The sequence below is a fragment of the Mytilus edulis genome, chromosome 13 (genome assembly GCF_963676685.1).
Source record: "Mytilus edulis chromosome 13, xbMytEdul2.2, whole genome shotgun sequence".
Taxonomy (NCBI): domain Eukaryota; kingdom Metazoa; phylum Mollusca; class Bivalvia; order Mytilida; family Mytilidae; genus Mytilus; species Mytilus edulis.
Genome location: NC_092356.1, coordinates 3,988,760 through 4,060,848, shown reverse-complemented (window position 1 = coordinate 4,060,848; position 72,089 = coordinate 3,988,760). Strand labels below are relative to the sequence as shown.

The 72,089-nt window shown below is 31.9% G+C and overlaps 2 protein-coding genes across 2 annotated transcripts; one reads left to right on the top strand and one right to left on the bottom strand.

Annotated features, from left to right (window-relative positions):
• Positions 1 to 25,669: 25,669 nt before the first annotated feature.
• On the bottom strand, positions 25,670 to 32,933 carry LOC139501964 (uncharacterized). Its single transcript, XM_071291275.1, has 5 exons — positions 31,407 to 32,933; positions 28,895 to 29,027; positions 28,005 to 28,144; positions 26,834 to 27,002; positions 25,670 to 26,166 (listed from the first exon to the last, which is right to left on the bottom strand). The coding sequence occupies exons 1-5, from the start codon at positions 32,931 to 32,933 to the stop codon at positions 25,901 to 25,903; spliced, it is 2,235 nt and encodes a 744-aa protein (XP_071147376.1). The 3' UTR covers positions 25,670 to 25,900.
• A 13,450-nt stretch (positions 32,934 to 46,383) lies between these two features.
• Positions 46,384 to 68,362, top strand: LOC139500651 (uncharacterized). The gene is made up of 2 exons (XM_071289407.1): positions 46,384 to 46,524; positions 65,898 to 68,362. Exons 1-2 carry the CDS (start codon positions 46,518 to 46,520, stop codon positions 67,070 to 67,072), a joined length of 1,182 nt encoding a protein of 393 aa, XP_071145508.1. The 5' UTR covers positions 46,384 to 46,517; the 3' UTR covers positions 67,073 to 68,362.
• Positions 68,363 to 72,089: the final 3,727 nt, after the last annotated feature.

Here is a 72,089-nt window from a genome sequence, read left to right as displayed (position 1 = left end):
CCAGTTCATTTTTTCTGACTCTTTTCTTTGAATTAGAAAAAAACATTTATTTTTACTAGAAATGTTTGTATTTTTCTTGAACTTTTGTATTAAAAAACCAACTTTGTAAAAACAAATAAAAAAATTTATCAAAGATTATTAAATAATTGTTAAAAACCAAAATGTCAAAGTGGCTATTAAATTTACTAAAATCGCTCAGTGTGAAAAATCATTTGAATGATTAAAATTAAATATAATCTTCCTTTTCCAAGTATAATGACACATTTCCTAACTTTAATACGAATATATGAATTAAAAAGTTAATATTTAAAGATATTTCTATAATATATTAAAACAATTGTCAACAAATTATTTGTGACTTTTTGTCCTGTGACTATATAATCCTGTCCGTTTACCTAAAATTATTACAATAAATATTGAAAGGGACTTTTGAGATTAATGAGAGGCTTCTTTGTGACAGTCTTTCACCATTTTGTAGACCTGTAGACTGGAATTATCCAGTTTATAGTATATTCAAATTTTCATGTGCATTCCGACAAATTCTTGTAGATTGATTTCCTTAATTATACATTCAGACTTTTTGACCTAGGGATGTTTTACACTTTTTTCTGTTTACCTTTTACTGTAACACAGTAAATTTAGTTTATAATCATACTTGTTATCTATAAGGTTAAAGTACAGAATACAAGTGGTTTTTTTTTCAGAAATAAATTATTGTGTATTAACATTTCTTAAAAATATGGAAGACAAATGAAGAATTATACTGGTAATATTATATAAACTTCCATGAATTGAATAAAGAAAAAGTTCTCTTAACTTTTAAAAAAATTTCAGGATTTTATTTATTTACTGATATATTTTAGATTTTTTTTGTTTGATTTATTGATTGACAAATTATTTCAGAGTTGAATATTTTGATGAATTTCACCTGTTGGCTTAAGATTGCATTTACCTTAGAAATTTGATTGATCAATGCCAAAATGTGAAACAGGTGTGATAATCCCCTGTGCATGTATTAACTTTTGAAGCCATAAACCTATAAACATCCTGTAAACTGTGTAATGTCAAAGTTGACAATTACAAGAACTATGTATTTTTGAGTTTAAATTAAATGTTTGGTACAACAATCTTCATTTGAATGCCTACTGACCAACACAACACTTCATTTGAACAACAATACATTTTGCCAGTTGCAATGTCATCCAAGTCTAGAAAAGCTACTAGTAAGTATTTTTCTAATAACTTTTTTCTATTGCAGATTGTCTTAGCATTAATTATAAATAGTAAAATAAATATTTTCTCTAGAAATGCTTATTTAATGTTTTATAAGATACATGTATATTGACCATTTTTTAAATATTTATGCAAATACTCTTTATAATAGATTGGATATGAGTATGTGAACAGCTTACATATGTACATATCTCCTCCTAAAGATAATTTTCATTTTTTGCGGTTCTATTTCTTTTGATTTGTATTATAAATAATATACATGTGATCAACTAAATATTTTTCAAGCAAACTAAATTTCCAGTTGGATGATTTCCCTTCATTTCTGATATTAAAGATATATAACTCTGTCATGTCTGTAGAGCCAACAATATATAAATTTTAACTTTTTTTTAACCTGATTTATGGGGTTTTTGACTCCAGAAGAAAATATTATATGGCAGTGCATTTGTTTTAACCCATTTTTCATCATTTTTATAATTACATTATATTTCACCTAAAAATATATGAGGTATTAGAGATGACATCAAAAAATTAAAGAAGAATAAAAAAATAATTAAAATACTTTGGGTAGGGTAGGGAAGTCAAAATTGCTATAAGTTTTGTTCAATTGGCAACATTTTTTAATACATATCCTTATTGGTCAAATGATTTTCCCTAAATTTTAACAGGGGGAGGGGGGGGGAATTAAAAACAATACAGATTAAGCTTATTTAACCTACATAGAACTTTTGTTGTTGTCACTTAATATTAGAAAAAGTTATATAATTGTGTTGCTTTTTGATGACGAATTGAATTTTGATTTTTTTCTGAGTGCATCTCTTTTCATGATATCTTTTCATTAAATTGTAATGTGATATATAATTTGAAATAAGTTATATTAAGTTAAAACATGATAACATGTCCTGTATAAAACAAATTGATTTGCATAAAAGTGGATCTTGAACTTAAAATTTTACTTTTTGTTCCAGGGGCTATAATCTTTTAAATCAACAAATTCTTACTGTTTGTTTCCAAAACAAATTAATTAAAGAACTTTTTAATAAGCTTAAGCTGATTCAGAACAACAACAAAAATGCAAGAGATTGATCTTTAAGTGATTAATAAACTCATAATTTCATTTAAAAAAGAGCATGTGAATTAAATTTTTGTTTAAATATATTATGCTTGCTATATTGTACATAGAGAATATCAAATCCTTATTTACCATGACACCAATATAGTATAAAGATCCCTGCTAAGTCTAAACGAATTTATTTACAACTGAAAAATCTTTATCTTAGTAGTAACTGAATCTTAAAGCAATCAAAATATAACAGTTGAAAAGCTAAATGAATTGGCATTGAAAAGACATGTAAGAAATTGTTTTATTTTTATTTTTGGCTGATATGAACATTTAGATTGCCTCTAGCATATGTTATTGTCCATATACATGTACATGTATCGGTTTAGAAGTACATGTTTTCACATCATAACGCCTATTATGTCCAGAAATTGTTGTAGTATTTTTCAACCAAGATTTGACCCTCAAATGTTTCAATTCAATATTATCATGATTATGGAAAAATGAGCAGAAATGTATATAATTTCTTTGGACTTGATACAAACATGTAGATAAATGAGTATTATGTTTCCGGAAAGATACCCTTAATGGATTGAAGCTTTTCTTGGTGACATTTGCAGCCCCCCTTTAATTTTGCTTTTTTTTCTGTTTTGACCTGCCTACTCAAATATCCTTTCGCATATTTACATAAGTACTGATCATAATAATCATGATAATGGTAGGTAAGAGTTAATTTATATAATTACCATTTTCTATTTTCACTCATAGACATGCTCACAGGGTCAAAGACTAAAAGTTATTTATTTCTAATGAAATTGACAGATTAAATCATTTTAAATCTGGCATGCTTTCGTAAACTTTTGCAGGAAAGGACCCCTCTAATCCAATACTTGTAGTATGAAAAGAATTAAAGCATTAAAAATATAACAGATAAAATGATTACAATGAGACAACTATCCAACCATGTTAAATAAAATATAGTGAATTATAACCCCCACCTTTATTTTGGTCGACCAATGCATTTGAATGGCAACATGTATAAGACCGTTGGTTTTCCCCGTTTGAATGGTTTTACACTAGTAATTTTGGGGCCCTTTATAGCTTGTTGTTAGGTGTGAGCCAAGGATCAGTGTTGAAGGCCGTACATTGACCTATAATGGTTTACTTTTTTATAAATTGTTATTTGGGTGGAGAGTTGTCTCATTGGTACTCACATCTTCCTATATTTACGTAGTTGGAACACCCCCCCCCTTTTTTGTCCAGGGTTAGGACCCCCTTTTTAAAATGGCTGGATCCGCCCCTGCAATGTAAACAATTGGCCTGTAGCCCTCAACAATGAGGAAAAAAACATACTACATGGTTTTATTATTGCTATGAAACGCCCGAAAATATGGAATACTTCGATTGTTAAATAATGACCTAGCTAACTTTAAACAAAGCAATTAAAAAAAATAGAAAAAATAAAGAGTTTACATGTAGTATGTTAATTCGAAGCACAATAAAATATAGATTTATTTCCCACAGTTTTTATGGTTAAGAATGTCTTAATTCTTTCAAAGTATTCCAGATAAATAATAAAAATAAACCAAAATCATTATGTTGACACTGATATTGCCTGTTTTGATTGTTACAATTCAGACAAAGTGTATAAGAAGGACGAAAGATACCAGAGGGACAGTCGAACTCGTAGTGTTCCATTACAGTTGAATGTCAATTGTTAATTCTTTTATGTGCTTTGTGATTATCAACTTATTGATTTATCTTTTATATCTAATAAAATTTAGAATTGAAAACGGGAAATCTTTTTGTTATTTAATTAATCATAAATAAAACCAAATTATTGTAAAATATTTAAATCCTCATACATCAATATCTAAAGCCCTACAAATAGAAATGTAACAACTACCAACTGAATCAAATCTTCAAGCATCCCAGATGATGAGATAAGTAGTAGACCTGGTATTTTAACCTTCTTTTTTTTAGAAAACCATATAAACATAAAATTAAATGGAAATATCGTTTGAAATCCAAATTAGTCTAGAAGAATCGAGACTATTCTTTAAAACAATCTGACAAATAAAGTCTATCTTAGTACATCAAGTTTTGAAAACAGTGCAAATACAAAAAAAGCCACACAAAGTATAGTACTTAAAGAAACTCGCAATTACTAAACGGTGGTTTAAAGTCAAACATCTAATTATAATCAATGCATACTAGGCCAAAATACCAATCAGCCCATAAGTAATAGATAAAGTTAAAGACTTGTTATTGTAACGTCAGAAAAATTAATTATGCTATTTCAAGTATATTAGGACATAACAAATGTAGAAGCATTTGATAGTTCATAGCTGTACATCAAAATTTTTCATTTTTGAATCCATTAATAACAATTTCCATTTTTTTTCCAAAATTCAACCTACTGAGTTGTAGAATAAATCTATTAAAAGTATCATTAGCTTCGAACATCTCGATAAAGTCTAAGGTGTAATATCCTGTTCGTAATAAATCTTCTAAAGGAAAAGACAAACTTCCAAACCAAAATTTTCATCTCTGAAAACTTTTATCAGGGTTTTAATTCAGTTGTGCTAACAAATTAGAAACGCTGACATGATATTTAACCAGTAAAATCTATAAGGTAACCACAGACACGGAAAGTTGAATGTCCAAACTAAAAGACAAATTGAAAGAGTTGGTATTGCTTTGCTTCGTAAAAAGGAATGGCCAACGTATATACAAGTATCTTGTCTTAGGGAGGGATAAATCCTACTTTGTAAAGGATTACTCTGATTCGAACAAAAAATTCTCTGAAACTGATATTATCAAGATGCTTGATTTCTTGATTGTCAACATATTTGTTACGTTCGGAGGACGTGTTTTTCAACAGACTGTCGGCATTCAAATGAGAACAAACTGTGCCTCTCTACTTGTCGACTTGTTTCTTTATTATTATGAGGCTGACTTAATGCAGTAACTTCTTAGGATGAAAGATAACAAGTTAGCAATATCCTTTAACTCTACTTTTCGCTATATAGATGATGTTCTTACACTAAATAATTCAAGATTTGGTGACTATTTGGAACGCATCTATCCAATTTAGCTAGAGATAAAGGATACTACAGATACAGTTAATTCGGCCTCATATATTGACTTACATCTAGAAATTGACAATGAGGGTCGGTTAAAAACAAAACTTTACGACAAAAGAGATGAGTTCAGCTTTCCAATTGTGAACTTTCCATTTCTAAGAAGCAACATTCCAGCAACACCTGCATACGGGGTATATATCTCCCAATTGATACGATATTCCCGTGCTTGCATTTCCTATCATGATTTTCTCGATAGAGGGTTGCTGCTCACAAGGAAGCTATTGAACCAAGAGTTCTAAATTGTGAAGTTAAAATCATCCCTTCGTAAATTTTACGGACGCCATCACAAGTTGGTTGACCGTTATGGAATAACCGTTTCACAAATGATATCGGATATGTTCCTTACGTCGTAACTACAACCCTTTCCCTTTCATGAATGTGACCTACCGAATTAGACTATTTACCGGATTTGTTATCACATAATCAATACGACGGGTGCCGCATGTGGAGCAGGATCTGCTTACCCTTCCGGAGCACCTGAGATCACCCCTAGTTTTTTGGTGGGGTTTCTGTTTTTTATTCTTTAGTTTTCTATGTTGTGTCGTGTGTGCTGTTGTTAGTTTGTTTTTTTTCATTTTTAGCCATGGCGTTGTCAGTTTGTTTTAGATTTATGAGTTTGACTGTCCCCTTGGTATCTTTCGTCCCTTTTTTGTTAATAACGTATCTCTATTAATGATAGGTCAAGAAGTTTCGGTTTTTTTTTTTTTGGTTCAAGAAAAGATTGTCAGAGATTTTTTTGATTACACGCTTTTATTATATTTTCTATGGAAACATTAGCAATGTGATAGTAGAATATTAAAGAAGAAAGGCGAAATGTAACGAAATGTACAAAAGGGATCATCAGCTCATAAGTCATGTAATTTGAAAACGAATTTATAATCAATTGCCAATGCAACAAAAAAAAAAAAAATAACAAAGCATAAAACTCACATAGAAAACTAAGTACTGACCGAGAAAACTAACACCAAAATCGAGAATGATCTTATGAGTTTTTAAAAGGTGAACTGATTCTGCACTATATCTGTCAACCGTCTATTTGCTCCGATAGAATACGTTTGTAATTTGACAGTTCAATACGAACCACGTCTGTCTTGATTACTATTGTTAAAACTGTAAACAGTACTGACATGAAAAATCAAAAAGTAACAACAAAAAACACGAAAATCTAAAGCAAAGAAGGACACGATCCCCTTTAGAAAATACTTGAGTTGATATCAGGTGCTACTCAAATAGGGTTTTAAGTGTCAACATTATCATTGGATTACTAGTAGTTACATGCCAGCTTCAGACGACATCATTTCATCTGAATTATTATATCATTATTTTCAAAAACAATCCTTCCCCATACAGGTCGTGTATCATGCCATCAAAAATCATTCGAGAAGCACATGCAAAAAAACTGGCTAAAAAATTTGGGTTTTTTATTCGATGCAACGAAACCATATGAAGGAATACATAAAAAGTAAAAACACAAAAATACTGAACTCCGAGGAAAATTCAAAAAGGAAAATCAAATATCAAAAGGCAAAATCAAAAGTCCAAGCACATCAAACGAATGGATAACAACTGTCATATTCCTGACTTGGTACCGGCATTTTCTAATGTAGAAAATGGTGGATTGAACCTGGTTTTATAGCTAGCTAAACCTCTCACTTGTATGACAGTCGCATCAACTTCCATTACATTGTCAACGATGCATGAACAAAACAAACATACTCAAAGAGTAAAAATGTCAAAAATAGGGGTACAACAGTCAATATTGTGTTATCATCTTAATATCACTACATAAACAACAAATGTAACAAAGTAGCACAAAAAGTCTTCAAATTCTGTGGTTTATATAGAATCTTACAATAGAAGAAGGGTTATTAAATACATGAACGAATAAGATGTTTGCATGTTAATTTATATTTACAAATGATGTTATAGATCTTGTATTGATGATAAAAGTAAAAAAAAAGATACGTTGTCATATCAAAACAATGCCAATCCTTCTGGTTTTGCTTATTGATATAGCATATTTATGGCAATATACTTGATGGCTTGAAATTATTTATCATTTGATCATGTCTGTAATATCGGACTCTTTTCTAGCGAATTTCATGTATGACATTTTTTCTTTATATACGTTTAATTGAGGTCTTAAAGGGATAATTCGCGGTTTTTCACCTTTCATCTTATCATGTTCATAATACCATAAAAAACATCACCAAGTTTTATTTTGATATGAATACTAATAAAGAAGAAAATTGGAAATTATTAATTTTATTTCTTGAAACTTCCTGACTTATGTGACGTAGTTTAAGTCTTTTTGCATGCCGGGAGTGAAATTAATCTCATTTAAGTCTTATTCGTTAACCATCTGATAACGTGATTTAAAGCGCATCGATGACTTTTGGTGTAGCTATTAACCAACGAAAAAATAAGTGAAAGCCATGCAACTTTTAAAATAAGATCGTGTGGATTTTTTTAAACGAATTTTAATAATAAAAGTAAATCATACAAAAGAACATTTGTTATGATTTATTTTCTACAAATACTTTAAACAAACAAATGAAACTGACATGATCGATAGTGTATTAAAAATACATGTTTGTATTCTGACCTTTTTGCTTCATTCCAGCAAAAAGTTTCACTTGCTTGTACGGTGGAAATCAAATGTGTATTGTTTTGTGACAATTAGTGAATGTTGAATGCGTAGTTAAATTCAAGGTAATTAAAAGATTAGCTTTATGCAAGTCTAATCTTTTGATCTTCGTTCAGTGAAATCTAGGCGTCACGGTTCACTGGCATTTCAGGTGTGAACAACATTTCGTATCGGAATGGTAAACGGGAGTCAGTCATAGTTTTAGACACAGAAATGTAAAAAAAAAAAATAATAATAATTAACGGGAATAACAAGGTCGCACAATAACTGGATAGCTGTTGTATATTTTTATATTTTGCATAAGATCACTTTTAAATGAATTATGACTTCTGATTACTTTTGTAACGATAAAATACTGAATTATTTTAATTGAATAAATTTATTATAAATAAAAATAGCCTTCTAAATACGAGTGTATGAACTAAAAATTGTACTATTTGAAATTAGAATCGGCAACCTTAACTATTTCAAACAGATCATTAACAATTGCAAATATATAATTAAGTCCATCCAGAAACATATATACAAATGTATGTATATGTCCTCTGGACAATCCAAAGCGATCTTTATTTAATTTACCTATTTAGGAATAAATGTTCTCATCAAAATATTTTAAATCTCACAACTCATGAATACTTCAGCTATATGAAAAAAAAGATGTTTTAAAAAATTTAGGAAATTAAAGGATCTTTTTGGAATGGAATCGAAAATATATTCTTTTCAAGTGTGAAAAACCTCAACAAAATTTATGCATAATCAGGAATGTTCTTATTAAAAAAAGTCTTCGTCTCAAAATCTATAATACTTTAGCTATTTGACCAACGATGTTTAAAAAAAAACAGAACGAATTTTAAGTCTGTTTTAACTGGCAAGAATACCCCTAAAGCAGGGGCCGCTAAAGCGGACAAGCAGTTTATTCTTTAAATTGTTGTCATTGAATATCAAGAAAGAAAATAAATACCGAAATTGATTTGAAACTTTGATACTCTATAGTTTTCCCTGGAAAATATTCACATCCCTTGGGGATCAATGTGTACGCCCAGTTGCGTATGTATTACATGCATGTCGGAACAATTGTGATGATGACGAATTTCTTCCTTTATTCGAGAACAATCTAATTGATATATAAATTTGTGATTTTACTATGTCCATAACTTCGATGAACCAAAGCAAGTTATATATCGACCTGTATTTAAATCAAATTGGCTCTCTTCTTCTTCTTCTTCTTCTTCTTCTTCTTCTTCTTCTTCTTCTTCTCTTCTCTTCTTCTTCTTCTTCTTCTTCTTCTTCTTCTTCTTCTTCTTCTTCTTCTTCTTCTTCTTCTTTTGGTATACAATAGTCTATTACATACTGTTGGCATACGTGGACTAGTCTATTCACAAACTTTTACCCCAATTTACACAAAATGTATGTTTCTTTCTTATGTTCAATGTATACATGTATATATTTCAATTAGTGCTATAGTTCCGTAACTTATTATCCAGGCGTATAAACGAATGGTCGACAAGTGCGTTAATTTTTTTAAATCAATATCACTGGTATGTTCCAATCTGTCCTTCACTATATTACATTTTACCAAATTTACCCTTGGAAAAAATATGTAAAAATTACTATACAGATTTTTATTTCATCAATTTTTTTTTTTGTATTATTTATATTTTTATAAATAATATTCTTTACACCAGAAATGTTATTTATAAACAAGCGTTTGCGTTTAGTAATGACTAGTTTATTATATCACTTTCGGACCTGCAAGACAGAGATGTTTATTATACACCTTATAGTTCAAAATGGAAAGTTATAAGTTATCGGCCGTGTACACTGATCAATACCCTTGTAAGTGAAACGATGCATGAACTTACAAGCCTGACAGGAAATCGCTTGAATACCTGGACGTGTCACCTCACACCCCTCACAATACCTTTGGGAGTAATACCTTTAGCCATGCGGGTGATCAGTTGAGATAAGATCCGAATTTATTTGAATAAAGTTTATTACATAAAAGAATTATGAACAAATTTGATTTTCGAAAACAATTCAATTTTCACGGAACACTTATTTATGATTTGAACTTTGACTTTTTAACTATTTCCAATATAAACAGTTTAAAAATAACAGACTATGGTTATTTTAAAAAAAATAAGAACATTTTCCGTATCAAGTTTGTTAACTAGTCGGATAAATCAACCATACGATTGACAAGATATCGACACGCAATTACGACTACATCAGGTTACTGTAGTTTTGGTCCTTAGACATATCGTGGTTTCAAATCTGACAAGATAACAAAATGGCCGAACGCAGAGAATTGATACTCTAAATTTAAAATTGATGGTGGTCTCTTATCTAGCAGAATAAAACTTTAATATCTATGAATTTGAGCGTTTCTATACAGAATGGACATAATATATTTTTTATATTTTTTTGCGAAGTTTCCCTTTAATATGACATTTAAGTAATTACTTGTCCCAAGTCAATTTATGTTGATCTTTGTCATTCTGCTTAGTTTCTTCTGTTAGCTATTGGTACATCGAGCTTACATTTCTCATAAACTTATGTCTACCATAACTGTTTTAACATATTGTTTGAGCATATTTTAAACAATAGAGCAAAGCTTTTGAATTGTTTAACATTTCATCAAATATGTCATATTGGACTCTTTTTTAGAGAACTTCGCGTATACTATATTTTCTCATTGTTTAGGTCCGTCCGGCCAAATAACAACAATGAGGGCTATGGAATTATAGATTTAAAAGAATTAAATGCTATTCGGGTGGTAGATTTGAGGTGAAGCTACTATCACACTGGACATGAATAAAGGCAACAGTAGTATACCGTTGTTCGAAATTCATAAATCGATAGAGAAAAAACGAATCCGGGTTACAGGCTAAACTGAGGGAAACGTATCAAATATAAGAAAACTACGACACAACGGAAACACAACATTAAAATGTAACAAACACACAAACGAACTATAGTATAACAATAGTCATTTTCTTTAGTACAGGGCATTTTAAGAAAAGAATCGTGGGTTGAACCGGGTTTTGTGGCATGCCAAACCTCCCGCTTAAATAGCAATGTGACATGTAATTATAACATTGACAGGACTACAATACAAACTAATGGGAGAAAATATAGAACAGAGAAAGAAACACATAATAGCAAAAAAAGATTGAAAGCCAAAACATGTACAAAGTTGAAGATTACCGAGGACCAAAAATTCCAAAAAGTTGTAACTAATACGGCCAGGGTAATCCGCCTGGGACAAGAACATCCTTATTATTTAGAAAAAATCATACCTTTGCAAACAATAAATTTTATAAAATGATTACATAATAGATATACATGATTAAAATGAAGTGGTGACTAGCTACAGAATCAAAACGGATACATTACAAAAATACACAACCGTGTTAGCCAACGCCAGTCCTACGCACAAAGAACAAAGTGAGGTCACATTTGAATTTCTAAAACGAGTTCCAAATATTAAGAAAGATTAGATTTGTATGACTTATCTAACTTTCATTAGTAAAAATTACAATTATAATCAATATCAAATTGTAGTTCTGTAGTAATTAGATTATTAATTGAATTATCTAGCTATGTCGGTGTTTCTTATAAACAATTGATTTATAATGAGATATCATTACTTTATATATCAGGATAAAAAATACAAACAAGTAAAATACTGGTTAAAATGAATGCCACCATTTTTATACATGCATTTATGAGTGAATTGTTGTTTGAGAAAAGACCAGTGGCAAATATTTCTGTGTACATCCAGTCGATGATCATACATTTCTATCTTTTGTATTTGTGTCAAATGTATTTTTTTTTGCCGAGGAGTATTTGGAAAAGAGAGGGGGTAATGCTTTTTTTTTAAATATTTCTTAGTGTATTTTAACGGATCTGAGATACTAGACAGACAAAACCATTTACCTTACTTTTTATAGTAATGCATACAAGAGTGAATCGTTGTTTGAGTAAAGACCAGTGGCAAATATTTCTGTCTACGTCCAGTTGATTCGGGAAGAACTTTTTAAATAAATTATGTGTTCGGCATTGATGATGTTTATGTCTTGATATGTGAATGTGAACACTGCCTTACTCTTATAAAAAGTCAGTTTTGAAAGTATTCGTGTCGATTTTTCAGTTTTGTAATTGCATTGTTGTTTCTTTCAAATTCATGAGTTTTGAACATGTTGAATGTATTGAATAATACACGATGGTTTCGAATTATACATTCTAGATACTGACATTGTTATCACCTCTTATTTGTCTTTGTGAATATCACTTTAACTGTTTAGTCTATTTTTAGAAATATCCATGTAAGGTGGTTTGGTTACTTATACATCTCGTCATTGTGTTATTCGATGTCGTTGTGCTACGGTGAATTTATGTATTCTTGTTTTTCATTGTTGATGATGTGCTTTATCTATATGCCTTTTTGTGTTTCTTTGATTACATGTTTGTTTGTTCGTACAGTAATACAGATTATAACATAATGTTGATCGATGTACCCTTATTTCTGACATTTTCAGCTTATATATATCTCTTTGTTTTGTTCACATTGTCATTTTTATGCAACTTTCATAAAAGTGACAAGTTTAGGTAGCTATAAAACTAGTGTTAATCCACCATTTTCTACATAAGAAAATATCTGTACTAAGTCAGGATTATGCCTATTAATATCCATATGTTTGATTTTGCATTTTGATTATGGACTTTCCGTTTTTAATTTCCCTCGGAGTTCTAGATGGTTCTGTGAATGTATCATATGTACATGTAAGTACATCTAAACTATTTTTTTCACTTTCGAATGGTTTTGTATACAGAAAGCGTTGCGAACGGCTGATTCCGTTCAGCTATTGTGTATGGTACTTTAGATTTCATATAAAAGAGAACTCGTTTTTATATCCACAACTTTACATGTTGATCAACCATGTATTTAAACACAATAATTATTTATATCTTGAGGTAGTTTGAAAATTCTCCATTTGCAATGTTTCTTGCCATTTACACAGTTTAAGTATATTGCATATTCGGAATTAGTAGGACGTCTGTTTAAAATAGGAAAGAACATAGATTTTACAGAAAAACACATATCGCACCTAAAAAAAAAACAGGCTTTTGAAATTGTAGTTAAGCAACAACTTTAATTTGTATATTCTTTTCAAATGAGTATGAACAACAATTTGTTTTATACTATTCTGTGTTCACATAGAAAATATAATTTGAAGGAAATTACAGCACCATGGCTTACAAATGACTTAATTATATTGTATACAAAAGAGAAAACACTTTAAAACAGCTATTATAAAAAAATCAATCAAAGTAAGTTAATTTTGCACGACTTTAAAGAAAACCTTATTCCAAATATCAATTGAACCGCCGTCAATCGAAATTCCCCATCTAAATTTAACAGTTTTTATAATTGTGTTAAAGGTGGCAATGATGCTGCAGCCAGATTATTCAATAAAAATGCACGTGGATATCCACAAATATGTCCTTGCAATGCCATAAAATAACAACCCTGTTCTAGATTATCTTCTGATAATACTATAAGGTCAACAATGCCGTAAATATGACGTTCTTAAGAATGAAATTTTAACTTCACCTATATTCAAGTCCATTCGCTCAACAGAGAGTCATATGGTAAACAAGCATATTACAACCACATCAAAGCTTGAGGCTTCTTCTGAACATTTGAAGGTCCCTACTATGTATTGGCTACCTAAACTAAACAAAAAAAAAAACATTTAAATATCGTTTCAGTTCGGCCTCTAGATAGTGTTATACCACTAATCTTTCAGTGCTCGTAAATAGTTCATTAACTACTATTAAAGAACTTTTCATAAACTATTGTAATTAAATATATGAACATAGTGGTATAAACAATTTTTTTAGTGTAAAAAATTCTTTGGATAATTTAGATAAGTTACGTGCTTTTCATGGTCCTTTTGATTCTGTTTTGATTTTTCTACTCTTTACACTACACTTTCACACTATCTTATTATACACAAGTTTTCCTATTTAATTAAATGGTCGTTTGGTAAAGCTCAATGCAAATATATTTGCTGCAACTCATTTAAAAACTTCTTCTATATTAATAAGAAAGGTAAATGTGCTAGATATACTTACTGGAGGTGTGATGAGATAATTTTCTCCTTGATAATGTGTATGTACGTTTCGGAAACAAAGTCTATCGACAGGTTGTAGGTATCCCCATTGGCACTAATTTTGTCCCTTTAATAGCAGACTTGTGTTTGCATAGTTTATGACTAAACTCAATAAAGACCTGTCGAAATAGCATTCAATTGATAAATTCAACAACACTAACCGTTATCTTGATGATATGTTTTCGTAAAATAATCAAGAATTTTCTCAATATACTGCTGAAATTTACCCCCAAGGAACTTACTTTAAACAAATCAAATTTATTCGGTAATGACTTGTTTTTCCTGCATTTAGATATTTTGGGTTTGAACGGGAAACTCTACACTAAAATTTACTTAAATTTCCATTTTTAGATGGTGATGTTCCTTTGGCACCATCTTACGGTGTTTATATTTCACAGCTCGTTCGCTATGCTCGTGTCTGTTGTGACGTTTTTGATTTTAAAGAACGAGATCTATGTATTACTGGTAAATTATAAAACAAGGGATATCGTTAACATAAATTACATAAAACCTTTACTAAATTTTTCCATACATATACAGATTTGGTTTTGAAGTTTGGTTGTATCTGTACTTGTTTCAAACGAGATAGCACATCCTCATTTTTACGGAAATGTTGTTAACCGTGCACGGAAATTTAGAACTGATCCATGTAAACTTGTAGTTCCTTTAAATAAACTTATTCTAAAAGGTTACCTATTCAACACTGTAATAAGATCATAGAATATTATTTTTATTGGTATAAGTATTGCTTTTGTTATCAGTAAATTAAAAGCTAACTAAATATTATTAGTATGTTATAGACATATACATATTCATGGATCTACAATCTGTCAAAACCTGTAATTTGTCTTTACACTAAATCCATTGGATGTATGATGTGTACGGATTGATAGTTTATCAATGATTGTTTTATTAGTTGTTTGCGGCTTTGAACTATTTGTACTCACAGATCTGTTCCGAGTGTCTTTTTGTGTCGGGATGAATAAGTAACCGGCCACGTCCACTTGTATTTTTGTCCATCTGATGAGTTAAGCCTTTTTCATCTGATATTTATAGTTAGTTCTTATGTTGTACTATAAAACCACTGTCCCACGTTAGAGAAGGGTTGGGACCCCGCTAACATGTTTAACCCCGCCACATTATTTATGCATGTACCTGTCCCAAGTCAGGAGCCTGTCATTCAGTGGTTGTCGTTTGTTTATGTGTTACTTATTTCTTTTTCGTTCATTTTTTTTATATAAATAAGGCCGTCAGGTTTCTTGTTTGATTTTTTTTTACATTGTCTTATCGGGGCCTTTTATAGCTGACTATGCGGTATGGGCTTTGTTCAAGGCCGTACGGTGACCTATAGTTGTTAATGTCTGCGTCATTTTGGTCTGTTGTGGACAGTTGTTTCATTGGCAATCATACCACATCTTTTTTTTATATTTAAGTATGAAAAATAAAAGGGTCATAAATACTTTAATAGGAGTTTTCAAAAAAAGAATGATAAAATCAATAAAAGAGAAACGCATGAATCAAAAACGTTTTTTACTGTACGAAAAAATAAATAAATTTTCAAAAATTTCGTTTTATTCGTGTCTCTAATTAATTCATGTCAATTTATTAGTCCTCTTCTGTATTTAAGAGCTTTTCCCTGGTCAATTTCAATTATTTGAACTTTACTTTACTAACAAGTGTAATATAACACATCATCTGAATATTCAAATCTCGTTTGATTTAAGTTTAATGTTCAAAACAAATATACTGTGGAGAAAAAAACTTTCAGCAAAATTAGTAAAGGCATCATACATGTACAGTTTTTGATGATATATACCTTGAACAATGTTCTTACCATGTTTGTTTTATTTTTCTAATTACAGATATTATAACACCAAACATATCACTAGCTCTATATAACTATCTGTGTCATAACATCGTAGGAACAGAAGAGCTTTTTTTAATGTTCTCATATCCGAATCCCTTAAATAGGTTTTTTTTTCAAGCCCCACAGTAGTTCAATAATTACTATATGTCATTGATTAAATAACGGTATGCAGATTATATTTCAAAACATATTTTATCTTCAGGACTTTTAAATGATTTACTTTTTAATACTGTTTTGGAAAGGAAGGGGGGTATACAAGTTTATTTTGTGATATAGTATATAATATAATTATAGGTATCCAACCAAATTGTATGATTGTACGTTTAGCTATTATCTAGACCCTTTCAAAATGTATATATTAAGACACACATACCAGGGGCCGATAAAAAACATCGGTGTCTTAGGGGGGAGGGGGGTCTAATTTAGATATTTGTATAGAGATTTATATATGCGAGTATTGGCAGCCATGGTTATGGTGTGTGTGTGTAGGGAGGGTTCCAGATCAAAGATCGTTTCTATAATTCTATATCTTTTAGTTTTTACCATTTCACTATATTCTTTATCCTTTGATCTCTATTATATTTGTCCTAACATGCTTGACATATTTTCCACTGGACATAAGGCAATCAAAAATCAATCAACTTAATCTATGGAACGCCGTAACTGCCTCATGTTAAAAACTTTCATTATATGATGGTACTTTGACATTATACGATGGTACTTTGACATTATACGATGGTACTTTGACATTATATGATGGTACTTTGACATTATACGATGGTACTTTGACATTATATGATGGTACTTTGACATTATACGATTGTACTTTGACATTATACGATGATACTTTGACATTATATGATGGTACTTTGACATTATACGATGGTACTTTGACATTGTACGATGGTACTTTGACATTATACGATGGTACTTTGACATTATATGATGGTACTTTGTTATTTTACAAAGACAAAGGGAATCATGGGAAATTAGAGCAAAACAAAATGGAAGAATCACTAATGTTGAGTGTACTTAAGAAGGTTGATTTGAAGCATGCGTTTGTACATTTTGAAAGAGAAAACACCAAACATTGTGGGTATGCTTTCGATACATGAATTCGAAGCTCTGGGAGTTTCAAATTCAGCAGACATGATGAAGCTTCGAATTGAGTGTATTAAATATGGGACTATCAAACCAAAGAAAATTCAAGGAAGTTCTGGACCTCCTAAATTTGACATAGACAAATCTACACTTGAAAATTTACTTGATAATGGATTTTTGATCTCGGATGTTGCAAAACTTTTACTTGTACCTGAACGTACAATATATCGAAGAATGGCACAGTTTGATCTGAATAAACGTACATTTTCAGAACTTAACGATGATGACCTTGATGTTGTATTGGGAGAAACTATTCAAGAGTTTCCTCTGTGTGGTGAAAATATGCTTAAACATATGTTAATTGCCAAAGGCATTCGAGTACAGAGATGGCGTCTTAGAGACTCTATTCAACGTTTAGATTCATCTGGAGCTCAAGCAAGGAAATCAGGAAGACTTCACAGACGAGTTTATAACGTAATGGGGCCTAACCACTTGTGGCATATAGACACTAACCATAAGCTTGTACGCTGGCGTTTCGTAATAATAGGTGGTGTTGATGGTTTCAGCAGAATGACAATGTTTCTTAAATGCTGTGATAACAACACGTCTCAAACAGTCTTAAACTGTTTTTTGTCAGGTGTCTCCAATTTCGGTGTGCCTCTAAGGGTTAGATCAGACAAGGGACTGGAAAACGTGTCAGTTGCAGACTTTATGCTCAGTGAAAGGGGTGACAGAAGTATGTTAACAGGCCCGAGTACCCACAATCAAAGGATTGAGAGATTATGGAGAGACATATTTGAGGGCGTCCTATGTTATTTTTATAACTTATTCTATCATATGGAAGATCAAGATATTCTAGATCCATTCAACCTCCAGAATTTAGCAGCTCTACATTTCGTATATATAGGGGAGATAAACAGAAGGCTTCACATCTGGCCAACTTCAAAACCCAGTAGGAATACAACTTAGTGAAACAGACTTACTAGAGTATGGACTTGAAGGGCAAATTAATTTGAATAACACAGAGGAAGGGGATCGACCAATATTTGCCCCAATTAGCCATTAATAAACGAACAGTCTGGACAGGCATTGAGAGAAGTCAACCGTTCTCATGAAAACTTTGGAATAAATGACTATTTAAAGTGTTTGGAAATCATTACAAGAAATTAAATTTGTTGATAAATTAAAAAAAGTTGATCTTTAAAGTGTTAGTATCTTATTGCTTGTAATAGCCTGTGTTAGCCAGGATGCCTCTTTGTCAGTACATTGCTATGAACATTTCTATAACCATGATAACATTTGATTTTATTGTTAAAGATATTTTCAACAAGATCGCTAACATAGATTGTTTTGACCTCGATTTTGACTGACAAAATCAGAGTATTGATTCACTCTTTGTACACACTCGTGCTCATTTATGAGATTAATGCACAGCACATGAAAACCTACAAATACATATACAACACTGTGTTCAGTCTTCCAGGATGACAGCACCCATATTACAAAGTGAACTACACCATTGTACATAAGTCTCATACATAATTTCATGGTTCATATCAATCAACTCAAGAAGAGTGCACACACTAAAATGTCTCACCTTCTTTATTAATCATTGATATTATGTTGATAGTCCTAAATATAAAGCTCTACTAGTATTACAACTGTCACATAAACTTTAACATTAACCAGGAAAACTATACATTGACCAATAAACCATGAAAATGATGTCAAGGTCAGATGAACCATTCCAGGCAGACATGTACAGCTAACAATTATTCCTAACAACAAATATAGACCAAAACACAAAAACTTTACACTGGGCAATAAAACCATGAAAATGGGGTCAAGGTCAAATAAAACCTGCCATATATCATAAAATATTTCCATACACCAAATATAGTTGACCTATTGCATAAAGTATTTGAAAAAAGACCAAAACTCAAAAGCGTAACTTTTATCACTGAACCATAAAATTGAGGTCAAGGTCAGATGACACCTGTCAGTTAGACATGTACACCTTACAATCATTCCATACACCAAATATAGTAAAAATATTGCAACCAGTATTAGAAAAACAGACTAAAACACAAATACTTAACTATAACCACTGAACCATGAAAATGAGATCAAGTAAAGGCAACAGTAGTATACCGCTGTTCAAAACTCATAAATCCATGGACAAAAAACAAAATCGGGATAACAAACTAAAACCGAGGGAAACGCATTAAATATAAGAGGAGAACAACGACATAACACTAAAATGTAACACATATAGACAAAATCCCACGAGAATAACAAATATAACATATATATATAACATCAAAACCAAATACATGAATTTGGGATAGACAAGTACCGTGACACGTCTTATCGCAATGTGAATTTACACTCAAAAATAAGAGAAAACAAACGACACAACGTTATAATGTAATACACACAGAAACGAACTATAATATAACAATGACCATATTCCTGACTTGGTACAGGGCATTTTTAAAGGAAAAAATGGTGGGTTGAACCTGGTTTTGTGGCATGCCAAACCTCGCACTTTTATGGCCATGTGAAATATAACATCAAAATGACAACACAGGACTACAATATAAATAAATTGGAGAACACAATTGACAAAGAATCACACGAACAACAGCCAACAAAAGGCAACAAGTTCAAAATTTTAATACGCCAGAAGTGTATTTTGTCCACACAAGACCTATGTGTGACGCACAGATACAAAAGTTTGAAGGCCGAAACGAGTACAAAGTTGAACAGCATCGAGGACCAAAAGATCAAAAAGGTTGTGCCAAAAACGGCAAGGGTTTTCTGTTAAGTTACCAGAAAATCCCTATAATTTAGAGTAATTTATACTTTTGCAAACAGTAAATTTAATAAAATGAATATTCAAAAGATGTACATGATAAAGCTGAAGTATTAACTAATTACAGGAAACAACTGAAATACATTTACATAACCAGACATTTGAAACACAAAAGTAGACACATCCGAATACGTTTAATACCTCTACGCCAAGTGACGTCCTATTTGAAACTGAAAAATGACGAAAAGATGACGTCATTTGAATTAGTAAAACAGAGCATCAACAAATGAAAAATGACGTCACATAAGAATGAATAAGATAGAATTAGGATTAATTTAAGATTATATATTTGAACTAAATACTGATATTGCATTTAATAACAAAGCACATTTTAATTCTTATTAATATAAAACTGAGGTAGCAATTAACTATATTATAAAACTATGTCAGGTTTGTTATGAATCAAACTTCAAACGTAAAATATCGTACTGATTACTTTGAACGAAATCAAATCTGATAAATGAAGGCGGTGATTAATTTTCTTTACCATAACACATAAATATAATAGAAAAGACGTCAACACATTTGACAAAATCCGATGAGAATTACAAATATAACATTAAACATTTAAACTAAATACATGAATTTGGGATGGATAAGTACCGTACCACGTCTTATAGTAATGCGAGTTCACACTCGGCAAAACAGTCACAATCGGGAATAAGTCACGTTTGGTAATTAAAAGATTAGACGACATTATGACAAAACACAATCTACCATGTGGTAAAAATGTCCTTAGCTAGTTTGGTCAACGAAACATCGTATGGATCCACCAAATCGTGATGGTGTCCATAGAATTTACGGAGTGTCAATTTTAATCTGTCCTCCTCATAACTTTGTTGGGGCAGTTTCTGCGTAAGGAGCACACTCCTGTATATGAAGTCCGTATAGTGTGAACAAGCACATGAATAACGTATCAATTGTGATATGTAAACACCATACGAAGGGGCAGAGGGTATGTTACTGCTGAGAAATGGGAAATTGATAATTGGGAAGTTGAAATCGTCCCGTTTATCATAGATTTTCGTGTGAAGTCGTCCATCTACGTCAATATTGAGGAAAAGATCAAGGTATGAAGCAGTCCTTCTAGTATCAGTGGTATCCTTAATTTCAAGTTCACTTGGATATATGAGATGTAAGTATTGGCTGAAATATGGGTTATTCAATGATAGAATATCATCAATATATCGGAAAGTAAAATTAAAGAATTTCGCAAGGTGCTTTTTCTTTTTGTCTTTTAGAAGGTTCTGAATGAATTCTGCTTCATACGAGTACAAAAACAAATCAGCCAGCAGGATTGGTAATTAAAAGATTAGACGACATTATGACGATCAAGGTCAGATGACACCTGCCAGTTGGGCATGTACACCTTACAGTCCTTCCATACACCCAATATACTAGACATATTGCTTATAGTATCCGAGATATAGACTTACAACAAAACTTAATCTTGTCAAGTGAAAACTGTCTGACGGGCACGAGGACCTTGCAAGGTACGCACATACCAAATATCGTTATCCTATTACTTATCAAAAGAGATAATTTACAATAACAAATTTTTTTTTTTTCAAGTAGTCACTAAACCATGAAAATGAGGTCAAGGACATTGGACATGTAACTGAGAGAAACTTCGTAACATGAGGCATCTATATACAAAGTAAGAAGGATCCAGGTATTCCACGTTCTGAAATAAAAGCTTTTAAAAAGTTAGCTAAAGCTGCCGCAGCTGCTGCCAGATCACTATCCCTATGTTTCACTTTCTGCAACAAAAGTCGCAGTCTAGACAAGAATTGTTTGTTTGCATTTTGATTGAACGAAATCATCCCCAGCCACTATCTATCATGGAAGAAGTGTGTCAAAGCTACAATTATTTTACACCATATGTGTAAAAGTCAAATATCCAATGCCTAGATAAAAAGATAGAAACATGCTTGAGACAATTTAACACCAAAACAGTTATTTGAACTGACGGTCAAGGCAATACACTAATGTGCCATACATCTAAAGTCTAGGTCAAAAGACAAACAAGGTGTGGCATGGACAAGCGCATTTGAATAGAATGAGAGAGACTAAAACTACATGTCTCTCTTCATCAAATGAAAGACAATGGAGGTCAAGTTCATTGGGTCAAGTCATTTGAGGTTAAGATAAGTGGTGATATAAGCTAACCCCATCTTTGCTTGTGATTTAAAAGCATACTAAAAGAATCAAAGTATCTCTTTATTCAAGTAACTTTTTGTCAACTTCAACTAAAGCTATTTAATACAAACAATCAAATGTAGTCACTAACTAAAACAAACAATCAAATATAGTCACTAATTAATACAAACATTCAAACATAGTCATTAATTAATACATACAATCAAATGTAGTCACTAACTAAAACAAAAAATCAAATATAGTCACTAATTAATACAAACAATCAAACATAGTCACTAATTAATACAAACAATCAAACATAGTCACTAATTAATACAAACAATCAAATGTAGTCACTGACTAAAACAAACAATCAAATATAGTCACTAATTAATACAAACATTCAAACATAGTCACTAATTAATACATACAATCAAATGTAGTCACTAACTAAAACAAACAATCAAATATAGTCACTAATTAATACAAACAATCAAATATAGTCATTAATTGATACAAACAATCAAATATAGTCTATGTACAAATAATGCGCTCCTCTACTTAAAAGGGCACTTCCATGAGGGGAACTTACACAAAACCTCAACGTGTGTCCATAATGCTATGAGGTAACAACATCACTGACCTGATGCAAACTAATTCTGAAAAGTGTTAAATAGATGCACTGGTTGACCCTCTATTTCATGTAGGCTCTTCCTATAAAATTTTAAGTCTATTTATGACCATTAAACTCTGGTCTTAAATTCAACTAGTTCTTCTTTTCATTGGTAACTTGTTTACCAACTATGATGTTGATCTGATGTAAGATATGTCCCCAACATTGATACCGAGAAACAAATGACTACTGTGGATTCATTATTATTCGTTGGATACCAATTTTCGTGGTTACAGTTGAACCACGAAATTAAATGTTCAACGAATGATTAATTTTCGTTAGTTGTGTATGCAGACTTCAGCAAAACCACGAATTCAAATATCAACGAATATGCAAGTTTTCCTTAATCCACGAAAATTGGTACCCACGAAAATAAATGAATCCACAGTATATCCTATTCACAGATTTGTTGTGAGGGGATAATGATTTCTCATTTCAGATGAGATAACAACTCATCCAAAGTTTTGGTAGGAGTTAACTCATTTTAATTCGAAGAGTCTTTGTGAAGAAATGAAATAGCTATCCAGGCAACATAAATCCTTAAAAAAAAAAATGATGAAAAGGTCAACAACTCCAAGATAGATATTGGGTTTACTTCAAATTGCAAGGCAAGAAGATCTTGATTTTCTGAACAAAGAAAAAAGGGCAATTACTCTCAGGTGGGTCATCAGATTGACTTCAAAATAGTAGGGTGGCTAAATCTTATTGTCCAGATAATTTCTATACTCTATGTCAGATTTTCGATATATTGGCCAAAAACAACAATTTGGTTCAATTTTCCATATGTAGTAACCATAGCCATGTTTTTATAATCAAAACAAAGGTGCTATTGTTGTAGTACACATTCAATAAAACATTCCTGCAAAGTTTCAAACCATTTGATCCATTGATTTCAAAAATTATTTTTGAAATAAATTACGGACAGACTCCAAGTGATGGCAATAGCTCACATGGCCAGATGAGCTTATAATCAAGAACTTTGATGGACTGTTATTTCTTAAGGTGGTACCTAACACTACAGGGAGATAACTCTGTAAAATCAGCTAGCGTTTTAATCACGTTGTATTGTTAAGGAAATATTAAGCTTCTCTATGATCCTAATCAGTGTTTGTCAAACTGCTATATATCCAAACCAATTTTTTCGGACAAAGTGATTGGTTCAATTTTTTTGAAATTTATATATATTTTTCAAAGGGTTAAAGTACATGTTTTGTAAAAAAATTACAAAAACGAGCCAAATTAATTTTAGTCAAAGTGTTGGGTACCACCTTAATATAAAAAATCGCACAAGAACATTTGTGCATATTACAATATAACTGACTAGAACATTCAATTGATAACAAATACATCTTACTAGAACATTCAATTGATAACAAATACATCTGACTAGAACATTCAATTGATAACAAATACATCTTACTAGAACATTCAATTGATAACAAATACATCTGACCAGAACATTCAATTGATAACAAATACATCTGACTAGAACATTCAATTGATAACAAATACATATTACTAAAACATTCAATTGATAACAAATACATCTTACTAAAACATTCAATTGATAACAAATACATCTGACTAGAACATTCAATTGATAACAAATACATCTTACTAGAACATTCAATTGATAACAAATACATCTGACCAGAACATTCAATTGATAACAAATACATCTGACTAGAACATTCAATTGATAACAAATACATTTGACTAGAACATTCAATTGATGGCAAATACATCTGACTAGAACATTCAATTGATGGCAAATACATCTGACTAGAACATTCAATTGATAACAAATACATCTGACTAGAACATTCAATTGATGGCAAATACATCTGACTAGAACATTCAATTGATGGCAAATACATCTGACTAGAACATTCAATTGATAACAAATACATCTGACTAGAACATTCAATTGATAACAAATTCACATTATTATGTTATGAATCTTAGCATTGTAAATGAGTTTCATAACATTTGATGAGGCAAACTTAAGATTGTGGAAACCACAAAGGGGCGATAGACAGTAGGACAGATTGTCAAGGGTAACACTTATTGCCCCCTTCCTCTAACGGCAACGGCATTAAAAACACAAAAATATGGTTTATTTTCATTTCACATAGATGCCAATTCAGGACTGCAAACAAATTAACCAACAAATAAAACAAAAATGGTCATACAAAAAACAATATTAATATACGTATGAAAAACAGTAGACTTGGACACAAAAACTTGTTCAAAACAAAACAAAAATACAATAACAAGGAACAAGGCTCACAGTTAAAAACGTTAAAGCAACAAATCACATATAGAATAAAATTCAATTGAACATAAGATATCTATATTTGTACCAAAACAACTCAAGCAAGCAATGGAAGTCACAGTGGCTTAATTAGTGAACGATCATGTAGTACTACATGTATCCAAGGTCTAACAACTGATCAATATCAAAACACTCTACCATGTATGGATGGTACAAGACGAAATGGACCTAAACGTAAAAACAATCATGTCACCCAAGTGCAAAATGTAGGTGAAAGTGATCTAAATAGAAGATAATCTCGTACTGTTTATGGTCTAACAACTCACCAAATATCAAATTTACCATTTAAAGTGCTTGATCAGGCAACTTAATTGCATGGACATAACCAAAGCTGGATATACAGACAGACAAGCATATTGCCCTCCAATTTCATCATTAGGGAATTTAAGCATATTAAATGTTAACCACAAAATGCAAAATCTCTGCAATCACAATAAGATTTTATCCATTTTCAGAGCAAGTTTAACATGGATGGTGCTCTTTCAAAATTTCATCCATTACATACAGGTGCAATGTCTTTGTTAAATAAACAATAAAATGAGCAATATTTGTAAGACCTTCCATACATAATTTCCACAGGGTTTCATTGAATTTAGCCCATTTTAAAAATTCAGCCTATCAAAATTATGGAATTGTAAATACCGTCTAGATGAGTCCATAGTAAGTGTGAAGAAAAGCATAGTCATACAAGGAAAACAGCTGAGTGTCTGAAGGTAATGGAATTTCATGAGAAGCTCGTGGCAGTGTCATACAATTTCCACAAGTATTTGCAGTGGGAATAAAGGTAAGGTCTTCCCTCACTTGTACAAATATTATACTTGGATGTTGCACAAATCCTAAAACAGGCTCTTCTGACGCCCCTGTTACAAACTCCAGGATGTGTTGCAAGGATAAAGTAGTCCTTCTACCACCTGTGAAAAATAATATTTAAGTGTTTACTTAAAATGATAGAGCAATTCATCACAAAGTGCAACATGTCTAAATAACACAACTTACAGCTTTTGAGAAAATATTTAATTTTAATCGAACCAAATTAATATTTCATGGAGTGTTTGTAACTGTAACTTTTATCTGCAATTTTCAGACGTGAGAAATTCAAAGTTAATGAGTGTAAATATTTAACAATATTAAAAACAAAATCATTCTGAAAGGAAAACTTCAGGTAAGCCCCATCATAGGCAGGCTTGGAAATGGTTTAATATCTATTGATTTAGTTTGCCCATTGATTTCTTTGCATTTCATCTCTTAGGTGGTGCTCCTTATTAGGAGAAAAATACATAGACAACACTTCTGACACAAGCAAAATAGTAGAAAAAAAGACAGTTTTTCAACATTTGAAAATTTTGTGAGTCTTGTACATAGGACGAAATGAACTTTTCATAAATTTCTAAATAAATTAGTTTTTCTTTTAATTTTTTTCTTTGAAATATCTAATAAATTGATTTGACAACATGTATCAAGGAATATTTTCATTCTACATTTATATGCACTTGTTGGAAACAAATACAAACGCATATATATCTTATTTATACAGTTCCTTGTGGATTTTCTACCTTACTACTTTTACAAAATATTTACTTGCAACAACTCTTAAGTATCTCATGAAGGCAGCATAAGTGACATTTTCAAAGACTCTACTGTTTGTACAACAAAACACTGGTCGAAGTAAACCAATTACTGCTTTTAGTGTGAGTGTAGTGCTTCTTTGTCTGAACAGGTGCAGAAACATTGGCAAAATAGCTCCAACCTGTATGAAAAATTAATCTAACATCATAATTGTTAAACAATCTCTATGTTACATTCTTTATTTTGTATGCTTTAACGTGAAGATGGAAATGAAGGGAATGAAAGGCGTAAACACTCAATTAAGCCCCTTTATGGCCCTTTTTATGAAAATGGACTGGGGCCACAAATCTCAACATTTATTCTGGTAACGGGATATATAAACTATATGGAAAACACTGTGAAGTTAAGTATACAAAATCAGGGGAGATAACTCCCGACTGTATGAGTGTGTGCTTTTTGTTGTAGCCTGTTTATTGATTTTTTTGTGTACATGTAGCTTTAGCATGTTTAGCCTCTGTTGATTTTTAGGTCATTGTATCATCAATTTTTGCTCCGTATCTCCTTTATATCTATAGTATACTATGTGAAATTCATTTTGGTATATTGGAAAAACATTTTTAAATTTTAGAACTGGTTGGTTTATATACACTTTGACAGTTATATCAAAGAATCAGCAAAAAGTATTATGACAAACTCAAACAAATATCATGAATATCATTGCTCTTAAAGCCGTCATGTGACGTTTGACATTCTGTTTGATCAACGGGTAACATTAGGTCACATAGTTATATCAAATGCTGCCATGGAAGCTATAAAAAATCCTCTCATATTCATTGACATTAGTTATTTTTTTGTAATATTCACAAAATAAGATATTCAATGTAATAACATAGCTGTTATCTGTATTAGAATGTGATGGAATGTCTTCCCTTGAAAGGTAATTGTCACCTTCTGGTTACTTAGCATTTTTCTGAAGACATTCTAAGAGATCAGCTCCTCCAGTTCATAATTATATATTATTTTTCAATCATCGTAAGCGCAACAATGAAAATCATCAAACTTGAAATTGACTTCCAAAAATCTCTATTTTTATACATTTTTTTTCAATTTGAGAAACAAAAATATGAGGTTTAATACTGCATGGAAACTGAATTAATTAATCTATATCTAAATAACACTTTACCCTGACCAGTCCAAGTGAATCTAGTCCAATTCTCAGATTCTTTGAACAGATAGATTCTGGATCACTGCTGGCAAAAAGATCATTCAAAATTTCTTCCATTAAAAATGTTGGCAAACTTCCATTCTGAAGAATACTCAGTGCTGTAAAATAAAAGTAATTTTTATCGATGTATTCCTGAAGACCTTTGAATTTCATGAGAATCTTGGCTGCTGAATATTAGCGTACTGTAGAATTTAACCTTTTTGACAGAAAAAAGACAAGCCGGGTCTAGTGCTGTCTTGAAATAACTATGAGGTAAGATAATTTTCTCATTGTTAAAGGTCTTATGGTGACTCCAAGATCATTGATTGATTGATTGGAGATTTTAAGCCACTTTCAACAATTATTCAGTTATATTGTGATGACCCGTTTAAATGGTGGAGGAAGCCAGAGAGCCCCTGTGAGAACCACCAACCTTGGGTAAGCAACTGGTTAACTTGATCACATGTGGATGTGAGTTGATGTGCTCCCTTTTTTGTAATTGCCCAAAGCGGACTTTAAGATGAAGAATAACCATAAAACCTGTGTTCCATTGCTTTATATTTTACCATACATTAACTGAGATTAGAGTATGTTGCATGTACATTTACTCCATATCATTCCATTTCACTTTAATTTATTATTGCATATATAAAACATCTTGTGTGTTGGAGTTCTCTGGTGTTTGTATGAATCGACGCCTACAGGAGTGGCAATTTCTCGCTGTGTTGAAGACCTGTGGGTGACCTTCTGCTGTTGTCTGTTTTATCGTCAGGTTGTTGTCTCTTTGACACATTCTCCATTTTCATGTAATATCAAAAATATCTATATATTATTTTCGAGAACATCATTCACGCTATTGAAATATTTACCCATAATTTTGCCAACTGTAGTATAATCATCTGCCATATATGATCTAAGTCCTTTTTCAAAATACTTTTTGTAGATAGCATTCAGTACTAAGCGAAAAAACTCCTTTCTTGGTCCTCCATAGTCAGAAGCAGTCTGCAAAATGTTCACACTCAATTAAATTAACATTCATTTTCAGTCTTGCTAATCAACAGGAAGACCTAAATCTTGTTCAAAAGTTCAACATGTTCAAATGACTGTTATCAACAAGTACTGTAGTACATGTATGTGAAATAATATTTCATGTAGTATTAGTGTTACTAAAAATTTGTAAAAATGGCATTTCGAGTTCAATTTGCTGCAACACCAAATAACAATTTTTTATACATGTATATTAACTCAAGCATAAAATGTAGGTTAAGGTTATAGTCTTTTCAGCGGATCAAGCATTGTACAAACGAAAGTAAAAACAAAAATTCAGAAACCACTCCTAGCTGCGAATACATAACTCTTAAGCATGTTAACGTCACTCTTTCTTAATCTGACTTTTTTGCGAAGTTGCATTTAGATCGGGGACTTCCAATTACCTCAGAGAAAAAATGTTTTTAAACAAGAGTGCACATGCTGAAATGTCTCGCCGTCTTTACTAATCATTGATATTATGTTGATAGACCTAAATATAAAGCTTTATTACAACTGTCACATAAACTCAACATTAACCAAGCAAACAAAAAATTGATCAATGAACCATGAAAACGAGGTCAAGGTCAGATAAACCATGCCAGGCAGACATGTACAGCTAACAATACTTCTATACAACATATGTAGTTGACCTATTACTTATAAATTAAGTAAAATAGACCAAAACACAAAAACTCAACACTGTGCAATGAACCGTGAAAATGAGGTCACGGTCAAATAAAACCTGCATAACAGACATATACACATAAAATATTTCCATACACCAAATATAGTTGACCTAATGCATAAAGTATTAGAAAAATAGACCAAAACTCAAAAACTTAACTTTGACCACTGAACCATTAAAAAGAGGTCAAGGTCAGATGACACCTGACAGCTAGACATATACACCTTACAATCATTCCATACACCAAATATAGTAGACCAATTACATATAGTATAAGAAAAACAGACTAAAACACAACAACTTAACTATAACCACCGAACCATGGAAATGAGGTCAAGGTCAGTTGACAACTGCCAGTTGGACATACATGTATAGTCCTTCCATACACCGAATATACTAGACCTATTGCTTATAGTATCTGAGATATGGACCTGACCACCAAAACTTAACCTTGTTCACTGATCCATGAAATGAGGTTGTGGTCAAGTGAAAACTGTCTGAGGGGCCTGAGGACCTTGCAAGGTACGCACATACCAGATATAGTTATCCTATTACTTACAATAAGAGAGAATTTAACATTACAAAAAATATTAACTTTTTTTTCAAGAAGTCACTGAATCATGAAAATGAGGTCAAGGACATTGGACATGTAACTGACGGAAAGTTCGTAACATGAGGAATCTATATAAAAAGTATGAAACATCAAGGTCTTCTACCTACTAAAATAAAAAGATTTAAAGAAGTTAGCTAACGCCGCCGCCGTATCAGTATCCCTATGTCGAGCTTTCTGCAACAAAAGTTGCAGGCTCGACAAAAATCATGTTACATGTATGTCATGTATGTACCTATCCTTTTTTTTTCTGAGCTTACTAACACAAATTTAAACAAAATATAGGTACTGTGGATTGATGCGACACAAATGAATGCCACTGCTCTTAATTGTACAATAATTAATGACTAATACTCAGACTAAGGCTAAGCCCATAGTTTGCTGTTGGACACCCCAAAAGTCATTTGAAGCAAATATAAAATAGGCCCACACTGGCATTATGTACATGTACAATGTACTAAACATGCTAAAAATTCTGTGAAAGTTTCATTAAAATTCATACGTTTGTTTGTCGCCACAAATAGGGTACCCAATGGTGGACAGACAAACAAAACGGACAGAAATCATGATAAGCAATTCCCTACCTATAAAAAAGAAGATGTGGTATGATTGCCAATGAGACAACTACCCGCAAAAAGATCAAAATGACACAAACATTAACAACTATAGGTCACTGTACCGCCTTCAACAATGGACAAAGCCCATATCGCATAGTCAGCTATAAAAGGCCCTGATAAGACAATGTAAAACAATTCAAACGAGAAACTAACGGCCTTATTTATGTAAAAAAATGTTTTTACCCTGTTTTATGCTCACTGCCCTAGCATTTTTATTGACATTTTTGGTACGCACTTTTAACATGTTAAACCTTGGATTTCCTTCCAATCAATTCAAGGTAATAAAAAATTGGAAAAAATCCTACTTACAAAATGTACCTTCTCTATTTTTTGAAGGGTTGAAACCCTTAACTCACAAATTTGTTTTTGGCCTTAGCTGCCTTTAACAATAGTCACTTCAGCAATTAAAAGTTGAAAACATAAAAAAAAAAGATACATACCTCATTATAAAATTGAACCTCAAGGGTCTTTCTCAGATCTGTTTCTTGAGTTCCACCAATTTCTTCTAAATCAGTTTGCAAAATATTGGATCTATCAACTATGATAAAGTTAGTTGAGCCATCATGATTATCAGGTTCAGGTTGAACAGTGTCTTCATGTTGTAATTTTAGTTTTCTCCCTGTTACAATCAAACCTTGAAAATAACGCAGAATTTCCACTGGATCGTTCATTTCTGTTCTAAGACATTCATCTATACCATTTGCTATTATATGGTCTAAGTCTGAGTTCTGGTTTGACTTACAGTTAATTAGGTGTAGTTGGCTTGGAATCTGTGCAGCATTGGTATTTTCTGGACTAGCACTACATATATCAGAAAGTGGTATTGCTGTACAGAAATCATCAGCATTGACAGCAACAGCATCTGTGTTTGTGGCAGGGGCAACTTCATTTATTTCATCATCTTTTAATAAGATAATTGTACTGTCATCTTTCACTATGTTTGTGGCAGGGGCTAATACGTTAATTTCCTCATCTTTTAATAAGATACTTGTAGTGTCATCTTTTACGGTGTCATTGCAATTCAACATAGGATCTAGCAGATCATCTGAGTCACTGTTTGGATTTTCTTCATTTAGTTTTGCAATAACACATGTATTTGTATGTTCTCGGATATCTTTTACCGAAAAAGTTTTAAAGCAGCTATTACATTTAACTTCTGAGCGGGAATTACAATTCTTCTGTACTGGTTCCATATCTAAATCTTTTTGTATAGGCCTTACATACAATTTTGCCTGATTTCCTAAGTAATCCTTTAGTTTCTTGACGGACCATGTACAGTCAATAACCTGAAGGTCCCTGGAATTCTGGTTGCATTTCAACAGCTCAATCCCGCCACAACCTTTTAGTTGAGGGAACCCAACGGTTTCATTATCTAGGCCTTCAACAATATCAGAATTTATTGTATCCAACAAATCTTGCTCTGTGTCATCTGCATGAAATTTTATTTTCTTTGACCCTAAACCAGCCTTAAAAAGATTGTCCTTTTCTGAAGGGGATGGTACTTTGTCAGCATTTTTATTTGATAGACATACTACTGTTACTGTCCAAGTTCTATTGGTGTGTTTCGCCTTCTTTTTACTTTTTCCTTTAGATTGACCACCTTCCAATTCCGCTTTATCATCCGTTTCAAAATTTGCCAGGGACGATGACCTTTTCTTTGAATTATTTTTTCTTTTACCAAATAAGATATTTCTTTGTCTCAGTATTCCACATGCTAATGATGAAGTTGGTTGCGATGAAGAAGACAAATCGGAAGTCCCTTCTTTTAACTGGTCATCTTTGCTTAATTCCGACCTTACCCTTGCATATAACCGCAATCTATCGCCCATTGCATTTACACCTAATCTTATTAGCTGTGTGTCATTTAATGACAAACATGTTTGAAGGTCAATCTTCTCGCTCTCGAAATTATGTGTAACACTTTCCAAACCTAGCTCTTGTAGAATGATGGTTATTTTTTCCGCCATTGTCTTGTTCAAAAATATTGGGTTCGTCTAAAAACATGCTGCGGTACCGGTCTGCGGTTCCGGAGTACGTAAGGAAAATTTTCTACAGCATGTGAATCAAGTGGAATAACATAACGGAATTCTGTAGAGACAATACGTACAATAAAACTTGACAGAAGATAATATATGAGAGCTCTTCAACAAAGAATTTCATTTACTTATAGTTTGTCAAGAGGCAACTTGATGGACTGGCCAAAGCTAGACGCCGAAATGTGCATAACCATTTATCCTTGCATTTTTACACTTTAGCCGGAATAATGCATAGGTCAATAACAAAATAACTTGACTGCCTTTAGTCAGGGACATTTGTTTATGTCTCTGTTTCAGTTAACTTGAAATTGTGGTCTGTCAAAAAACGTGATTGCTGGAAACATCTCTCTTTTTTCTTTTTTCTTTAAAAAAAGGGGGGGGGGGGCAATCTACTTGTTTTCAAATTAACTGAAACTTAACAAATGATATCTAGATAATGAGTCTAAATGGAAAAGTATGTGATATGCGGGATTTGTTTTTAAGCCAAACCATAGTTATAAAAAATCTAAGTAATTTAGTTTTAGAAAATAGTTTTAAAAAAGAATGATTGTTTTGTTATCTCACTAAGTTACACATAGTTATTACTTTATATAGTGACGTCTCTGTAATAAAATTAACGGTACCAATTTTCTTGCACCAGATGCGCATTTCGACAATACAAGTCTCTTCAGTGTTGCTGGTGGCCAAAATATTTGAAATCCAAAAGCTTATATAAAAGATGAAGAGCTATAATCCAAAAGTTCCAAATGTAAAATCTTATTATTCAGTGTGACTTTTGTAAAATAATTAAAATGCTTTTCAATATATTATGATTTATGTTTCTTTTAATAATAAACCTCGCAACTGATATAAAAATGATTAAATTTGTAGAAGACACCCGAGCTACTGTGAATTGACAAAGTACCATCATATAATGTCAAAGTACCATCGTATAATGTCAAAGTACCATCATATAATGTCAAAGTATCATCGTATAATGTCAAAGTACCATCGTATAATGTCAAAGTACCATCGTATAATGTCAAAGTACCATCATATAATGTCAAAGTACCATCGTATAATGTCAAAGTACCATCGTATAATGTCAAAGTACCATCGTATAATGTCAAAGTACCATCGTATAATGTCAAAGTACCATCATATAATGAAAGTTTTTAACATAAGGCAGTTACGGCGTTCCATATAAAAGTATTATTAAATTTGTTTATCAGATGTTTTTTCGATGGGTCTTTGCTTATTTTTGTCATAAATTGTAACTCATAGCAATACAAAAACAGGTCCGCAATAAGTGGTGCACAGTTAGTCTCCATTCGAATTCCTATAATCTGACGATATACAGAATTCCCAAAGCGAACAAAAATGTTATCTAGTAAAAATTCAAGGGCATATATAGTATCAAAGCATGTCCAATTGACATAGTTTTTTTGTTTATTGCTACTAAAAAATGAAACAACTAGAAGTGAAATAAATCTTATTCTTCCTGATTGAGTTATCAAACAGTACATAACGCACGGCAAAGAATTAAACAAAAAACAGTCTGAGAAACGTCTAGTTTACGTTGTATATAGATATAAAAAGATGTGGTATGAGTGTCGGTGAGACAACTCTTCATCCTAGTCAAAATGTGTAAAAATGTAAACCATTATAGGTCAAAGTACGGTCTTCAACATGGAGCTTTGGCTCAAACCGAACAGAAAGCCATAAAGGGCTCCAAAAATGACCACAGAAATACTATTCAGGACCACAAGATGATTTTCATAAAACAGCAAGTGCAGGACTCGCACGAACTCCAGATTTAGTTAGGGAGGCGATATTCTGAAGTTTTTTTTCAATTATTGGTCACTCAAGCTTAGAAAGAAAGGGGAGAACATCATAATAAATACCGACCAACCACAAAAGTTGTTGCAAATTTGACCTGAAGGCGTCAACGAATTTCCCATGATGCAATTATTGCATATACATGTAAATATAAAACTATTATACCAAGGATTTGTATAGTAGCTATATACAAATCCTTGATTATACCAATTGAATACAAAAAATTGCATGCAGATGATTTTTTATATCAATTGAATAAAAAAATATTGCATTTGAATGAAAATTATACCATTTGAATGAAAAATTATACCATTTGAATGAAAAATTATACCATTTGAATGAAAAATTATACCAGTTGAATGAAAAATTATGCCATTTGAATAAAAGATATTGCATCTAAATGAAAAATATACTATTTAAATGAACAATTTTACCATTTAGATAACAAATATTGCATCTAAATGAAAAAATATACCATTCAAATGAAAAAATATTAAAAAAAAAAATTAAATATAAAATATTACATTTAAATGAAGAAATATCTCAATTAAATATAAAATATTGCATTTAAATGAAAAATATAGAATTTTTGCAACCAATACCATGCCATACGAGCTACTTGTTTTATTTACATTTCACAAAATTTAAGATTACGAAAAACAAGCATGAAATACGTCCTGTCCATACGAGACTTAATAACATAACGTCAAATGACTTCGTTTTAACCTTTACAACAATTGTGTACACTTGACGGTCAGAACGAATACAGCAGGTGAGAAAAATATAGAATAGAAAAAAAATAGTCTTGATCGCATATGAATATTTTGATCGCCAATGAGACATATTTCTACAATGTCTGTTAATTTAACTTCAGCGACAATTTAATTCTACTATCTTTTATTAAATGTCCGGTTTATTAAGCAATCGCTGAACAGGATCTGAAAATACGATCTCTTATCTGACCAGAAAGATGAAGAAGCTGGTGAATGGCCTCGCCCTATTTGTTGCTCTGCCAAAACAAACTCGAAGCAAATTAGTGCAAACAAGTAAATAAACAAATTGAAAGGCACTTGGTGTCTCTTCTGATTCAGAAATAGATTAAATCTTATGTTGTTGTTTTGTGTTTCATGTTGTTGCTAAACAATATAACACAATGCAACATATAAAACAGACATTCAGGGTCATTGCATGGTCTCATTCTGGTTGAAGACCTCTTTGATCGAATAAAAAGGTAGAAATTGAGAGAGCGAATCATAGTGTCAAATATTAATAAGTAAACTAAAAGTTATATTTGGACAGAAACATACGAATTGCAATGACCAACTTGTGTAGGATTTGTTTCAAGCGCACTAAACATACGTCGGGGTTTTACAAGTATTATTGGATCTAAAACGTTCACTTGTAATAGTTAGAGATGAAATTATAAACCATTATGCATGGAAAATATAAAAATGCGAGAAAAAAATAAGAAAAGGCGCATGCGGCGCAGACAAAATGGTGCCGTTAATGTTTCTAGGTCATTAAGGATGCATCTCAATTCTAACATGCTGTCTTAAAGCGGATTATTCCCTTCGTAACAACATTACCGATGTGACATTTGCTCTTTACCTTCAATCTATTTGGATTTTACTCCTCCAAAAATTAAATGCTTGCATCATGTGATGTGACGATCGGTTGAGAAACGCAAACTCAAGAAGACGAACGACAGTCTTGTTACAACGTTCCTCGGCAAATTCCATAAAAAGCATATCAAAAACAAATTAATCGCTATTGGTATGTGGAACAATCTGGGTTGACAGACATGCTTATATCTAAATACTCAAACAATCATCAAATTTATAAAGAATACAAGGCAGATTAACATCTGAATATATTGCATGAATTATAAACTTAATTGAAGGTTTGATAAATTCAACGTAAAATGTCTTATAGATATATGTAATAAGAATGCTATAAAAAAGAGAGAGATGTTATTCATATTCGTTTGAAATATGGTCTTTCGTCAAAATAGTGAACAACGATAAATTGAAGGTGTAAACAATCAAATCACATAAAACTGAACCCCGAGGAAAATTCAATCGGAAAGTCCATAATCACATGACAAAATCAAATGACAAAACACATCAAACACATGGACAACAAATATCATATTCCTGACTTGGAACAGGCATCTCCAAAGGTAGAAAATTATGGATTAAACCTCTCACTTGTACGACAGTCTCATCAAATTCCGTTATATTTACAACGATGCGTAAACGTAAACGTAATACTATTCATGAATGTTATTTCATTTTGAGATATATAACATACTTGATATTTGTTTTTAATATTTACAGCTTCTTATGTATGAACTGCAGTTAGGAGGCGTCAAAAACAAATTTGCGTTGTGGATTAATATTACCTACATGACCAATAATACGGTGCGTCATGTTGAGCAGAATCTCCTGAGATTCCTGTTTTTGATATGCTCGGTTGGTCAGTGTTTTTGCATTGATTTGTTTTGCCATGGTGTTTATTTTCGAATTATGCGTTTCAATACTTTGTAAAATGGTTACGAACTGATCGAGTTCTTTCTGTCTTTCCGGTTTCGCAACGGCGTTTTTGATTCAAGACAGTATGACACATAATGAACCACATTGACGATAAGAAGTCGAACGTGTTTTTATGATTACGGAAGACATCAATGATCTAAGTTTGCAAAATTCTTCATTTTGCTTCGGTACTACTAATGGCTTTTTCAAACAGCTCGACACTACAGAGTATTGTTACTTACCTGTATTAGAGTATGCAGAGGAAGTGATTCAATTATTAACACGCATATGCATTTATAAACCTTATTGCTAAAACATATTTGGTTATCGTCAGATAGTATTACTCATATTAAACTGTAGATACACATTATGTTTTTCCTTGTATTAAAAAGAACATAACTACAGACATCTGAAGCTAATAATAATCTTATTGAACACATTGTGTTTTGATTTTTGTAAGAGTAATCTCCAAAATCAGTGGACATAATTATAAACCAAATGCGATGGAATTCCAGTAGACCTTATACATGTACGGCTACCTATTATTGTGTAATGGTTTTTGGCATGACCTGTATACCACAAACATGATAAGGAATGTTTTACATGTTCTATTTTTTGTTCATCATTCATATTTTGTAAATGTTTAGTGTGTTTATTTGAAATTTTTTTTTTTTTTTTTTTTTTTTTTTTTTTTAAATTATACATACTTTATTGAAAACTTTTACATTTGTTAGTTTGATACAGAAAGTACCGGTACCTTATCCCGGCCTCGTTAAACATTAGATAGTATATTTAGAAAAATTGTTAGTAATTGTTAGTACTCAAAATTATAAAATATATATACAGTATATTATTGTGTATCAATTATTTCAATATTGATCAATAAAGTGAGAATTTTATTTAAGAGAGAAAGTGAGAAGAGAAGAGAAAATAATAAATAATTAAAACACAAATGCAAAACAAAAACAAAAAAAATAAAAACTGGAGAAAAAAAAATTAAATAAATAAATAATAGAAAGTCCTTGAAATTTGGAATTTGGCAGCAGTATTTTTTTCTTAAGATACAACATTAAATAAATTTGGCAAAGTTGGTTTTCCATTGTAAATAATTCATACAAACACAAAACAGATATCAGAGAATGTATATGCATTTTTGGCACAAAACAAGAACAAAAGACAATAAACAATAAACAACATATAACAGTATATTATATAAAAACATATATGTTGGTGTGAGAAGGCTAAAATAAAAAGCACAATAACATTACATAGGGTAATGCTAATTAAGTTGCTTAAGTGTAAATTATTCTAATAATGGAAGCCAGGGGTCCCAGTAGAGGTTGGCAATGTGAAGAGGCTTTGTTTTAAAAAATATATTCTTTTCTAGTATTAGATTTTCTTTTAGATAGTTTTTCAGCCCTGCAAAATTTACTTGATTTTCACACAGTTTTGTTCTATAGACAAAAAATTTTGATAAAAGTATTATTAAGTTTTTTATTTTATTATTTTCTGTTTTTCCTAAATTTCCGAATAAAATTATATCCATGTTAAATGGAATAATTATTTGTGTTTGGTTATAAATCCAGTCCATGAGTCTTATCCACATATCTGCTATTTTATGGCATGTCCAAAATATGTGTTCAATATCTTCAGTAACTTCACTGCAGAAAGTACATTTATCGCTTTGTTTTATTTTTATCTTAAATAAAAATTTATTTGTGCCCAATATTCTGTGTATTATTCTGTATTGGAACCAGTGGAGTTTTGAGCTTTTTGTGGAGTAAAAAGACATATTATGCACAGTTTTCCAATCAAAATTTTTGTTGAGTGTTAAGGACCATTTTTCTTCACATCTAAGTTTAGTACTGCCTTTTTCAAATAAAACATTATACATATCTTTCGAGCCTTTTCTTGATAAAAAAAATATTCTTATATTATTTGGCATAATTGGTCCTAGTGTTTTATAACAATTGTTTATGGATATATAGTTTTTTAAAGCCTTTTTATATGATTTTATTGATGAAATGACCCCATTATAAGTAAGAAAGTTTGACTTAATTTTATAAATGTTTTGGAATTGTTGAAAAGTCATTAGTTTTCCCTCATCGTTTAATAAATCATTTATCAAAAAGATCCCTTTATCTATCCAGTCTTTATAGAAAATGGATGTTGTTCCTATTTTTATGTTTTCATTATTCCAGAGCGAATCTGATAAAAACTCCTCTTCATTTTTTGGTATGAATTTATTTTGTAAATCTGTCCAAGCTTTAAAAACTTCTTCCCAAAAAGGGTTTTTACATCTTTTTGTTGGGCCTAAATAAACTAGGTTTTCAATACTAATTTTTTCAGTACTTTCTAATAGCTTATTTAGTTTTGGGTTGTTTTTTAACAACCGTCTTATCCAAGTTAGTTTCAATCCTTTTATATATTTGTCAATATCTATCATTTTCAGCCCTCCTAATTTGTGTTCAGAACATAATATTTCTCTTTTTATCTTGTCAGGTTTGTTTTCCCAAATAAATGAATAAATTTTGTCAGTTAGTTGTTTTAAAGTATTTTTGCATGGTGCTTGTAATGTTAAAAACAGATGGTTCAATTTTGAAATAATTAGTGTCTTAATGATAGTTATTTTTCCAACTGGTGTTAATGTTTGTTTAGACCAAATTTTTATTATATTTTCAATTTCTTTAATTCTTGGACCATAATTCAACAGTTCCATTTCATGCAAATTGACAGAAAAGTTTATTCCTAGTAATGTAAACCTACTGGAACCCCATTCCAATCCCCATTTTACACACATTGTGTCTTGACTATATTTTTTTTTGCCTACCCACACCACCTTTGTTTTGTCCAAGTTCATATGGAGACCAGACATTTCAGCATATTTTTGGAGTAAGCGAAGAGATGCATCTAGAGATTCAGGTGTACCGTCAAGTATTATTGATGTGTCATCTGCGTATTGGGAGATAAAATATTCTGTGTCATCAATTTTAATTCCTTTAATTTCTTTGTTCTTTCTGATTAAAATTCCTAGAATTTCAGCACATAAAAGAAAAATATAAGGTGATAAAGGATCCCCTTGTCTACAGCCTCTTTGAATCTGAAAGAAATCTGATAAAAAACAGTTTTGGGATACTGATGAGCTTATATTTGTGTAAAAAGTCTTTATCCAAAGTTTTATAGAGGGTCCAAAATTGAAAAAGTCTAATACTTCATTTATGAATTTCCATGATACCGAATCAAAAGCTTTTTCAAAATCTATGAGAAGGAGAAGACCTGGCAAATCATTTACCTCTGTATAGAATAAAATATCATATATGAGGCGAGTGTTTTCTCCAATATATCTTCCAGGAATAAAACCTGTCTGATCATTGCTAATAATAATGGGTAGAACAGATTTGATACGCTCTGCTATACAACTTGATGCTAGTTTATATGTTGTATTCAAAAGACTTATTGGTCGCCAATTTTTCATAAACTGTCTAGGTTTATCACCTTTTGGTAAACAAGTAATAATACCCTGTTTTTGAGTTATTGATAATTCCCCCCTTTTGTAACCATAAATTATAGATCTTAAAACAAATTTTCCTACATTTGTCCAAAAGAATTTAAAGAACTCATTTGTAAAGCCATCTGACCCTGGACTTTTCTCATTTTTCATTCTACGCATAGCTGTTGTCAATTCATTATAAGTTATCTCCCCTTCTAAAGATTCTTTTAAAGTATCATTTAATTTTTTAATATCAGAATCAGGTATTTCACTATTAAGATTTACTTCACTCAAGCTTTCTGTTTTAGTATACAGTTTTTTATAGTAATTTTTGGCCTCTTCTAATATTTTATCTTGTTTACAAATTGTCTCCCCTTTTTCATTAACTAGTTTGGGGATGGTTTTATTTATAAAATGTTTAGTTTCCATATTCAAAAAAAAACTAGATGGCTTTTCCCCTTCTTCAATCCATTGCATTTTTGACCTGATATAGTATCCCCTCATTTTTTCTTTCCTTATTATTCTAAGATCAGATTTATAGTGTTCAATTTCATTCAATATTTCCTCTGTTAAGATGCTTTCCTCTAATTTCTGAATTTTTTCTGATAATATTTTTTCCTCTTTATCTCTTTCCTTCTTTTTATAAGATGCATAGGAAATAGTTTTTCCTCTGATTTCTGTAAGTAATATTTCTAAAAAAAGTTGGTCATTTATTGTAAAGTGGATGTCTAAATCATTAATTTCTTCTAACGTTTCTCTATTATATACTAATGATGCATATTGGTCTTTTACTTTAAGTATAGTGTCTTTTATAGTTTTGGAGTATTCAATATCATGTAAAAGTGAGTTGTTAAATTTCCATAATCCTTTTCCAAGTATGAAATCATTCATCTTCAGATTTAATATTATTGGGGAGTGATCTGATCTATAGCTGTTGTGATTTTGTACATCAACTACATTTTGATTAAGGTCTTGGGATATTAAAAAGAAGTCTAATCTTGCTTGTTTTATGGGATTAGCTTTTCTCCATGTGAACTGTTTTAAATCTGGATTAATTTCCCTAAAGGGGTCTGTTAAATTATAAAGATCTTTTAAGTCTAGAACTTTCTCCTTAGCTTTTGGGTTATTAATATTTTGATAATTATATGTATCAAGACTTTGGTTTTGTACTAAATTATAGTCTCCAGTTATAACAACTGATGGATTGTTTAAAGTTTCTATCATTCCACTCAGTTTTATATAAAAATCTGGTGTATCTTTGTTTGGACCATATAAGGTTATTAGGGTCATTCTCTTTCCTTCGATTTCCATATCAATTCCTAACAAATTTCCTTGATCGTCTTTTTTTACTTTATGTATTTTATACTCAAAGTTTGTTGTCAATAAAATTGCTACCCCTCTTTGATTTGTAGCAAATGAATTAAATATGCACTCTCCTCCCCATAGATTTTTTATTGATATTTCATCATTTTCTGAAAAATGTGTATCTTGTAAGCAATATATATTACAGTTTTTTGATTTAAGATAATCAAAAACATCTCTTCGCTTCTCTATTGAATTAAGACCTTGACAGTTGTATGAGAGAATTTTTATACTATTATTACTCATTTTTAAATGATATTTCTATTTTAAAAAACAAAAATATGTATTTTGTTAAATGCATAAAAGAAAACCAAGAAAAAACCCATACAGCTGTGTACTTAAAGTGTGTGAATGTGAAAATATCTTTGAGATGTCTGATCTCACCTGCCATGTCTGAGAAGAATTCAAATTGTAACCAGAAAACACCAACAATGCTGCATAATATATTATACATTACTGTGCCAATAACATGAAATAGAGAAAAAAGACATACAATTTGTAAAATGTAAAAATAGAAAGAAGAAAAAAATGAGATCATATATAATCAAAAAGAGACAAAGCTAGAAAATCAAATGGTTAAAAACAAATTATGTTATTCAAAAAGTAACATATCCACTATTGTTCTATTTTCTTTTAAATAACAGAAATGATGTTCTCTATGTGTAATATCTTTATCATTAAAACTAGCTAGAGATGATTATCTCCCTTACATCATAAATCAATATAATGATTTGTGAGAGTCATTGATTGATATGATAGTTAACTCAGTCATTTAAATATATATATATATATATATATATTTCTTATATTAATTTATCCAAATATATATTTAAATACATTGTAGTAAGGTTTGTTCAAAAAGTTAAAGATAATGAAGAAAAACAATTTATTTCTTTTTTATATCAAATATCAGCCATCTATGTATGATTTGTGTGTACAGAGATTTTTTTGAAAATTTACTTGATACTGCATTGTTTTGCATTTGTGTGAATATTTTGGAACACTAAAATTAAGATTCGTTAGGCTTATATTTAAGGAATAACAGAACTGTAGTTGAAGAGTTGCCACCATCAATTGTCGATTTACAGATGGCGACACTTCAGTTGCAGGACTGTTATTCCGATTCTAATGCATAACAAAAAGAAATAATAAATAAGAGCTTGAAAAAATGTATAAATTTGACAAACAAAATAATTCCGCAAAACATTATGAATGATTTTTGCGCAAAGACTTCATAGCTAAATGTGACGTCAAGCAAATGAAAACTTACAAACTGGAGGTTATTACGTTACCTCTACGGTTCAAATTCGGTTAAATCACATTAAAACGGCTATTTCGAGGTAGGTGTTGTTTTATTTTCGATAATATTGTAGTAATCGAACATTTGTTGTTCCAATCAATTCAAAATGGTTGGTTCCTCCTTAGTAACGCCTGGTCAACTGTCGATTCAACGGCATCTTTTGGCCAATGAAACCAATTTTTACATACAAATTACATTAGAATTTATGTTTTACTCTATAACACATTATAATGAGACTTTGAACACAACAGTAGCAACGTTTAAAGCAGAATCTGCATTCCCGTCCGGAGCACCGGATGTTACCCCTAATTGTGATGGGGTTCATTTTCTTAATCTTAATTTTTCTATGTTATGTCCTGTGTACTATTAGTTGTCTGTTTGTCTTTTGTTCAAGGCTTGGTGTTGTCATTTTTTTTCCCGGTCTATAAGTTTGAATGACCCTCTGGTAATTTGTGCCCCTCCTTTTACATAGGAATAATACTGTCTTAAAATCAATAGTGGTTTATTTTGTTTTTTAATTTTGCCATGTGATTATGGACTTTCCGATTATATTTTCCTCTCAGTTCAGTATTTTTGTGATTTTACTTTTTCCTTAAGGATAGTTTTATTAATTCAAAAACACGTTATTGTATATTTCAAATACTTTAAAATAACTGACAATTATGACTTAAACTGTTGCTATTTGTTACTGCTTTTGATCCAATACCCCCGGTTTTTTTTTGTTAGAATGCTCATCTGACCAATATACATTTTTTTTTTAATTCTAAACCTATTTTGATAAAAGGGAAGTGACAATATTTTTAAGAAGGAAATGGACCATGATATGTAATTGTATATTGAACTTTTGAAGATTTGTTGCGTTGAATAAACGAGTGTCTTCGGACGCAAGAAATTATTAAACGTGTAAGTTTCAGTTTTTTGCACATTTCTATGTGAAACATAAGAGATATTTAAAATATATATAAAATTGTTTAATTTGTGGACCAAACGTAAGGCGTCATTTACCCTAATTCTGTATGATTAGGTAAAATATAATTGATAATGGAAAAGGGGAATATGTCAAAGAGACAACAAACCGACCAAAGATCAGAAAACATTCGAAGTCCACAACACAGCGAAAAAAGTTCTGCACCTTAAGGCGGGATTTAGCTGCCTTCTAAATAAAAAAAAATGTTCTACTTCAGTGAAAATGGACGTCATTCTACATTCCAAACATAAATGAACTATAACTAAAGAACATACAAAACTAACAAGAGATAGAGGATCCTGACTTTGGACAGGCGCAATAACGCGACGGGATTAAACTTGTTTTGTAAGATATAAACTCCCTATTCCTCTAGTCAATTTATAATAATCATACACACAACAATACGCACAGTATAACTCAGTTTTAAGGGAGATCGACTCCGATGTCAGAAAAGGTAACAAAAGAAGCTAAGCAAATTGATAATAATACATAAATCAACAAAAACTACTAGCAGTTACTGAAATGCCAGCTGCAGATTTCAAGTATTCAATTTAAACAAACACGTTTTTCGTTATTGTGCAATCAATTTTAACTTGGTCAATATCAAGTATGTGTCTTCAGAAGTGATTGGACATGTAAAGTCAGATTTGAGTACCGAGTACCTAGTCCATTTTGCTTCATCGTTTTTACTATTTTATGCTTTGATGACTGTTTTCCTTGTTTTTTTTTGTCAATTTTCATATGAGGTTGTCAAGTGACATATACGTCAACGTGTTGAAGGCGGTCTATGAAAAAAAGTAGAAGGTTTTCAGTTTTTCCGTTCTTCGATATTAACATCCTTTATATTGTATTATACATATTTTGTGTCGATTGTTACATGGGGTTTTTATTTTCTCCCTTTTTGATATGTGTCACCCTTAATGTGTGTTCAACATGTTTATTTTTGCGTATATTAATCTATAAAAATCATGAAACTGTCCGGACTCCTCTACCAGTTTGCGCTTTTGTTAAATGTTTTTCTTCATTAAAGTAATCTGATGAATTGGGCACTATTAAATCTTAAATCTTTGCAAACTTAGTAATATTTAAATATTTTAACTGAGCATCCTAGACGAGATATTTATAGTCGAAATGCACATATTATCATCGTTTATCTTATTTTAGAGAATTTTAATGAAGTGATGTTTAAAAAAGTTCCATGTATCCCTCCCAGAAACATTATGTGTGCACCAATGTTAAACATTATCACTTACATATCTTGTCATGTTATCAATGGTTTGACAAAATAATTAATGATCTGTTCTAATTTACCTACTTCCTTCTCTAAACTGTAATTACTTATAAGGAACCTATCTAGAATCAATATAAGGCAGATGTGTAAATCCAACTCTAAATGTATTTATTCACATTCTTAGGTAGGTTTCACCTTAGACGTATTTGACACAACAACTTTTTGCAATTTTAGATCCTCAATGCTCTTTAATTTTGTACTTGTTTGGCTTTATAACTATTTTGATATGAGCGTCACTGATGAGTCTTATGTAGACGAAACGCGCGTCTGACGTACTAATTTATAATCCTGGTAACTATTAAGGCATTTCAATCTTTAATATACTATTAATTATTATGAACTGCTGTCTATGTTACAAAATATTGCATGACTTAAATATCAACAGTAACATAAATAAATAACAGTAGTATACCGCTGCTCGAAGTTCATAAATCGATTGAGAAAAACAAATCCGGGATACAAACTAGAACTGAGGGAAACACACCAATTATAAGAGGAGAACAACGACACAAACCCGATCTATCAACCAGATTTGTAAACAAGATCTATATACAACCTAATTCACCCAGTGTGTACACATATTTTATTGATATGTTAGTTTGTCACAATGTGTAATGTACCTGAGTTTTTAAATGCAAATTACACAATAGCTGTGTCTACATGCAGGTGTTATCAGTTGGTTTAAGTTAAATGGAAACCAAAGTTGGTATAACGGAAATACACATTTCATATACAATCTTATAACAGGCTAAAAGGATGACAGGTAAACAATCTAACTTTAATTTATATCAACAAACTTAAACATAAAGTGAAAATGAAGTAACGGTCTGCTTTCTATGTAAAACATACATATATTAAAGTTCAATATGAAGATAAACAAACACACTAATATCTAATTTGTCACGTGTGTATACAATTTTTGTTTGTATATCTTAGTTGTCCTTTTCGCCATATTAATATACCTGGGTTTTTAAATTCAAATTACAAAGTATTGCGTACGTACTATATCTACGTGGAATTCAAATGAAAAGGAAAGTTGATATTACGGGAAAACATATTTCATATCAAATCCTATAACAAGCTGAGGGAATGTCAGATAAACGATTTAACTTTAATAAGCATAGACAATCTTAATTATAATGTGATAGAATAGTAACCAACTGCTTTTTTTTAAATGTAAATCTTGTCGTGTTGTATGTACATGTACATGTTATTTTTAAATTGGAAACGAAAGCATATATTACGAAAATTCACGGTTCAGCCCCAAATGTATATAACAGACTAAGAGGATGAAAGGTAAACAATTTTAATTTATTTCATATAAAAAAATCAAATTGTCTTTTATTACAAAACCAAGAATAAATTTTTACACATAAACAATTTCGAATACATCATTATCACAACCCGTTATTTCCATTCTCAATTTTATCTTTCTTCGATTGTGATATCAGCTAATAAGACTTATCTCCGAACTAAAAATGATCAACATACCGATTGCAACTGGTGTAATATGTTCTACTTACCCTGATATAAACTAAGTTCTGGAAGGGTTCGTATCAATTTTTCTGTTTTTATCTTGAGGTAGTTCGAAAAATACCCCAATTGCAATGTTTCTTGCCATTTATAACCGAATTACAAAGTTAAAAGTATATTGCGTAGTGGGTATTTTTAGTACGTCATTAAACTGCAGGCTTACGAGACTGTAGGTAAGCAACAACCTTAATTTGTATATACTTCAATTTGTCAAATGAGTACGAGCAAAGATCATTTTAAATTATTCTGTTTTCACATTGAAAATGCAATTTTAATGAAATCGCATCAACATAGCTGAAAAATGACTTATTTATATTGAAAACAAAAAATCATAGATTAACAGGTTATTTTGAGATAGATAACGATGAGGGAAATTTTCAACGACCTTGACTGTCTATACAGTTCTTGCAAGGGCTACTTGCGAATTTTTTTTGTATTGGGTTGAAAGGTAGCATTATACAATAAGGTCTAGGGATATTGAAAACTGTCAATTTTTTTACAAACAATAAAATTGAGAATGGAAATGGGGAATGTATCAAAGAGACAACAACCCGACCATAAAGAAGACAACAGCAGAATGTCACCAACGGGTCTTCAATGCAGCGAGAAATTCCCGCACCCGGAGGCGTCCTTCAGCTGGTGCCTAAAAAAATATATATACTAGTTCAGAGATAATGAACGCCATACTAAACTCCAAATTGTACACAAGAAACTAAAATTAAAATAATACAAGACTAACAAAGGCCAGAGGCTCCTGATTAGGGACAGGCGCAAAAATGCGGCGTGATTAAACATGTTGATGAGATCTCAACCCTCCCCCTATACCTCTAGCCAATGCAGAAAAGTAAACGCATAACAATAGCCACATTAAAACTCGGTTCAAGAGAAGTTTGAGTCTGATGTCAGAAGATGTAAGCAAAGAAAATAAGAAAAATGACAATAATACATAAATAACATCAGATTACTAGCAGTTAACTGAAATACCAGCTCCAGACTTCAATTAAACTGATTGAAAGATTATGTCTTCATCATATGAATATCAGGCACAATCCTTCCCGTGAGGGGTTTAGTATTATACCATCTTAACATATATTAGAAGAACATAACCCATGTCATGCCAACAACTGGTTTTTAAATAACTGTGTTTAGTTCCGATGCAAAGACCCTATAAGTGAATCAATATTAACGCCAAAATATGCAATCTTTAATGACCTGACAACAGTATCGTAACTATAATCCTTCTTAAGGTGGCTCGGGACTATTCGACTGCGCATAATTATTATCCGTATTTTTTAAAGGGTCAAAATGACATTTCACCCATTTTCCCCATTTTCCCGCCACAATTAGCGTTTTAAGGCAAAATATTTTTTTTTCCTTATCGGTGAACTATGTTTTTTATTCGCTCATTCTTTGAATCGATAGTTCAGCTTTTTGTATAACAGTTTTGGACCAAGTGTCATAGAATGTTGTTTTGATATTCCAATAAAAATATGTCAACACCTCTATTTTCCCTATCATTTCATTGAAAAGAGGTCCCTTTTACATACCGGTTTAAAAGTAAAATTTTGAGCTTAAATGGCCCGTGACCCCCTATTTTTTTCGACCAATTTGATTCACGTTCTGTAAAGAATAAAATAACAAAAAATACGGCACTTCTGATAGAAACTTCGAATAGGCCCGAGCCACCTTAATAGGTCTATTTAAAGGTTTTGTAAGCTTCTGAGGAGAATACTGACATTTTTGTGCTTTATAAAGAATATTTTCAAATACCTGAACGTAAAAGAAGTTTGCATACGGATTTTTTTTTGTGTTATTAAAATTTGCTGTTACAAAATGATAGAAATTGTTATAAATTAAGGAATGTATCTCCCTCATGCAAAGCTCTGATTCCTTTCACGGATTTGGGTATACTTTTTGGACGTTTTGGTTTATAGCTCTTCATCTTTTATATAAGCTTTGGATTTCAAATATTTTGGCCACGAGCATCACTGAAGAGACATGTATTGTCGAAATGCGCATCTGGTGCAAGAAAATTGATACCGTTAATTTTATTCAGCTTTATTTACGAATGATGTCCTTATACCGATGATCAAATTTAGTAAATGTTTTGACTAGTTTGTTATATCGAAAATCCTGGTGTAATAATTTTTCAGTAATACATAAATTTCTCTCGTTAAAATCTAAAACATTGTTACATACACAAGCGAATCGTACAAGTTGAGATATATAAACACCGTAAGACGCTGACAAGGGAACGTCACCTTCTAAAAATGGATAATTAACGATAGGAAATGAGAAATCATCTCTTTTATCATAAACTGTTAATGATATAGATATCAAGATCGAGGAAAGGGCAGTGGTCATTGTTAGTATTAGCTTTATTTGAAGTAAGTTCAACAGAATAAAATGCTTTAGTATACATACTGAGGTCGTCATTATTGAGAGCCAAAATATCATCCAAATATCTAAAAGTACTATTAAATTTGTGTATGAGATGTTGTTCGATGGGTCTTTGCTGATATTTGTCATCAATTGTAACTCATAGCAATACAAAAACAGATCCGCAATCAGTGGTGCACAGTTAGTCCCCATTGGAACTCCGATAACCTGGCGATATACGGTCTCAAAGCGAACACACATGTTATCTATTAAAAATTCAAGTGCAGATATAGTATCAAAGCATGTCCAATTGACATAATTTTTTGGTTTATTGCTACTAAAAAATGACCTAATAGAGTTTGAATATATATATTCACATTCTGACTTTTTTAATGCCCATTTAATTAGGTGTGTGAATTTTGTCTCAATGAGAATGTGAGGCAATGTGGTATATAGGGTAGACAAATTAAAACTTTGAACAGATTCAAAATCACCAATATAAGCGTGCAATTTATCAAGTACTTCCAACGAGTTTTAGGCACACCAACAGAAATTAATTCCACTTTTTCTGAAGGCCTTATTTGCATAATTCATTATCAGGTTTTTGATTGTACAAAGTGTACTGGTAATAGAATAGATAATTTAGTAGTGGAACAATGGCTTGAAGACGAAATAAATCTATATTTGTAAGGTGTTTTATGTACAGTCCAGCTATCGCGGATTCACCAAAACACGCGATTCCACGATGGAAATTAATTACAGATCGTGGATTTCCGTGATGGTCGCTTTTAAAAGATCGCGACCTTTTACCTAAATAATATCCAAATCTGGTCCGCGAAGTCCACGATGACGGTTGATTTACAGGATAAAATATTTTCTTTAGTGATGCTACATTTTGTAGCTGATACAATGTAAGCTGTCTTAATGTGAGTGCAATAAGATAAGACAACGAGGTGTAATTGGGTCTACGTGCAGAATAATAACAAAAAATGTTTAAAAGGTTTTTTTTTATTCATTAAGCAAATGTATGATATGTGATTACAAAATACTTTTTATTCTGAATAAAGATAACATATTTTAATTTCATCCTCCCGAAAAAAAAAGCTTTATATTGTTTATCAAATTTGACACACGCTACCTTTGTCGTACCTTAATTTGGATCTTATTGTGAGTTCAATAGACAAGCAACAAGGTCTAACTGGGTGTACATTTAGAATAAAAAAAAAACATTTGTTTTTTTAAAGGCTTACGAATTCATAAAAAATATGTATGATATGATAAATCATTTCTTTTTATTTGATTAAAAAAGTTATTTTAATTTAATCCTCCAATAAAAAGTGGTAAATTGTTTAATAAGTTTAAAACATGCTACCTTTTTGTACCCCAATTTGGAAGTTACAAAGATTACAATGCCTGTCAATCATTACCCCAATAAAGTTTAATAAACGCATGACCTGCGTCGGCCAACAGACACCTGTTGTTATAAACAAGTACGTGTCCGATTTATAGTGGAGTGACAGATCAAGAAAAAGGTGCTTATTTTACGACTTTAATGGACCGGCATACCTGCAGGCTAAAAACGATTTTTTTGCAAAGCCAATATCTTAAGCTATCTTTTTTGCCCGGTGGTAGACATTTCATGCGGTGCAGTTTTTTTATAAAATGGAAGGAAAAATGACATTTGGATTTTTTTGTTAAATTTCAAGATGGGAAAATTTTTTAATTTTGTTACTTTTTTTTTGGTCTTTTGCAATATGATTTTGCATTTTTTTACCGAGTTTTTTCTTAATTTTGTTTAGTTGCACTCAGTTTAGGGAAAGCACACTCTGTATTATTTAAATGAAGTGGTTACAACATTTGTAAATTTAGATTACAATGATAATGTCATGATTTTCCGAATTAAAATGTTTTAAACTTCCTATTGTAAAGTTTCTAAGCCATTGCAAGTCAGTCTTTCTTATGAATTAACTTTAATGAGTATTTTTAACTTTGCATTTCATTCAATGAATATGAAATGTACCTCCTCGTTATTCTGATGCTTATTGAAAGATTGTAGTAATCTTCCTGTAGACAAACTGCGAAAATTTCTGGCAATAACAGAATGCATACTTGCATTAGACATAAACATGTTAACCCCATTTCATCTTGCTTTGGCATTACAATTACACAATAAGTTTGGATCTAAAAAGAATATTGAAAATCCAAACTCTCATGGTTTTTGTGCATCCTATTCTGAAGTACGTAGATATCGGACAAGTTTAGCAAATTTGAAAATAGACAGAATCCCAGACATGTACCTAATGGTATTGCTGTATTTAGAAAAGGTGGCAGTATTATACAGGAGGGAGCAGAAAATATTGACTTAAATGCTGAAACAATCGATGGTAAACATACATTTCACTCCATGGCTAGAGTTGTATTCCAGTATCAAAACGAATCATCAAACGCCCACGTGAATTCCATAAAGGTTAAACGGGGAATAGAAAGATCTTTGACGTTGAATGATTCGAATACCAATCTAATGGCATGTTTACCTTTCGACAAGTCAATAGAACGTTATGAACCTGCTCGTTATTCTAATGTTGATGGGATGATTGAGTCTTGTTTTATCGAAAACCGAGATAAATCTGTCCTGTCTTTGGTATTTCTGCGACTTCTTTCGAGACAAAACTTAGATTCGATTTCATTTTCTTCAGAAATCACAGAACAAATTGTTCCATTTTGGACCGGTTCTTACAAAAAGCTAAATCTGAAATTTCGTCTGAGGCCTATGCTCCAGTTATAGATGCCATGCCTCGACATGGCAATAGTATTTACAACTATGGAACAATGTTTAGATATGGCAAAACCTGCTGGTCAACAATATGCTGTGCAAACATTTGACAATTAATTGTATGCTGTTGCCCAAATGTAAAATGGTCTTTTCCAAACGTGTTCGAGGATGAACTTTGGTATATGAGGCAAGCTCTCATGGCTCTTTTGTTTAATGTAAAATCATTCTTCATTTGGTGTTAAGACGAAAATCGCTAATTTATATTAGACCAAATGTATGTCACAGTTCAGTTGCTGAAACACCCAAAAGCGCTGAAGGTAATGCACAGATTGTTTTTCTAATTTTAAAAAACATATGTTGCCATTGTTTGAAGAATTCAGAATACACTCTTATAAACTATCACCAACCTTCGCATTTTGAAATATGTTTCTTCGTGCAGTTGAGATGTTGTTACAGAACATTAGGACTGAAAGGAATTGGTAGTGGCTTTTAAATTTGAAAATGATAGCTACAATGTTGCGATGATTTTTCATTACCAATCGGACGAACTATGCTAGGTGGACACCAGCCTACATATTGGATATGTTGAATCTGTCGGAAACAGTAAAATCTGTCTTTATGTCAGGTGAGTTTTCAATCAGGCATAAACATGGAGGTTTAAATAGTATCTGGAGTGATATTGCTACAGAGGAAACTATTATTAAAGATTAAAAAGGTTGTTGAGGCATCATATAGGCATCATAGATAAAAATGACAAGGAAAACACCGCTTTACTTCGATAGATGCTTACAAGACATATCCTTGCGCATTTTAGTTCTGAAATGAGGTTAAGATCGGGATAAGTCACAGATTTAGAAATTGACAATGAAGAAAACATGCCAGCGGTAGTGACACGAGACAAGAAGAATGTCTCTGATTTGATAGGGTATATGCATTCAAATATGACCGATCCATTTAACGTTGCCGATCATCCTTAGCCATTGATAAATACTAGTATTTCTACAGAATTCAAAGCCTCAATAAATGCTCATGATTCTCTTCTAAAATTTCTTGAACGTGACAACCAGATGGTTAAATCTTTTGTGGAAGGCTGCGCTAATGAGTCAGAAACCACTGTCTTCTACAGTCCTATGTCGAGGTATCCTCTCAATACTTTCGATGATACGACCAAGACCTGAAAACTTGAGGTGACTTTGTTAAGGCACACATAAACCAAGTAAAAATAGTTCGCCGTGCTTTGGTTCTTTCTTATGTTCGTGAGAATGAGACTGTAGTCAGGATATTGGTATATCCTATAGGTCCCATACCTTCAGCTCTGTTCCATGATGATGGTACCACGGGGAAATGTTGTAAATGTGATATAATTCATCTCCTTGAAGAGGAAATTTGCTCTTCTTTTAATCTTCCAAGTTATAATGATATTTATCAAAGGAACCAAAATAGTTAGAAAAGCCAAACAAGAATAAAGTTGAAGAGCGTTGAGAAGAAAAATTCCTAAAATTTGTGCTAAATCCGATAAGTTTTCAAACGGGAGATTAGGAATCGTCGTTAAAATTGGAAGTGCATTTATCGCCTCATTGTATGATCCGAAGGGAAAGTTCATGTATCTTTAAATGATCTAAACAAGCTAAGGGTAGAATTTGCCGCCATAAAGGATGCCATTACTGTGACAATCCTCCCATGTTGAAAACATGATTTTCAGCACATCCAACGTGCAATGTTTCAAACGCAAGTTTGAATAAACTCTCATATTGCTAAACCAGTGATCATACTTTCCAAGGACTGTGGTTGGTATATTTGTAAGAGGGTAAAAACAATTTGCTCTCGGTTTTCTTTAAGGGACCTATGTCAGTAGATTTCCTTCAAGACCATGTTTGTACATATACGGACAAGGGAAAACAGCTTGCAATAACAACTGTGTATGCAACTAACTGAAATCTCTTTCTACCAATATATACATTATGTAAAGGGTATGATGGTTGTAGAAATTATTTAACTCACCGAGCAATATTAGAAGAAGACGACGATAAAAACGATGACCGGTTTTCGAAAGTTGTCATGCCTTTTGTTTGTTAAAATACCCCATACAACCACTCTTTCTAAGGGGTTCATGTGTGCTTTTGCAAGGCAAAGGCACATAAAACCTAAAAAGTTCATAGAGCTAGAATATACGCTGAAACTTTTGTCCATCATTAAACTCATTTGGTTTAATTGCCTTGTGAAATATTTGTGACTGGCAATAAATATACATCAAAGCAAAACCCAAATTGACTTCGACTTTTTATAAATGCCGTTAAATTAAAAAATATATCTTTAGAAGTACATGCGATGTAACAAAATGAATTGAGATTCGGTTGTTCCATCTGCTATTTTGTTGCTAGTCTGAATTCCCTTTAAAATGTGCATTTGGTGGTTTCATTATTTTCAAATAAGTTGAAAATGAATTGCAACAGTTTATTTCATTATGAATTTCTTGTTTAGTATCAATTCAAGTATTTTTTGGAGACTTTTTATAACCTCTTGTGAAATAATTGACAATAGTGAAAATCTCAATCACTAACCTTTGACCTCATTGCACCATATTTCAATTCTACGACCAGGCAAAAATTAAAGAATAAACATTTCTCTTTCCAAAACGTCATAATTTAGCCTGCAGGTAGGGTGGTCCATTAGAGTTGAAAAAATTGTTGGCTTGGTCACTCCACTATTATATTTCAAGAGGTAAACAGAAGTTAATTAACAGAAATTGATAGGTGTTTTTATTAAATTGTTGAATGATAGTTTAAACCAAGCTTCACATGTTCTTAATTGAGTGTTTTATGCAAACATTTATTTCAGGAGGATAATACGTCACTTGGATTGTTTGATTATTGTCTTTGATTTCATTTGAATAAAGTACAAAATTTAATCCATTAACACTTTCAATCATTTTGCAATAAAAACAAATGCTGGTTTTATTTGTAATAAAATTTTCAGCTTTTTAATTCTATAATTATAAAAATATGACCAAATTATTAAACACAATCTTTTTTACTCATTTTGGACTGGTTGGAAGTTGTTTGTAAAATGTCCAGTGACAAATATCTCGTATATTGTCGTGCAATTTCTTTAAGCGATGTTGCAGGTTAGCACGTTTATTAAATTAATTCCCCGGTCAATATACCAGTCTTTAAAACCCTGGGACTGTTAGACAACAGGACAGTTATCAAATAGAGTTAAATGGCATTTAGTATACATTCAACATTGAGCACTACAAGACATGGTTAAGACCCGGGGTTTATACATGTACTTATATGATGCAAAGGACAGACTGTAATCTCGGATGCCTATTTTCTGCATTAATAAATGCATGTCATTTTGGAAGATAACGGTTGGAACATTATGTAAATAATAAGAACAAAATGGTGGAAAACATGTTTGTCGTATGATTTTCCAAAAACTAAGCTTTATCAAACTTAGTAGGGTATATTGAAAATGTAATGCTGGGCAAACAAAAAGACATAATTTGTAGTAATATAGCATAGAGGAAAAGACAGAAGATGGACTGGGAGAAGAGTTAAGTTTATTGTATTTTATTTAATGCAACAATTTCAAATATCTTTTTGAAAGATTTGTGTGGTCCTTAAAAGGACCGTTGTAGTCTTTGTGTAAACTGTATACACCTCAAAGGGCGTTGAAGTCTAGCTCTTGGTAATGGGTGTCAGCTTCTGATGGATTGTTCTCGATCTGGACAGCAGCGAGTGCAAGTCTTTGCTTCTTTGGCTGCCGACGCATCATCTCATTCACAGCATTGATGACATTCGTCCGGAAGATGTCTTCCCGACGGACCTCAGGGTACATCCGAACTGTGAATTGACGAATTATGTCTCGCCTTGCTGGGTCCAGTTCACGCTTGCCATGCCTCCCACCACCATTCCAGTTGTAGAAGTAGCGCAGGTTGTCCATGCCGTACAATTCTGGAAAAAAAACCTTTTTGTTAAGGCAGCCGCAAAATTACCAGATCTCTTTGCCGAAACCTTGATTCTTGTCAGCTCCTCATTTGGAATATTGTACAAGTCTAGTATGGCAGGTACCTGTTGGTCGTCTACAACTGCTGCTGGAATGGTGGGCCTATGTTGTCCGGCTAAAATCTGGTCTTGTTGCCTTGCCAGTCTTGTACACATGACTTCCAGGTCTGTTAACCTACGAAGTACTGTATCATTTTTTCTGTTCATAGTATCAAGGTTTTTCTGGATTGATGCTACTGACGAACCTATTGCTGCTAGTGCAGACATTACAGGACCGAGATGACTAGAAGAATGGGTTGGTCTGGCTGGTGTAAAGGGCGATACTAGAGGTAAAGTTGGTGCTGTCGGATTTGGCCCACGGATGGCAACTGGCGTACTGGAAGTTGGTACAGATAAGAGGACTGCTGGTTGAGTCTGATTGGAACCTTCAGCAGATGCTGGTTGTTGAGAAGTGGCAATGCTAGGTGGTCTGATGACTGCTCACCAAAATCGCCATCGACGCTGCAGGCTTCACCCATTCACGACCGCGGTATGGGCAGATGGTGAGAAGGGCAAACAGACCAAAACGTGTTGATTTTTGCCAACACCTCATTGACGAAAATGACGACTTTGCAGACATAATCTTCTCTAATGAAAGTTCCATACAGACCTTCCAAAATAAGACCAATTATTACAGAGAGAAAGATTCTGCTTTAATGGTTCATGGAAAGCCTAAACATCCACTGAAAGTCCATGTTTGGGGTACCATAAGTCGGAGGGGTCCGTCATAACTAACTTTGAAGATATAATGGAAAAAGATTTTTTCACCAACTCAATTTTAGGGGACAACCTTCTTTCTTATGTTCGGATAAAGTTTCCTGATGGGCACAGACTCCAACAAGACAACGACTCTAAGCACAAGTCAAAATATGGCAAAAGAATTTATGAACGACAACGGTATAAATTGGTGGGATATATGGCCTTCAGAAAGTCCCGACTTGAACCCTATAGAAATGGCATGGAATCAAATGAAGCGTCATGTTGCCCGTGTAGATCCCAAAACAAAAGAGGAGCTTGTTGACACTGTACAGACCTTTAGGTGCGAGAAGATGACAGTAGAGCAATGCAACATGGACATTGATCATATATACAAGGTTGCACCTGTATGTGTCTTGATGAATGGAGCAGCAACTGGTCATCTGCCCGACAAGATTTTTCCTGAGAGGACAAGGGGTAAATCGCTAGCGTATTTCAACAATAAGCTAAAGACTGACCCAGATGTCATCAAGCGATTGAAAGGTCTGCAGTTCCAGTGATAAAGCCTCTGTTAACTCAATTGTAAAACGGCCCTTTTCAGGGCCACCAAATTTTTCAAAAAGATTCTTTATTTGTTGTTTTTCAAAAAGATTCTTTATTTGTTGTAACAATTTTTTAAAACAATATAAATCAATATGAAAAATTGGCCATGCATACAAATATAGAAGATGTGGTATGCTTGCCAATGAGACTACTATATATCCAAGAAATAAAGTAGAAAATATAAGAAAATAGATCATAGTACATAAGCCATTCAAATTTCAATCTTCATCCTTTCAGACTTGTTAAGAAATTGTCAAAGAGTTCAAATTCACCAGTACATTTCCCTTCTTAAAAAATATACTCACATATCCAATTCACAAGTGTCCGTGATTTAAAGAAACAAAAATTCCTAATTATAACAGAAACTTTCACTAATAAAGAACATGAACATTTTGTCTACATATTAAGTACATAAAGGATTTACAATGTTAAGCACACGCCCCATGCAGGTTATATTGAACTGTCTATTCTGAGTATGCATCAGGGATGGGCACGATTACTGACAAATGTAATCGATTACATGAAGGATTGTTGTGTAATCGATTAATAATCGATTACTCTGATGTTTTTATGTAATCGATTGCAATCGATTACTTTATTAAAAGTAATTACATTACTTTTTTCGATTACTGTCAATTACATGCTTAAAATTTATTTTTTCAAATTAATAAAGTAAGTTTTAACACAGTTATATATATATGTTGCTCAACGTTTGTATAGTGGAAATTTAGAACTTGACCAAATACAGCATTTAAAGCATTGTTTCCAAAATATAAGTTGACAGTTGTTTTGTAGATGGAATCTCTTACTGAGGATCAGAAATATTTTTAAAAATCTTGAAATTTTGAATTTCAACATGAATGAGAGATGACATCACGTTGCATCAATCAATTATTCATAAAAAAAATGCTTTCGTACTGACTTAAGTTAGCTTTTTTGTTTTTATGCATTAAAACAGGTATATTTTAAAATAGGCAATTACGATGTTGGAAATGTTCTATGGAAAAAAAATATAAAAAAGTAGAATAATTAATTTGTTCAGCTAATTTTAAAGATCAAAATTTATAATTATATTGAATTAATCCTTTTGTTTGGATAACCATCCGATTTACAGGTTATAAAACTGCCAATGAAGTACAATATATAACCTGGGGCAAAATAATGTAAATCTCTTTCTTAATTAGACATAATTGAAATGAAAACAAAGTCTGTATATTATTGATTAGAAGACTTTGATCATCTGATTAGTGAAGACAAGAAGTTTGTTCAGATTTTTGTATTCTTTAATCAAATTATAAACAATATATATTTATAGTGTCAAATTGGGATACATGTATCTGTTTCTGAAAAGAATTAAGCTTATTTGTATTAAAATTCCTTAAAACACCATTTTCATTAAGAGTTGGGATTTAAGCTCAAAATAGACAAACAATTGATTCCTTATAAAATTATGATATATATAAAAATTAAGAGAGTACACAAAATCCTTTTGACAATCAACTGTTTGTCTATTTTGAGCTTTACTCTTAATGAAAATTGTGTTTTAAGGAATTTTAATACAAATAAGCTTACTACTTTAATGTAGAACAGAACTTAACTTAAGACATATTTCTTATTTTAAATCTATTTTCTTATTTCAATTCTATATTCTTATTCTATATATAAAAGGTCTTGAATTATTGAAAAGCACATAGATCCATTTGTTTCAAAAGCTAGTTATAAAGTAAAATTGGGTAGGGGATCTGGTTGATCATAATGCAGCATGAGACAATAGATAGAAATTAAAGACAGTTGATAAACTCTTAAGTCATATTAATACATTCTATTTTGTCTGTACTACAAAGTGATGAATACGTACATATTTTCATTAAAAAATGGTTATATTTCATGAACTATTTTACCAAAGTAATTGAAATGTAATCGAAAAGTAATCGATGATTAAATCATAATTTTGGCTGTAATCGATTAAATTACGATTACATGTAATCGAAAATGTCTTCGATTACAGATTACTGTCGATTACTGGAAAAAATGTAATCAATTACAATCGATTACGATTACAGATTTCGATTACCCCATCCCTGGTATGCATTGATATATTGGTCACTGGACGTTTAACCATCAATACGGTAATCTCTGTGAAATGGTGAACAGAAAGATATTTGTATAACAAGTGTCTCTATTCGTCTTTGCTGATGTCCTTTTCTATTTTTTAAACTTACATGCACCATACAATAATCAGTTACAACAAAACAAAAAGATGTTTCTCCACGTCAAACAATTCACTTAAAAATCACCAGATGTCCGCCTCTTCCGTACTATTACGTAGTAGTGTTTTTCAAAAATATGAACTGAATCATTTGTCAATTGGCATAAAGACTAAAAGCAATCAATATTCGAATGCGATACAGTAAGTGAGCCTATAAAATGTACATAGTGGGATACAGCGTGACATTGAAAATCCAAATGAGCTGTATCAATAATTATTTTAATTATTTATATATAAACCTGGAACATATATTTTATGATAAACTAATCCCAGAAAAACCTAAACAAAAACCATTCAACATTTCAATAAGCCCAAATTGTAAGACAAGTATCATTTTAATGATAAAATGAATATCACATTTTAAAAATTACGATTTTTTTTTCTCTACGGTAATTTTAAAAGAGAAAGAGGGTAGGATCTTTATTGCGACAACGGGATCGGGTGTTTTTAAGCTCGGGATTTCAAGATTGACCCTTTCGGGATCGGACATTTTTTTTCGAATTACGGGATGTCAGGATTTAAATTTATTTAAATTCGGGACCACGGGATTTTGTCTTTTTAAGCCTGGGATTTCGGGACCAGGACCCCTCCTAACCCCCCTCAAAAAATAAAAAAAATAATTAGTCGCAGGATTTTAAACTATTTTTTTTATTGATAATTAATAACTTGTAACATTAATGATTTTACGAATCTCAAACATTTTTCAATTTACAAATTTCTAAAGATAATCAGTTCAAAATCAGTCAACATACATTGTAATGTAGCTCCTCCTTCTGCATTCGATTATTACCTGAACACCCGTTCATTGGTTTAAACTTCTCGTATGACTTTTGTGTATTTTCCTGCAGGTATGCCTCATCACACAAATTAATGTAGCTCCTCCTTCCACAATCGATTATTACCTGATCACCTGTTCATTGGCTATTTTTAGTATTTTCCTGGTATGCATTACCTTTCAGACAAAAGTACAAACGAAAGACCGCCCAATGTCAATCAAACTTTACCTGAGCTTGAATAGAACTAACACCAGGACAAGAGGAGTAATTACGGGTCAATGTGATTTTAAATAACAATACACAACCAATAAACTGACAAATTTTCGCTACCAGCTTTTACCGCCATAATTAATCCTCAAGCACATTCATTGTAACAAAATTTAAACATTATCGATAACATCAAATTCTGCGTTATTACAATATATATATTCTATTGATTTCCACGAAGGTCCACGATAAAAAAAAATTGACTTGTCCGCGACCATAATGGACTTTTCGCGGCATATTATCGGTAAAAGTTGAATTTCCCCGTCGCAATAGTCCGTGTCTTTAGATGGACTTTGCGGGAATCATTTTGGCGGGAGTGTAGCTTCGGAAGCCATTACATAGTTGGGACTTTCATTGTTTTTGGCTCTGCTTGTACAGCGGTAGCTAAAAGTTTATAGATATAGGAAGATGTGGTGTGTGTGCCAATGAGACAACTCTCCATCTAAATAACAATTTACAAAAAGGTAAACCATTATAGGTCAATGTACGGCCTTCAACACGGAGCCTTGGCTCACATCGAACAACAAGCTATAAAGGGCACCAAAATTACTAGTGTAAAACCATTCAAACGGGAAAACCAACGGTCTAATCTATATAAAAAAACGAGAAATGTTTGTTACAGATCTTGTTTCCTGTTAATGAAGTCAGTTGGAATGTTGGTGAATTGGTTATTTCTTTTTGTAGAACCTCAATGTAAAATTTACGTCAAACAATTATGATATTATTAGCAGCTTTATCGGCCGGGACAAAAACAAATACCTTGGCTTGTTCTTTTAGTTTATGTTTGATACGCGAAATAAGTTTTTTGTTTATTGTTAAGAGTAAAATGTTCTTTAAAATGTTGAATAGGTATATCAACTATGTTCATTACTAAATAAAAAAAAGAGTCCAAAGATTTTTTGTCAGCTTTTTCCGTTTTATCAATTTCAAACAGTAAGTTCTGAGTGAGTCGTGGATGATATTACGACACTCATTCCAATTAATAATTGACGGGGGACGGTATTTAGGTCCTTTACAGAGGAATGATTTTAACTCTCGGTTTTGAACGTATATTAACATCTTTAAAAAATTGGCTATTATTAAACACAAATTTCCGAATAGATTTCAAATGAGAGGGAGCTCAGTATTATCAAAATATTCGGGAATTTGTTCTTTAACAGAATGATCGTTTAAAATACAGGCCATATTTACAAAATCAAAACCTTTATTAACATACTTTATTTTAATAAAATGTTTTTATGATCTTCAGGGCGATCAATTTTGGGAAACAGTTTAGAGTAACAAGATGCCATTATAATTTGAACGATTTCATACCTAGGACTGCTATATGAAATTGTGTTGCAATCCTCTAAAATTTTATTTAACCTGTTAATCGGTAATGAACAGACCTTTGTTAACAGATAATTTCTGCCGTTGTTTTTTTAAATAGAAATTATGTCCGAAATATTGGTATGATTAGTCCGAAATTTTCTTTAAATGCAATTTAGTCTAAACAGCTACTTTTCCATAGGTACTATTTCTGTACTAAAAATATGCAGTACTGAAAATCTACTTTTAATATTCAGTACTATTTTGTTATTTTAGAATTATTGTAATATTTAGGTACCTGTATTTTACAGTACTTAATTTGTACTAGAAATGTATGTACTGTAGATTTTTGGTTAACACCGTTACATTTTCAGTATTTTGAAAGTTTTTCTATTTCAAATATCTTAAAATTATGATTTTCAAACATGAAATAATGATTATTTCTCTACCAAAATATTTAGTACAAATTAAGTGCTGTAAAATACAAGTACCTAAATGTAACAATAATTTTAAAGTAAAGAAATAGTACTAAATATTAAAAGTAAATTTCCAGTACCATATATTTTTAGTACAGAAATAGTATCTATGCAAAAGTAGCTGTGTACGACCATGAGACAGTTTTTTCGAACAGTTTTAGAAACTATATCCAAAATGTTAACAGAATCGGTTCCTGATATATTGCCAATTCCCATGATATTTTTATTAAGACCGAGAGGGTAGACTGTCGGTATTTTTTAATCCAATTTAATTCAATTATTTTCCGTGATCGTACAAACTTTGAATGAGATTCACCAGGCTGCTTATTTACTACTTCCAAAGGTTGAACTACTAAATATTTAATAGGATGATTGTGCTTCTTAAGGTGTTGATAAATTATACTTTTGAATTGTTTGGGTCTTTTTAAACGTTACAGATGTTCTTGAGTACGTTTAGATAAATATCGTCTAGTTTCACATGTTTCACCTACGTACCGAATACCGCATCCCGGTTTGTTTCATGTAAGTAAATACATTATACTGTTTGTTTTTCAAGTTATATCAGTTTCAAATTTTAAAGACTTTTAGCGTATTGTTGATGGAAAGACTGGGACATGTAAGTCATTTTTTTGCATGACACTTATCGATAGAAGGGTAACCACGATTTGTATTGTTAAAAATGTTAGCGATGGTACTTTTAGATAAGCGATTTTGAAGATTGAGACGTGTAGATACCTTTTGAACAATGTTGAACGAGTTTAGTATTTAATAGTTTTCCATTTCTGAGCTTCATATTTGTTTTTTGTTTGTAAATTATATTAGAAAGGAGCAAAGACTGGCGTCCAGAATATGAACCAGCATACAATGAATTAAATTATGTAAAAATGATAAATCTGTTCGGCTAAAGATGGTTCGGCTAAAAATGTCAAACGCTATCCGTATTAATTACCCGAAAAAGATAGGGTATATCAGGGTAGCGACTGACGTCTGACTAAATAGTAGAATGGGGCTGAATATTGAAGTACTACTTTTAGAAAAATATCCCTAAAGTAACGAACTAGAGAAGTTCTCGCCGGACACACACTCCATAATCTAGTATATTATAAGAGCATAAACATGAAGCACGCTAATGCACTACAAGTAATCGATGCCTTGTAAAGACTGTTTAAAAAAAAACAGATCCCTGGGATTTTATTTAACAATAAAAGAACTATCCAACCAATATATTCAGGGAGAGATTACTCTAATAGAAAATATATTTAAATTAGTTAAAACAAAATAAGAAAATTTTGCGCGACTTTTAAAAGTTATGGTGAAACTGCCTATTCTAGAGGTGGCGTGAATCAGATGTGGAAACTTAAAAATCCCAAAGATCTTTTAGAGTACATACAATATAACTCTCTTGCATATTGTAACAGTATTAAAACATTTGACTTTTCAACCCTTTACACAAGTATTCCACATATCAAATTAAAAGACAAATTGAAAGAGTTGGTATTACTTTGCTTCATAAAAAAGAATGGCCAACGTAGATACAAGTATCTTGTCTTAGGAAGGGATAAATCATACTTTGTAAAGAATCACTCTGATTCAAACAAAAAATTCTCTGAAACCGATATTATCAAGATGCTTGATTTCATGATTGACAACATATTTGTAACTTTCGGAGGACGTGTTTTTCAATAGACTGTCGGCATCCCAATGGGAACAAACTGTGCCCCTCTACTCGCCGACTTGTTTCTTTATTATTATGAGGCTAACTTCATGCAGGAACTTCTTAGGAAGAAAGATAAGATGTTAGCAATATCCTTTAACTCTACTTTCCGCTATATAGATGACGTTCTTTCACTAAACAATTCAAAATTTGGTGACTATGTGGAACGCATCTATACATCGAATTGGAGATAAAGGATACTACAGATACTGTTAAGTCGGCTTCATATCTTGACTTACATCTAGAAATTGACAATGAGGGTCGGTTGAAAACAAAACTTTACGACAAAAGAGATGATTTAAGCTTTCCAATTGTGAACTTTCCATTTCTAAGTAGCAACATTCCAGCAGCACCTGCATACGATATATATATTTCCCAATTGATACGATTTTCCCGTGCTTGCATTTCATATCATGATTTTCTTGATAGAGGGTTACTGCTCACAAGGAAGCTATTAAACCAAGAGTTCCAAATGGTGAAGTTGAAATCATCCCTTCGTAATTTTACGGACACCATCACGAGTTGGTTGACCGTTATGGAATAACCGTTTCACAAATGATATCGGATATGTTCTTTACGTCGTAACTACAATCCCCTTTCCTTTCATAAATGTGACCTACCGAATAAGACTATTTACCGGATTTGTAATCACATAAGCAACACGACGGGTGCCACATGTTGAGCAGGATCTGCTTACCCTTCCGGAGCACCTGATATCACCCCTAGTTTTTGGTGGGGTTCGTGTTGTTTTTTCTTTAGTTTTCTATGTTGTGTCATGTGTACTATTGTTTTTCTGTTTGTCTTTTTCATTTTTAGCCATGGCGTTGTCAGTTTATTTTAGATTTTTGAGTTTGATTGTCCCTTTGGTATCTTTCGTCCCTCTTTTACAGTTTGAGTATGAAAAATAGTACGGTCACTCATACTTTAATAGGCGTTTTGTAGAAAAAAATCTATATAATGGAAGAGTTTGAAGGAAATACGTTTTCCCCAACGTTACGTTTAATTTGTGTCTCTTATTTCTTTGTTTTGACTTGTAAGTCCACTTATGTATTGATGAGCTTTTTCCTGACGCAAATTCATTTATTTTGAACTTTACTCTACTATTATATTTTTTTGTAATATAACACATCATCTGAATGTTCAAATCTCGTTTGATTTAAGTTTAATGTTCAAAACAAATGTACTGTGGAGAACTTAACTGTTTACAAAATTAGTGAAGGCATTATAAATGTACAGTTTTGGATATATACCTTCAATCATGTTTTTATCATGTTTGTTTTAATTTTCTAATTACAGACACTTTTATACCAAACATATCACTAGCTCTGTATAACTATCTGTGTCATAACATCGTAGGAACAGAAGAACATGTCAAAGCAATCAGATTAATGAACACGGTGAGAGATTATTTTGCAAGTACCAAGTCATTTACACGTATAACAAGTGGAAGCTATGGAGAAGGACTTGAAATGCGAGGAAGTGATTTAGATATAATGCAAGTAGGAAAATTTATTAATGTGAATGCGGATACACAACCCGACTTTGTTCCAAGTATAAATTATCTGTCCATTGAAACAGACGATGTAAAACCTGGTTTTACTCAATTAAGACTAGAATATAGCAGCAGTAAGTATATTTTGGAATGTTGTGAAGAACATAATGGTAGGCATTATGTTTCGAGTGCATTATGGAAGGGAAATATGTTACTGTTTGGGGATAAAAACAAACAAATTCATGGACCGTGTATAACTGACAAAAACGGAGATTTTGATTTTGCCTTTTCTTTTCATTGTAAAACATGGATATCTTCTGTTGTAAATTGGATAACACGATCAAGTAGCTCATGGCCTAGTCATAACGTCACACAAAGTATTATAAATCACGGGATACTTTTTGTACCGATCGGAGTTCACGGATCACCAACAGAAGATCTAGAATGGCGAGTATCTTTTTCAGTGGCTGAAAAACTTCTAATTAATACATTTACTCACACCCAATTAATGTGCTATGCTCTCTTGAAAATAATTTTGAAAGGTGTTATAGCAAATGATTCTGAATGTAAAGATTTACTCTGTTCATATTTCCTTAAAACAATTATTTTTTGGATATCTGAAGAACTACCATCATCTGTATGGACGCCTGATAATCTTATACCTTGTTTTATGCGATGTTTCAGCAGGTTGGTTTATTTTGTCGAGTACTCTGTTTGTTTACATTACTTCATTCCAGATAATAATATGTTCGAGAACAAAATAGAGGGCCGTGATCGTGATGTACTTTTAGACAAATTAAACACGTTACACAGCTATGGTTGGCGATGCATTTTATTTTCAGATCAGATATCTAACTTTGCTGTATCGATGTGTAATTTTCCAATTGAACCATTTACATTATATGTAAATGACGTTAAGAAAATAGTGCAATCCAGGTATGTTGTATTGTTCAAATATTTCCATAAAATCTTATTCTAAGTTTGATATATTATACACAGGAATATTACACAACATATGGTGTCACCATTTTTCACTAAAGCAATTATATGCATACTTCATATCACATGTGTGCAGTAGACTAGCTCAGCGTTTACCACTTGATGGTGCAATTATCAACAATAAATACCAATACAAACAGTACAAATCCTGTTTGAGTACTCTGCTAACAAATGTCTATCATGACGCTGTTTCTGGGTGGCTTATGGTAGCTTCATTTTTTTACAAAACAAAGCAATACAGGAAAGCTTTACACATCATTCGGTATTCTATATCGAAATGTACTTTCGACAAACTGTTCTTTGGAATGACTCTATCAAATAATCATTGCCATTCACTTAAACTGCTGTCATTCAACAAGAAAAGTGTTGTTTATCTTCTGAAAATAATATTCGTAGATCTGATAGAATTAGAAGTGAATTCAACGTTAACACCAGAAGAACTTTTAATGGAGGGATGGAATAAAAATTATTCCGTTTCATCCACAGCGTATGCATACTTCCTTAGTGTTCTTTGTCATTATCACCTCAATAATGTTAGATATTGTCAGGATTCTATTCAAGATTTGAAACTTGTCATCGGAGAAAGATATTTAATGACAGATGGGAGGAGTACAGCGGAGGCCTACACTTTATTGGGAATTGCTTTACAATTATTTGGCGACAAGGAATCCGCGCGACAAGCGTTCTTACAGTCTTTGGAAATTTTCCCGGATGAATCGTACAATTCTGCCTCAAGGAGACTTTTGTTTTAGTTTTAGTTTGTTACACCAATTTAGTTTCATGTCCATAGATTTACGAGTTTTGAACAGCGGTATACTACTGTTGCCTTTATTTGTAATATTGTGAGGATAATGGTAAACACTATTTGTGAGTGCATTATATAAAATAATTTATATTCTTGTTGAGAAATGATTTGTGCATGACAATTCATAGACCATGTATAACTGACGACAAAAAAACCTTTTAATTTTGCTTGCTATTTACATTGTAAAACGTAGGTATCTCCCGCAGTTCAGTTGGTAACACGATAAAGGAGCTCATGGCCTAGTCATAACGTCAACCAAAAAGTATTATAAATCACGGGGTACTTTTTGTACCAGTCGGAGATAACGAATTGCTTAAAGAGGTTCTAGAATGGCGAGTATCTTTTCGGTGGCTGAAAAACTTCTAATTAATACATTTATTCACATTAAATTACTCTGCTATGCTCTCATGGAAATTATTCTGAAAGATGTTATAGCAAACTACTCTGAATGTAAAGATTAACTCTAATTTCTGAAGAATTACCACTATCCGTATGGAAACCTAATTATATTATACCTTGTTTTATGCGATGTGTCAGCAGGTTAGTCTATTGTGTCGAGCATACAGTTTGCTTGTAGTACTTCATTCCAGAAAACAATATGTACGATAACAAAATAGAGGGCCGTTTTCGTGGCTTACTTTTAGAAAAATTAAATTGGTTGCATCGCTATGGTTGGCGATTCATCTTATTTTCAGATCAAATATCTCACTTTAACATATCAATGTGGAATTTTCCTATCAAACCATTTACGTTATATGTTAAAGATGTTGAAAAAATAGTAAACTCCGTGATAATGTTTTTTGCAAATAATGCCTCAATATGTTCTATACTAAACTAAAAAGTTTAGCAACAAAGATAATGAATTGTATTATAACATCATAACAACAAATAACTCTAAAAAAAACAAAATGGAATTATGACACGTTGGAAGCAATATGCATGTTTATCACTCACATTCATTGGAATTGTATTTGTATGGAGCGGAAGGATCAAAAGGCGAAATGAGTATATTGTCATTTAAAATCAATTTCTCGACCAAGCCCGAAGTGCATCAATAGAGGATTGACAGGCACACCAGCAGCTGCCCTTAGTCAATGCACTACTCTTCTTGCCGGAGAAAAACTTGCCTCGTGTTGACGTTAAGTGAAGGTAGCGCTCCTCCCTTGACAATAGTTTTTTTTTTGGTCTACGACATATTGACCTATTCAGTGCAGTTGCAATTTGTCGATATATGTTTGCTAGTCTCTAAACTGTTGGCTTATGCACATTAAATCGAGAAACAACGCAAACAACATCAACCATTCAAAGAGCTTTCGTACGGTTATTTTCGAGGAGACCTGGTTGACGCCCCTTGTAATTTTTTCTTACATTTATGTGTTTTTCTTACCAATGGTGTGTTCAGAACGTTAGTGAAAAAAGTTTAAATTTCGTTGCAAAAGTACAGGTACAGAAGGTAAAACATCATTTACACTTGCAAAGCTCAAATGGCGGGAAATCAATCAACCGGAAAAAAGGACGGCTGTTTAAAATTACAGGTAAAGCTAAGGATTATATCAATGCTGTTTGAATATTTCTTTTTCCAATAACAACAAACAAAAATGAAAATGGCTCAGTATGCTTAGTTATATTTGTTAAATACAGGAACAATATTGAAAACATCTTGTCAGCCAGTCAGTTTTTAGGAATTTTGGTCATCAATGTTCATCAACTCTGTACTTTATTACTAAACGTATAGTTATCTTGTCAGAAAACATATCGCGTCTTTTTATTTTACATATACAAGATAACGTGTGATTTCACCTTATTCAATGTCCAAATTTACGTATATTGACCACAAATGCCATTTCACGCATACTGTTCAGAGTAGTTGCTCGTGCGAGCATATCTGGTCGTATTTTAATATCATTGGTTTCTTTTATTCCTTTTGTCTATATAGTAGTCATCATATCTAAAGTACTACCGTGCTGGTTTTTTATGTTTACTTAATTTACATATGCTTTAGACTGACAATGCATATGTATAATGAAAAAACATAAAATTATTGAATAGCAGCAATTGAAATAAGCCATAACGACAATGTCCTCACGAACGTCTCATGGCTAGATCTAGACATTCCCAGAAAATGTTATTTTCATTAAATGTGTCTGTTTTACGAATGTGGTCATTGGCGTTCAATGACATCATTTGAAGAACACATTGCGTTATTTCTGTTTTGGTTATATTTTACAGGTTTATATTATTCTTGCTTGTAATTCCAGGAAATGTTCAATTCCAACAGTTGCTTCATAGTAAGCCCAATCATTGTTGACAAACTCTTTTGAAATTACTAAGATTATCTTTTTGCATTTTGGAATTGAATTGTTTAAAGCAAAAAGTCTATGTTCTCCAGCAAGGACATCCCCTCTATCTAATAAAAGTACTTTATAACAAGTCCGTCTTTCTTTGAGAAATAAGCGCAAAGGTCCATATACCCATTTATAGTCGCCATCACAATAAGCTATATATGCATCATATTCAAGTGTTTCTAATTTTAATTACCGGAAAAGTGGATTGGCCATTCCGATAAATAAACAATAGTATTGTAAGTGCAATTTGTAACGATATCCAACTACAGTGAATAAAAGAAGCACACTAAATAATACTGCAGTAAAAATAACCCATATTGTCGTTAGACATCGTATTCTCATAATTCGCAGGTGATTGTAAATTGCATTTGTTGTTTAAATATTGCCATCGTTTTTGACACATGAATTACTACCATTGCTGTCAAGTTTCACTTTAGTAGTAAATAAGCAATAATGATCCATTTGACGGTCCACCATAAGTAAACACGTTTGTTAAATGTAGAACATCCAACCACGCCTCTCTTGGATACGTTGTTAACAAGTAATGTGATATCTGAAATACTTGTAGGTCATCTAGTGGTGAAAATATATTCCCTCGAAACGTTTTCATTAGATTAGCGAATAAATTCAGTTTTTTAAATGTGATAAATTATCAAACGCTGATTGGTCGATTGCAATCACATGAACATAACTTTTATCCAGATATCGAAGCTGTGAATATTTAGTGAAAGCTTTCTTAGATATAATTTCAAGATTATTATCAGACATATATAAATATGTTGTGTTTGATGGACAACCTGTTGGTATATGTGTTAAATTCTTTGTGCTGCAGTTACATCTTACGTCCTTTTTAGTTAATTTAATATCACAATGATTCGATAACACTTAAGAACTGACACATATAATCCAAAGAAATAATAAAAACTGAGAGAAAATCATTTCACAAAAATCTCTCATGAAAAATTCTGAATATCACTGTTAGATGATAAAAATAATAATGTTTTTTTTCAAAAGTTTAAAGTTGTACTTAAACACAAATATAACGAGTCGTACAAAACATTACAAAACAAATAGTAAAGTTTGGCATTAACATATAACTCAAGTTTCTTATTGCATGTATTGATGAAGAAACAATAAAACAATTGTTTCACAAAATATGAACACCCTAAAAAGAAATTCAGGGAGATAACCATTACAATTTCCCGAGCTACTTATTGTACAGTTCCAAACAAAATAGGCTACAAAAAAAAACATGTAATACTTCTGTCGATACGAGACTTGATAACATAACGACAAATGACCTTTAGAACAATTGTGTACACCTTAAGTTCAGAATGATTACAACAGGTGAGAAAACAAAATTAGAAAAAATAGTATTGATCGCATATAAATATTTGTATTGCCAATGAGACATGTTTCTACAATGTCTGTTGATTTTAACTTGGGATGTCTCAATGGTAATACGCATTACTTTATTTCTGTTTAATTCGGCAATTTGATGTCACCCGGGCACGTCCACTTGTATTTTTGTCCATCTGATGAGTTAAGCCTTTTTCAACTGATGTTTATAGTTCGTTCGTATGTTGTACTGTTATACCATTGTCCCAGGTTAGGGGGAGGGTTGGGATCCCGTTAACATGTTTAACCCCGCCACATTATTTATGTATGTGCCTGTCCCAAGTCAGGAGCCTGTAATTCAGTGGTTGTCGTTTGTTTTTGTGTTACACATTTGTTTTTCGTTCATTTTTTTACATAAATAAGGCCGTTAGTTTTCAAGTTTGAATTGTTTTACATTGTCTTATCGGGGCCTATTATAGCTGACTATGCGGTATGGGCTCTGTTCATTG

Coding starts and splice junctions, on each gene's coding strand:
- LOC139501964 (XM_071291275.1), bottom strand. CDS start 32,933: ATGGCGGAAAAAATAACCATCATTCTACAAGAGCTAGGTTTGGAAAGT. Junction 29,028..31,406: donor AGGTTCAATTTTATAATGAG/GTATGTATCTTT, acceptor AACATTTTGCAG/ACTGCTTCTGACTATGGAGG. Junction 28,145..28,894: donor TACAGTTGGCAAAATTATGG/GTAAATATTTCA, acceptor TTTATTTTACAG/CACTGAGTATTCTTCAGAAT.